Source organism: Marmota marmota, unplaced genomic scaffold (genome assembly GCF_001458135.2).
Source record: "Marmota marmota marmota unplaced genomic scaffold, marMar, whole genome shotgun sequence".
Lineage (NCBI taxonomy): Eukaryota > Metazoa > Chordata > Mammalia > Rodentia > Sciuridae > Marmota > Marmota marmota.
The window spans coordinates 11,822,173-11,878,959 of NW_026000174.1; the positions used below are offsets into that span (position 1 = coordinate 11,822,173).

Genomic DNA, 56,787 nt, shown 5'->3' on the forward strand with positions numbered 1-56,787 from the left:
AGTTTAAAACTTAAGAATTGTTTATTTCTTAGATTTTCCTTTAATATTCTTAGATTTTGGTTGACGGTAGGTAACTGACACTACGGAAAACAAAAGGGAAGGGAAAACTATTGTAATTACTTTAAATGTAAATGGTTTAAACTCTGTAATCAAGGCAGAGATTGGCCTAATGGATTTAAAAATACATGATCTAACCACAGATGCTCCTTGAGTTTATAACCCAATAAACCCATTGTAAGTTGGAAATATCATAAATAAAAGATGTATTTAATACACCTAATCTATTAAACATCATAGCTTAGCAGCACAGCACAATATAGGGTGTTGGCTGTTTGCCCTTGTGATCACATGGCTGACTAGGAGCTGTGACTTGCTGCTGCACCCAGCTTTGAAAAGTAGTATCAGACTGCATATTACTCTTTAGTTTGGCAATAGATTAAAACTCAAAATTCAAAGTACATTTTCCTCTGAATGTATATTGCCTTTGCTCCATTGTAAAGCTGAAAAATTAAGCCACACTATTTAAAGTCAGGAACCATTTCACTTTAGAATCAAAGACACGAATAGATTCAATATGAAAGGATGACAAAAGATGCAAATAGGAACCAAAAGAGAGCAGGAGTGGCTATATCTGATGAACAGCCTTTAAATATAAAAAGAGTACAAGAGACCAAAAAAGAACATGAACAAAAGTTTCAATATAGGAAGAACCTAATGAGACCATCAAAACATACAAAGCAAACACTGACAACTGAAAGGAGAAATAGATAGTTCTACAATAACAGTGGGGAATTTCAATACCCCATTCTAAATAATTGGGTAGACCAATCAGGTGGGGAAATAAGTAAGGAAACAAAGTACTTGAACAATGCAACAGACCGAACAGATCTCAGAGACATGCACTTAGTAGCATGGTATCAGTTTGATCAGACAAAAAGGGTTGTGGAGATGGACAGAGTGATGGCTGTATAACATTATGAATATTTAATACTACTGGACTACACTTAAAATAGTTAAGATGACAAATTTTATTTTATTTTTTTCATATCAGTTAAACAACTTTTAGTAATAGGCAAGTGCTCTCCCACTGAGCCACAACCCCAGCCCTCCTCTCCAATCTTTTTTTTTTAATTTTAATATTTATTTATTTTTTTTAGTTTTCGGCGGACACAACATCTTTGTTTGTATGTGGTGCTGAGGATCGAACCTGGGCCGCACGCATGCTAGGCGAGCGGCTACCGCTTGAGCCACATCCCCAGCCCCAGTCCTCCTCTACAATCTTTATGTTGACTTTTCTACTCCTTTTCATTTGTTAATTCTCACCCTTAAAAAAAAAAAAGCAAATCTAGATGCCCTTCAATAGATGAATGGATAAAAAAAGTGTCATATATACACAATGTAATATTACTCAGCAATAAAAGACAATAAAATCATGGCATTTGCAGGTAAATGGATGGAGCTAGAGAAGATAATGCTAAGTGAAGTCAGCCAATCCCCCAAAAAACAAATGCCAAATGTTTTCTCTGATATAAGGAGGCTGATTCATAGTGAGGTAGGGAGGAATAGACAAACTCTATATAGGGAAGAGGGGTGGGGGGGAAGGGAGGGGGCATGGGTTATAAATGATGGTGGAATGTGATGATCATTGTTATCCAAAGCACAGGTATGAAGACACAAATTGGTGTGAATATACTTTGTATACAACCAGAGATATAAAAAAATTGTGCTCTATATATGTAATAAGAATTATAATGCATTCTGCTGTCATATTATTTAAAAAATAAAACAAAGAACAGAAAAAGAAATGCTGCAATAAACTCTTGATCATATACAGAAATTATTGCTGCTATAGTTCACTACGAACAAATTTTACATTATGTATATTTTACCACAATAAAAAAACTGAATAACAGCAAATGAAAAGGGAAACCAACGCAGGAGCCTGATTGTAGGGCCCAGGAGAACACAGTGTGGGGTGTGGAAGATTTGGAAAACATCAGGAAAAAAAATGTAAGGAGTTTTAGGCCTTACGGGAGGGGAAAAGATAACACTAGAGAGGGAGGTTCCCTCAGCTGCTCCTGGAGCAGGTGACTATGGCTCAATAAAGGTCCAAGTCAAATCTACTAAGGCCTCAGCTTCCACCCGCACCCCCCCCCGCCCCATGTGGTGGGGTAGTAGGAGGCAGGAGCTAACTGTCTCCTGAGTAGCTGCCAAAGCTGCAGTAAACTCTTGATCATAGCAGAAATTAGAATCACATCCAATGAATCACAAATCTGTGTCCCGTAAGTTCTTCTAAAATCCCTCCAAGAGGCCAGATTCACACCTGAAGCTCTGTCCTCCATTGTGCCTTCCAGGCTTCCCCTGGCCTTCGAGCCTCCCTCTGTTCCCATCCCTACATCCAGGAGCTAAGCTCACCTGCCTGTTCACAAGGATGCGAAGCTCCTGCCCCTACGGAGTCAGCATGGGAGCTGGAGGGCCTGGGGATCAGGTGTCAGACATTTTATCCCACAGCCTCCCCACTTTGCAGGTGGGAGATGGAGGGCTAGAGATAGGGAGTGACTTGTTCAAGGTCACAGAGCCAAGGAGCAGGAAAGCTTCTAGACTTCCAGCGGAGGGCTCTTTTTACTTCTCCATTGCCACTGTAACTAGGTATTCCCCTAGTCCATTCTGTTCACCTGTCTTACTGCCTTTTTTCTCTATCTAACCAACCAACAGACATTAACCTGATGAGTCTGACACCAAGTCAGATTTTGTGCTGGACTGTGAGAGCTCACAGGTGGGGTGGACACACTGACGCAGAAAGGTCTTAGTTCTTGAAGCATTTTGGACGCTGCTAGAAATCTTTGAGGAGCACATGGAGCAGAGGCAGGCCAGGCTGTGGCCAGAGCACTCAGGAAAGACGTTGTCCCCGTGGCGTCCTGTTGAGATTAGCCAAGAAACGAAGGGCATTCCAGACAGGAGGGGGGAGTGGGGCAGCAAGGGATTCAGGGTGACTGGGGCACAGTGAGGGACGAGTCTGAAAGAAGGGGAGCGAGTTGCAGGATAAGGAGCCCTGTGAGCAGGCTGAGGTGACAGGACTTTGGGCCACATGCATAGGAGGCCACAAATGGTCCCTACATCACCAGGTTCCCACAGGAGAGAGTCCCAGCAAAGGCTCCCAAGGGAGAGAGGGGAGGCTCTGGGGACCTTGTTCCCCCACATTAGCCTGTTGGTCTCCTCAGGGAAGCCTGAGAGCTCTCTGTTGCCATCCCTGCCCTCCCCACCAATACACATCCTCTCATTCCCCTCCTCAGTCTGTCTGTCCTCTGTCCATTTGTCTCTCACCTTTAAGCCTAGCAATTCTTACCAATTAGCCAGACACTCCCCTGTTTTTCCCTTGTTCTGTCTTCCTGACAACGACCTGAATGGATCCTACCACACACTCTGCAGGCACAGAGCCCTGGACATGGGGTTCCTGGCTTTGCCACTGACCCTGCATGGGCAGCTTATCAGTGACCACATATCTGCAGGGTGACTTCCAGCCCACCAAGTCCTTCTTCCCGTGACTGCATTGGCCCCTCATGAAAGCACCCTCGGTAGTGGAAGATGTCTTGTCTACACCATGGCCCAGAAGCTTCCCGACAAGATCAAGTGTTCCAGACGGCCAATGAACCCAGGGAACTGCATTATTACAGCCTTGCGTGCAAAGGGCTGTGTTCGTTCATTACCTTCAATACCAGGACAAACAGAACTCTGGAATGTTAACCCCACAGAAGTTTACTCTCAGAGCACATTCGAATCATGCCAGCCATAAGCAAACAAGCTAGAAAGAGGTTTTCTGATTTTTTAAAAAAGGAATAGCTCATGGTAAGAAATGCATGTTATCACAACGATAGATAGATAGATAGATAGATAGATAGATAGATAGATAGATAGATAGAAAAAGATAGATGCACACTGTACACGTACATATCTGAAACAAAAGTTTGACAGGCAATGCTTCCTCTTACCACATAAAATACACTCTTTCTATCCTATTCTGTTCCATTGGGAGTAGTAATGGTGGTCACAAACTGTAAATTGATTTCACATTCCACCAATAGGTTATAGTGAGAAGTTTGAAAACCTCTGTTTTAGTCTATGTTCGTGTTAAAACAAAAGAATTCCTCCAGCAGCCCACTTGCTCTGCAGTCACTGACTGCTCGCTGCCTCCCTCTCCAAACCTTTCTCTGCTACATTCACTTAGAATTCTTCACCAAGCATTTTCTGGGGCCCATACCTCGCATCAGCTAGACCAGTGAAATGGTTGTCCAGGTTCATTGTTTCTACTTTCTCACCCCCATTCATCCCTCCAAAATGCCACTCACTGGCCTCTGTCACTCTTAATCTGCTGCTGCTGGCTCACCAACCTCACTTGTGACTTCTGTCCCAACAGATCCTCTTTCTCCATGACTTTCCTCCCACCATGATGAGCTGCTCCTCTTGGTCTCCTTGGGCCTCGCCAAGGACTGTTGCTAGGCTCTGCTCTGCAAGCCATACTCCCCTCACTCTGAAGTCACTTGCGGGGATCATTCCATCCCGTCCTCCCCACCCCACCTCACCTCCAGTTGCTCCCTGGGGCTGAAGGACTGGGGATCTGTATCTCCAGCAGTGACCTCTCGCTTGAGGCTGCGCCCAACCTCTCTGCCACCTGCCACCTCATCTCAGGCCTCATGCTCTCTTGAACCCTAGATTTAGCTCTTAACCAAATTGTCCCTCACATCATCTTGGTGGGGAGTGCCCACCACCCACCCAGCTGAATAAACCAGGGACCTGGGACTTACCCAAGATGCTTCCCTCTTCCTCATCTCCAGTGTATGTCCAGCCTTCCCGAATCTACTTCTCTCTGCCCACATTACCTGATGCTGGTCCAGGTGAACAGCATCTCCCACAGGGACCATGACAACCCCTGAATGAGGTCTCCTGTTTGTCTCTCATCCCTTCCACACCCAGCTCTTGGAATGGTAAGAGGGTTTCTTCTAAAATACAATTCTAATCTTGTCACTAAGTGGTTTTAAATCTCTCATGACTCCCTGTCACTTTTAGGCTAAGGTTATAATCCCCCATAGAGAACCCCAGCCCACGTCTCCTGCCTTACCTCCCCCTGGCACTTCTGTTCCACACAAAACCACCTCCAGGTCCTTGGTCCAGGTGCCCTCTTCCCTCCCAGCCTTTGCCCCTCTAACTGGAACACTATCTAAAGTCCTCTCTCCCTCCAGTCGCAGCTTGGCTGACAGCACCGGGGAGGCCTCCTCTGGCCCGAGTGTGGGTTCTGTCAGGCTCCTGCAGTACCCTTCCTGTCTTCCACGGGGGTCCTTGCCACACTTTGAAATACTGGCTCATGCTTGTCTTCTCTGCCTCTAGACTCTAGGCTCAGTGAGTCCAGAAACTCCACGGTTCTCACTGCTGTGTCCCCAGCCTGGAGCTCAGGACCTGGCACAGGGTAGGCACTCAATGAGCATTTGTTAAAGAATGGACTTTTAAACTTCAGGAAGTCAAAACCTTAGGCAGAATCATAGTGTCAGGAGGGGACAATACTGGATGTTTGGAACATAGACTGCTATAACCAGAATCATAGGATATTAGAATCATGGAAATATATGGGTTGGATTTGCAGAATTTAGACACATGGGACCAGAGAATATTTTGGTTCCAACACTTCCCAGTTTTGACTTTCAGTTTTATTTTTCTTATTTAATTATTTTTGGTACCGGAGCTTAAACTCAGGGGCACTTGACCACTGAGCCACATCCCAGCCCTATTTTGTATTTTGTTTAGAGACAGAGTCTCACTGAGTTGCTTAGCACCTTCACCATTGCTGAGGCTGGCTTTGAACTCACAATCCTGCCTCGGCCTCCCAAGCTGCTGGGATTACAGGTGTGTGCCACCGTGCCTGGGTTCCGTTTTATTTTTTATAAAATATTTCTAATGATAAGAGGCCCTTCCTTGCCCAGTCTGGGGGTCATCATGAGCTGTCAAGGCTCATGGACTCAACTGCGAGTGTACACATCCTGCTCCCTGTGTGCTGGGATGGGGGTTGGGTGATGTTTGAACTGTGTCTCTTTGAAACCAACAACTGTCTGGGGCTCTGAATGAAAGACCTTGGTTAGGCTATTTAACCTGACCTAATTGAGCTGTGGGGCCTATTTTCCTGAGTCCTATTTTCCTCTGCTTTGGCCTGGCATGCATCAGTGATTAGGGTGAGAGCCTGGGACCAGAGAAAGGAATCTTCAGGAGAGCCTCTCCACAATCAAGACAGACTGAACTGCCTTCGAGAGCTGGATTTTACAGATGGGGAAACAGGATCAGAGAGGGTAGGGCTTGTCCAGGGTCACATAGGGTGTTGGGAAGAGAGGCAATCTAGAATCTTCCTCCTTGGGCTCCTGGTCAGGCTCCTTCTTAAATCTTCAAAGTCACTCATCTCACAAATGGAAGGACAGGGACTTGAATCCCAAACTCTGATTTCTGAGATGCCATATTGCCCCCCTTAATCCTTCATCCTCATCACATGCTGGGAAGTGCATGGAGCAGAGAAGTTGATGGGAAAACAGGTGGACCAAAAACTATGGTGGGGAAGAGGAGGTGGGGCTATGCTTAGCTACCCAGGCCAGGGTGGCAGGCTTGGCTCTACCACTTCCTAAAAAGCTCTTAAAAGTCTCTATTTCCTTTTCTATAAAATGAAGAAAATGCTTACCTTACAACTTATGGAAAGTGATATGCACAATTCTGGACACATGGTAGTTGCTCAGTGTTTATATTATGAATAATAATAATCCTTTTCAATAAAAATTACAGAGGCTGGTGTTCAGTATACCTTGTTGAATAGCAGCGCTGACTTGGTGCATACAGCTGCCCTCCAAGCTGGGACTTGGGGGGAATGAGTGGGGGATGAAGAAAGAGACCTATAATTACTGAGTTCCTACTGTGAGCCAGGAACCATGCAAAATGTCACGACCGACAACATCAAAGCCGATGCAATCAGTAGTCTGATTTTGTAAGTGGGGAAACTGAGGCTCAGAGTGGGGGAAGTGCTTTGACTAAGGTTGTATATAAGTGGCAAATGAAGGATTTCACCTTGGATGACTGGACCTGAGGGCCCCTACCCATTCACACCTGCATGTCCTCTGCCTCTGCTGAGAGATCTTCTGTGCCACTCCCCATATGGGGCCATGCTGGACCCTCTGTGTGGGTCCTGGTCCCAGAGAAAGCTCTGATCATCAGGGCTTTGCCTGGCACTACTACCAGCCTCAACCCCTCCACGTTGTTGAGGGCCAGCACGTGAGGACCTGTCTGCCCATCCAACCTCACTTCCCTTTACATTGCCCATTCCCAGACCCAGCCAGCCGTCCCCTACTGGAGGACAGGACCCCAAACCCTGCAGTGCTCTCCATCCTCTCGGTCTTGTTTGGGCTGTTTCCACTGCTTGCAATGGCCTGTCCCTTTAGCCCCAGTGGTTGGTATCCTAGGGTCTCCAGATAAAGACCTGGGTGCTGGGAGGTCACGTTCTATCCCTAAATCCAGGCCTGAGGGGGGGAAGCAGACTGGCCTAAATTTGAGGAGGTAGGACGCTGAGAGCTGGGAATGGCATGTGAAGGAGGAGTAGCTGAGGGAGGAGGGAGAGGAGAGGGTGAAAGGGAAGGGCAGGTGCACAGTTGCATAAGGCTGTGTGCCCTAGGCCATTGCGTGACTGAACTCAGGAGCTCTGCCAGGTGGGTGAAGAAAGTTCATCAGCTAGGGCTTTGTACTGTCAGCACAGACATTACAGGGATGATTTTGCAAAGGAGGGGGGCTTCAGCCCACAGTGAGTGGCCAGGTCAATAAACTGCCCAGGGCCATGCCAAGGCTCCTTCTCTCACCCCAGCCATTCTATGTCCTGCTCTTGGAGCTGCAGGACAGGTCCTGTCACTCCGAAAAGGAGAAAGGACACTTGTCTACACATGTGCTTTCATCTTCATTTCTAGTGGTTGTCACAGGAATGGAACATCCTTGGAGTCCTTCCCAGTGTGCATCCTATGGCCACCTGGGAGGTGGTGCTCCTGCCCCCATCTTGCAGACTGGAGCTCAGAGAGGGGTAGTGGTTGTCCAAGGCCACATGGTAAGAGAGGCAGAGCTGAGACGCAAAGTTAGTTTCTGGGCTATTGACACCTGTGACAGTGGCCCCAGTAAATAAGACATAATTAATAATTTAACTGAAGATCATAATATACCAGACATAGCTCTGGTCTCAACTCACTCAGACATTGCAATTCCATGTGGAATTTTCTGCTGTTATCACTCCCATTTTACAGAGAGGGAAACTGAGGCATAGAGACATTAAATAACTTTTTCAATTCACAGAGCTAGTATGTGGTGGCAAAAGGACTTGAATCTAGGCATTTTGGCTTCAGAGCTATGCTCTTAACTGCTTCACTTACATGGGGCTCAGGATGGAGGGAGGTCCAATTATGTTGGGTGGTCCCTGCTCTCTCACTCATGGGAAGGGGCCCAGCCAGGCCCTGTGGTTGAGAGCATGGTGAGCTGACCTGGCCTTGGACAACACGTAGACCAAGGGATGGCTTCCAGTTTCACCCAGGTCAGAGCACTCTGGGGGAACTATGGTGACCCGTGCTGAACTGCTTATCTCCAGAGGACATCAGCAGACTAAGAGGAGGTTGAAGTCACATGTAATGTTCATGGGATGAGGCAACAAGTAGGCAATGGTGGTGTGCCTGGGGTACTTGAGCCGAGGAGGGTAGGGAGGCTGGAGCCAGGGAGTCCAGTCCTGGCTCTGGTCTCACTGCACAGACCTGGGAAAATCTCTGGCCCCAGGATGAGTTTCCCTAATGTCCAGTGAAGAGCTTGGACAGTGTGTTTCGCAGGCCCCTTCCAACTTGCCTCCTTTGCTCAGAAAAGAGAACAAGGGTTCACTTTTTAAGGAAGGACACCCCTTCTTGCCAAGTTCCTCCTAGGTCAGAAGTTTCTGTCAGTCTTTGTCTTTCCATCTACAAATTCTGGCTTTTGACAAAAGCCTTAAACCCTGAAGGAGTGACTGGTGATAGAGAAGAGGGCGCTGTTCAGACAGTGCACATCACAACTGCCTTACTGGGGAAAAGCCACATCCTTCTGCCTCCCCCAGAGCTCCCCATTTGGTCTGGCCATTCCAGAAATTAAATGGCTAATGCCTGGCAGCTCTTTGATCCAGCCCAAGGTGCCAACGTCCATTTGGCCATGTCATCATGCTGCTGTGTCTCTGTAGCCTGGTCAGGCAATATGACTGTCACCGCAGGAGGAGACACGAGGCGGTGGAGGGAAAAGGCCAGACACACTCAAGTTCATGTCCTTCCATGGCCGCTGACTCACTGTGTGCACTTGGGCTACTCCCTTCACTGAGATTTAGTTTCTTCTTCAAGGTTCTTCACCTCACTGAGTTGTATTAAGTGAAATAAGGGGTAAAATACCTGGCATGGAGTAGAGGTTCAGACTGTGGTGGCTTCCCCTGTGGCAGGTGAATGACAAATGTTTGGGTTCAGGGGAAGGGGAGAAATGTAATGTGTTATGTCAGAAAAGGGGCAGATTTTTAAGTCAGAAAGATTCAAGTTCAACATCAGACTCTGCCACTTACTCATTGTTATGGCTAATTTGTGGCCCCCCTCCCTCCATTTTATCTGTTGAAATCCTAACCTCCAGGGTCATAGAATGTGACTGAATTTGGTAGAGTCTTTAGAGAGGCATGTAAGTTAAAATGAGGTCATTAGGGTGGACCCTAATCCAAAATGACTGGTGTCCTTATATGAAAAGAAAGTTTGGACACAGACACGTGGAGAGTGCCATGTGAATATGAAGACAGCCGTCTCCAAACCAGCAAGAGAGGCCTCAAGAAACCAACTCTGCTGCCACCTTGACCTTGGATTTCCAGCTTCCAGAACTTCGAGGTAACAAATTTGTGTTAAGTCATCCATGGGTGGAACTTTGTTGTGGTAGCCCTGACAAACAGATGTGCTCACACGACACCAATCTAGATATTTACACTCCCTGCACTTCCCAGAGCAGATAAATTGAGACAATGCCTGAGAAGGCACAGAGTACACAGTAGGCCCTCAGCAAGTGCTGGCTTTGCCTCCCCTCGGAGCAGGGGAAGAGCAGCTGGCTCTGGGGGAAGGGAATGGGAATGTTACTGAGTCATTCCACATCAGCAGGAATCCAGGGTGCCCTACCTCTCCCTTCCCACATTGGCAACTTTGCCCTCAGCACCACCCCTGACCTCGAGCAAGGTTCATGACTCTCACCTCTGCCCAAGCTCAGTAGCCAAACTGCCATACTTGACTGGCAGCTTGGCATAGGCTTAGGCACCAGGTTGGGGGAAAAACCTGGAGAGCAGTGGCAGAGGTGGTCTTGGGGTGGTCTCAGGGGCTGGCTGTTGGGCTGTGGTATATTCCAGAATACTTGCCCTCTGCCTTTCATCTGATGCTCAAAGCAACCATCTCAGCTGGGCTGGGCTCAGGGCTCCCCCTGGTGCTTAGAGAAACTGAGGCCCAGAGGAGCTGAGGGATTCCCCCTCGCAGACCTGTGCTGGGGTCAGGAGACTTCACTCTCCAGACTGCTCTTTCAGCCTGTTCTCCATCCCTGGCTCTTTCTACCACCAGACGACTGACTTTCTCTGACACTGGGAGGCTGTGGGTGTGAGAGGAAGCACAGGACCCAAGAGTCACCAGACCCACGTTCAAATCCCAGCTGGCCCAGGAAATGGCTGTGTGACCCTGGGCCCCCCTTCCATAGGGGCTAATCATGCCCGCCTCCATGGGCCAGGCACTTGAAGGTTCAGTGCTACAGAAGGCCATCCCCCTCACCCCCCCTCAAGGCCCTTGATAAATGGCATCTATTGTGACTGTTTGAAAACTAGCTGCTTCAGAACTGTCACTGAATCAGATTCCTGGAGAGCCAGGAAGTGTGCCTGTGGGTGGAGAGACGTCTGGCACTTCCAGAGGGCCCAAGACTTCCCTCCCACATGTCTCCCTTCCCAATGCCTGGCAGCCCCTGAGAGAGAAGGTAAGAGACTCCCCCAGCCCACTGCACCCCTTTGAAACTCGCCTCCCCGTCTGCAGTTTCCAGCTCAACAAACGTTCTTTTAGTTTCTTTCTAGTATCTGTCACCATCCGAACTTATTTGATCTATTTTATTTTTCACCAGCCCCCGCCCCCCTCCATGCACACGCACAGAGAATGACAATCATGTTTCAGGGTTTTGTGTTGTTCATTGCTCCATCTCCTTCACCTGGAATAGTGCCTGACACATAGTAGGTGTTCAGGAGGGAAGGAAAGAGGAAAGAAGAATGAGGAGGGAGGGCCAGGCATGGTGGTGCATGCCTGTAATCCCAGTGGTTCTGGAGGCTGAAGTAGGAGGATCACAAGTGCAAAGCCAGCCTCAGCAAAAGCGAGGTGCTAAGCAACTCAGTGAGACCCTGTCTCCAAATAAAATACAAAATAGGGATGGGGGTGTGGCTCAGTGGTCAGGTGCTCCTGAGTTCAATCCCTGGTACCAAAAAAAAAAAAAAAAAAAGGCAGGGAGGAGGAAGTTATGGATTCTTTATAGTCAGCCCTCTGCTGCAGTTGGGGATGTTGCCTCTACCTTCTAGAGGCTTCCATCTGGTGCAGGAGGCCAATGTGGACTCAGGCGGTGGCTGCTGGTGGGATCTGCACTGTGACAGAGGGAAGGAGGCAGCCGGCTGGGAGAGTCATTGGCTTCAGGCTGTAGGAGGGCTACATGGGAGGCCTGGGGAGCCTCTCAAAGGAGCCATTGCTGAATTAGAGGTAAGAGTTAGGGGGGACAGCAGTCCAGGGAGAGAAGCACTTATAGGAAGGCTCACTCACGAAGGAGTGAGAGATCATGCTGGGGCTTCCTGGGGCCATTGGGCAGTGTCTCCTGGAATTTGATGCTGGAGGGCGTGGCCAATGAGTACAGGGACTGGGAAGGTGGGTGCTGGCTGGGGGTGATGGAACACAGCTCGATACGTGCAAATCCAGGCTGTGTTGCTCCTAGTCCTCAGACGTTTCCCCTCAGGTGAGGGCTGGGGCTGCCAGGTGCTGCCAGCTATTTACCAAGTAGATGCAGATGTTTTTCCGTGATTGCTCCCACTCTGCCAGGTAAGCACATGCCCTCTGAGTTAGTGTCTCTGTTTCTGCCTTCCTGTCTGTCACTCACCTAGCGTGGGGGCCAGGCTGGGCCCAGCTAGGCTGGCTGTGGGATATTGGAGCAGCCACTGCCCCCTTTCTGAGCCCATTGCCTCCTCAGACTGGTGGTCATCCGGGCCTCACAGACCTCTCCTTCCAGAGCTGGTATTTTGGCAGATGAAGCAGAGGCAGGACAGTAGGTGGTGACATTTTTAGCCAGAAGACACTGCCCAGTTGGCCCAGGAAGGATTCATCCCACCTTGCTAGGGCTGGGTTAGGCTCTGGTCCTATTCCACTAGCCAGATACACTTCAGCTCAGGAGGCCCTGGGGGAATCCTGAAGCCATGAGTTTCTGGCTCATCATAGACCCACCTGGTGGCCTCACCAAGTTTTTGCCTCTCCTAGGCCTCGTTTTTTCTGTTTTTGAAAAATGGTTATAAGTGCACCAGTCCCTTCTCTGCAGAGGCAGGAGGCCTGCTCCTCACCCTAGATTTGGCACTGTCCACCTTGGGCGGTCCGTTCCCTTTTCAGGTCTCAGTCTCCCCTTCTATGTGTGGAGAATGTTGCTCTTGAGGGCCTCTAAGTCGCTTCCAATTTAGACATTCTTCTGAGCCTCATTGATTTGACAGATCCAAATAATTCTTGGCAATCACATCACTGCTCAAATTATCCTGGAATGTCTCCAAGGAATTACCCATTTCCTACAGCTTCCTTCTACCTCCCGAGAATTCTAGTATAAAGGGCTCCCTCACACTATGCCTTTCTTCTTGCATGATCCAGCCACGGGGCCAGTTCTGCCTGCACAGCCTCCATGCATTTCAATAGACCCTAGGCATGGGCAGCCTGGCCTGGCCTTATGCTGAGCTCCAGGGATGAGGAGGACTCAGCCTTGTCCTGTGAGGACTGGAGAGCCATGGACAAATCCACTAGCTCTATCTGACCCCAGACTCAATAATAATCCCATCTGCCATATGGCCCCTTTTGGGCACCAGACCCTCTTTCCTCATCAGATACCCTCAGTGTCTGTCTCATTGGGTCCTCATGACAATCCTGCCGAAAATAATTAGAATCCCATTTTGTAGATGAGAAGACTAAGGCCCAGAGCAATCATAGATCTCCCCAAACTTCACATGGTTAGTACACTTGAGGCTTGATTAAAACCAGTCTAAGCCGGGTGTGGTGGCATGTGCCTGTAATCACAGTTACTCAGGCCTGGATCCCAGAGTCCAGGCTACCCCTAGCTGCTCCCCTCCCACCCCAACACACAGAGTGACTGTGGCTGGGCCTCTTCCACTTTGGGACTCTGTGTTCTCTATTTGCAGACAAGAGGAGGGAACAAAATCCCCAAGCAATGCACAGCAACCACAGTAGCCATAGATAAATCAAACACCATGTTGTTGAGATCTAGAAGGGTACACAGGGATCTGAATGTCCTCTTTCCCCCCTCCCAAGTACCCTCCCAGGTCTCATGGTTGCTCCAGCTGGGCCCACCCAACATCTCAGTGGAAAGTCTGTTCACTTAGGAAAGGAGTTCCGCAGACAGTGATGGGGTGGGAGGGACTCAGAAGGGATGAGATCAGTGTGGCCAGCTGCCCACTAATATGGTGAATGAGAGCATCCCTGGATTAGCTAGCCCCATCACTAACCAGATGAGTGACCTTGGGCAGAGCTCTTAGCCTTCCTGAACCTCAATTTCCATATCTATAAAATAGTGATACTTACAGTACCAACTTGGGGGAGTTACTAATATTGAAGATAAAATAAAGATTATAGGGAGGCCTGCCGTCAAACTCATGGCCTTGAGCCTTGCATGTGGTCAGCATCCTGAAAGCAAGACCCTGATGACTGGGTGATGATGATGATGGTAGTGATGAGGGGGAGAAGGATGACAACCACCGTCAGGATGAGCAATACGAGACGCCGTGCAGCCTCCCCCAGACAGGCTGGGTACTCTCGTGCTTCCAAATCTCACTTGAAGTTTCTTCTCCTTGGCAGCTGCTGCCCAAGACATCCCACTCCAGCACAAAATGAATCCAAGTCACCGAGTAGCCAGGCCCTGTGCATCTGAGCCAAGATGAAGCTGGGGGTCTGTCCCTAAGGGCAGATCAGCACCCAGCAGCTATGCCCAGGGCTCAGGAAGCATCAGCTTTGGAGGAATGAATAGAAGGTTTCCCAGGGGAGGCAGAGCTTAGCAGGAGTAGGAATTGGCTGGGAGAATAGGATTTCTCTTTTCCATTTCGAGGCATTCCAGGCAGATGAAATAACATGTGCAAAAGCAAAGAGGTGTGAAATAGCATGTTGAGCCTGGGAAACTGCAAGAAGCACAATATGGTTAGAACATTGGGAGCAAGTAGAGGGAAGGGAGAAATGAAAGTGGAACGAAGAGGACATTTGGGGCAGATCACAAAGACCCTCTGTACTCACCAGACATTCACGATTTATCTTGGAGGCAATGGGGAGTTGTTCTTCACATCATGCAATGAACATTCCAGAAGGTCTACTTCCCTGCATCAACCATCATTGATGGATGTCAATGATGGGTGATGGTGATGTTTCATTGGGGGTTCAATGAGAAAGCCCTTGCTTTTGGAAAGTGGTTCTGCCCACAGTATGAGAATAAAATGGAAGGATACATTGGTGCCCAAGGGTCAGCGTGGAGGTGGTTGTTACAACTTAGCAGAGAAATGATGAGGGAATGAGGCAGGTAGGGCCAGGAAGGAGGGATGGGTCTGTGAACTTAGAGGAAAAACAGAACTGCTGAACAGGGGAGAGACTGGGTATGAAAGAGTCTTGGGAGACTGAAGGCTCCTTCCTGGAGAAACTGGGCAGAGGCGGAGCCAATTCCTTTGATGAGTTTAACAGGACAAACAGCTCAATTTGATAGTGGTGAGCAAGACATCCATGTGGAAGGTCCTGGAAACAGGGCGAATATCCATATTCAGGAGGTAGATCTGAGCTGGAGGTGCGAATGTGGAGGTCAGGGCACTTTGCAGTTTACAGAGCATTTTATTCTTACCCATTTAGTTCAATTTGGGCCCCACCAATCAAAAGGGTCCCCAGGATGCTGGAGTCCCCTACTGGACTAGATGTTAACCTTTTGTGAATCCTGCTGGGCTAGGGGCCCTCAGGGGATAGCAGCTTACTCACCAAGAAGTAAGTGAAAATCTTTGCATGCCCGCTGACTATTGCCCCAGCTGCTTCCTCTGTAATCCCCACAAGAACCTGCTAGGCAGATATTGTAATCCCTTTTCAAAAGAGGAAATGAGGGCTCAGTGAAGTATCTGGCTTACCAGCAGAGCTGGAGTTGAACCCAGGACCCAATCCATGCCCATGTTTTCTAAAGTGGGAATCGAAACCCAGAATTCTTGACTCTTTAATCAGAAACCTTTCCTCTTATTCATATAGCCACTTCCTGTAGTGAATTCCAGAACTTTTGATTTTGAGCCAATTTTTCCTTCCAAGAAATTGTGTTGAGAATGACCAGGCCCGTGGTGCCGTAGGGTGGAGTGGGATGAACCTACTGGGAATTTCCAGGCTTGGGGATCCCCCACTCCTGGTGAGGAGAATTATGGGAAGCTTCTGAGTAGCAGTGGCCTCTTAGGGGATGACACCTCCAGCATTAGGAGGCCTGGGGACCAGCTGTGCCTGCCTGGGCTTGGGCCCACCACCTCCGGCCTGTTCCCTTCAGGGGAACAGACTCCCTTCAAAGCAGCCGGCATCTTCTCACCAAAAATGTTCCCCCAGAGCCCAGCTATTCATTCACTTAACATTAAACAACTGTAGCAGTCTCCCTTCTCCGTGGTTTTGTGTTCCATGGTCTCAGTTACCTGTGTAGGTTCTCAAATATTAAGTAGAAAGTTTCAGAAAGAGACAATTTATACGTTTTTAAATTTTGTGCTGAGAGCATGGTGAAATCTTGCACTATTCTCTGTCCCACCCAGATTGTGAATCATGCTTTGGCTCAGCATAGCCACCCTGTGTAAGCTGCCTGCTTGTCACTTACTAGCCATCTTGGTTATTAGATCAATCGTGGAGGTTTCACAATGCTTGTGTCTAGGTTTGGTACTATCGGCAGTTTCAGACATCCCCTGGGGGTCTTGGCGTGTATCCTCTGTTAGATAAGGGACAGGGGAGCTACTATATTTGGAGTGCTTCCCATGTGCCCTGGGCCGCCTGTGTCCAGACTCACCTGGGTTCAGTTTCTCCTGGGTCCAGGCTGGTGGAAGAGTTAGATGCTAAATAGATAACGAGAGTCCAGTGAGGAAGAAGCGGGCAGGGGCATTGTGTTCTTCCCTGTATGACTCCTGAGTGGGCCCCCTGTGAGAGCAGGAAGATGCTGCGGGGCCATGAGATGGACGGATAAAGGAAGGAAAGGCAGAGGAGGACAAAAGGAAGGGAACCCTACAGGGGGAATTAGGGGTGGGATAACATTTCTATCCTTGGAGAGCTAGGTGTGACAGCTGCCCATCTAGGCAGGAGGCTGGACTCAGAGACGTCAGGGCTTTCCCAGATCTGGAATATTCTGCTCCACTGTGGCTCCAGGTAGCATCCAGCTGCCAAAAGAACATTCTGGCATTTGCTCATCTGTGACCCAGAACACACAGAATTGATTTTCCTGTTGACTCCTGCTCAGGTTCTGGGACAGTGCTGGCAGGGGAGAGTGGAGAAGGAGCAGCCTATCAGCAGGGCCCTGGCCTCCTGCCCCAGGGCCCAGGGGAAGCCTTGGGCATGACCGACAGTGTTGCTGTGTGCCAGGTTTTTAAAAACATGTGGTTTTGTTTTTTTTTAACTTTTAAAACTTCTCTGAGAAGATGATTTTAAAACCAGCTCCTTATTCTCTCTTCTCTTGGTCACTGTTTTTGTGCCTCCTGGGCTGTGACCATCAGAAAAAGAGAGCCCCACCCCCACCCCCGCCGCAACCCGCAACCCGTGGCAGCCAATAAAGAAATGACTATATGAGGAGGGGATGGAGAGGGGACCTAGGATTATTGAGCATCTGCTTGTGCCAGGTCTTACACGGGCTGCTTGGCCCATCATTTCTCTTGCTTTGGATGAGGAGACTTAGAGACAAAGTAGTATGTCCAAGAGCACTTAGTTAATGATGGTCATGGTAATGAAAAAGATAATGAGGTGAGACCGTGACTTGAAAACTGGCGATTCCTTATGGGTTAACCTACTGCACGTTCAGGCCTACCGTATGCCGGGCACAATGAAGATGTTCTCTCTTCATTCTCACAAGAACCTTGCAAGGAGGGAGTTATTTTAATTTCCAAGTTATTTTAATTGAGGCTAAGAGAGATTGGTGACTTGCCAAAGACGCCCAGCAAGTCAGGAGGGGGCTGCACCTTGAACTCAAGTCAGTTTCCAAAGTGCCCCAGTTCCCTGGCCTCAAGCCACGGTTTGTGCTGACTCAGGAGGTGGAAAGACACTGGCCTGGTGGTTGGGAAAGCCAGGCTGGAACAAGCTGTGCTCTCAAGCTCTGGGTGGCTTTGGGCAGGTCACTGTCTTCTCTGGACCCCACTGTCTATGCTGTGAAGTGAGAACTTGAACTCAACCACCTTCCTGCTGTGAGCACCTCTGGATATGTGGTATGAACAAGCAAGACTGGGTCTACTTCTGCCCCGTCCATGCTTCCAGAGCCTGGGATGGCCCTTGGCTCAGAGGCTGCAGTGAACCGCCACTGACCATCGGGGGAGTGGGTATGTGCGGCTGCACGGGGGAATTCGGCAGCATGAGGGCACCCAGCGAGTGGGTAGGACGACCAGGCTGCCCTTGGTGACACCATGAGTCCTCCCTTCCTGGGCTCAGGCCTCTAAAGGGAGGTCTCACTGGGAGCTCCTGACCTGGAATGCCTCCACAGAAAGGCCTGTGACCTCTTGGCCTTTATTTCCTGGCCTTCTGAAAGGTCAGACTTGGAAGCTTACTAGGGGGCTGAGCAGTGTAGTCTGTTAGGGTCACTTTTGTCAGAGAGTGATCAGCCATGTTCCCCACATTTCCACTCTAGGATGAGAAGACCAAATCATGGGGACCCCCAGCAGGAGACAGCTAGAACTCTCTATCTGCCCACCCTGGGTAACCACCCACCGCAGCAATGCTTGTGGGGGGACAAGGCAGAGATATTTTACACCATGACCTGGATTGATCTCCTTGTTCACGCACTTCAGGTGGCTCATGGGGGATACACCATGGGCCTTCCTTTTACCATCTGGTCAGCCAGCCACAGAAGCAACAGCAACCATTTATTGAGCACTTACCGTGTGCCAAGCAAGATGCTCAGCTCTGCATTTATTATCACAACAGCCCTGGAAGTTACTATTTTAATTCCCATTTTAGAGTTGAGAAAACGAAATCTTGGAGACATTACTAAAACTTGTCCAAGTTCATACATCTAATTGTGGTGGAGCTAGGATGCAAATCCAGGCTACAAAACTTGGGTTCTTAACCACTACACTAGACCTGCTTCTTCCAACCATTCACCCAGTTATCCGGTTACCCATCTGCAGAAGATAGGATCCACACTTAAATTAGGATAGTTAAAAATGAGCTTTATATGGGATCATTTAAAACAAGATGAGGAGGCAGGTGGTGTGCAAGGAAACCACACAGGATCCTTCCAGTGCCCTAGAATCAGAAACAGCAGAACCAGTGTCTCCCAGAACCTGAAGGGCTGAAGTGGAGGAAGGAGGCAGAGAGGGCTGCCCAGCAGGAGCCAAGCCTATCATCAAGGGAAGTGGCCAGGCTGAGGCACCACAGAGAGAGAGCACACCCAGGAATAAGTACCATGGCTTTCCTCTTCCCTCCTCCCTCCCTGGCTGCCTCTCTCCTAACTCCTGCTTGGCTCCCCTTTGGGTTCACCCAACCAGAAGCCAAAGGGCACTGGAGCCTGTCAGTGCTGCCCCTTCTGGTCAACTTCTGGACACAGGGTAGGGTTGAGGGGAAGGAGAGCAGGTCTGAAGGGCACAGAGGAGGTGTCCTATGCACCATCCGTCTACCCGTTGGCATAGTTGCTGTGTCAAGCTCTGCTATTGGTATGGGGATATTATTTCAGGCAAGACACACGTGGTTTGTTCATTCATTTGTTCATTCATTCACCAAATACTCTTGAAGCCCCCTCTATGAGAAGCTCTGCACTGGGTGATGGGGACTGGGAGGAATACAACTTACCATACTTTTGAATTTTATATGAATTATTGGCTATTCTGAGATGTGCCCTGGAGAGCTGCTTTCTTGCTTAGAAAGTGTGTGTATGGTCGGGGGTGGGGGTGTCAGATGAGACAGAAATCTTCCAACCAGCAGAAAATCTATTTGCTGAATTTCCTGATCTGACCAATTAGTCTTAAGATTATATTTGGCTTTTAGGGGATGGAAGCTGTAGTCCTGGGGATGCACAACTACAGTGACTTGGTCTCATTAACATCCTGATGAGGAAACAAGGCCCCATGGAGCAAGTCACAGTCCTGCATTCCAAGAGCTGCTAAGATACAAGAGGGGGTGGCTGGCGAGAGCCCATTTATCAAAGGTCTGGCCCTTGCAGGAGCTATGCCTCCCTCTGGGCCCTGCCTCCCCAACTGCATGGAGGTGCTGGAACCGACCCCTGCTCTGAGGTTCAGTGAGTCTTGGAGGAGGCCTCAGCTGGGTCTCCTGTCCTTTACCCTGTGCCATCCCCAGAGCCAGAGCCATGCCCTGCATGAACGCCTCTGTGCTTCTGATTTCCTTGAGACCTTCAGGCCGCTTCCTCGCTTCCCTGCACTCAATTACAACCCACTCCCCTTGGCCCTGATTTAATTACTGCAGCGGGTGCCCATCTGAGCTCATTACCACCTGGCTGCTCAGACTGCTGTGAGGTTAATGGTGCTGCCAGCGCTGATCTGAGGGGTCCATGCAGGGTGGGGGCAGCTGAGAGCCTACCTGGATATGTGAGGGGTCTGCCTCTACAATCCCCCCATCCCCAAGACACCAGGAGCCCTTGATGCTCACACAGTGATGTGCTCTCAGCCCTCGGGCCTGGCAGGGATGGGTTCGATCTGCCTCCTCCGTCTCCAGCCATTTTTGTTGGCTTAGTCGGTCGGTAGACTTTCAAAGTAATTTCTTGCAAGGCTTTTTCTATCTGTATATTTGTATTTCAGTTTTTGTGATCTGCGTGGGCCTCTAAAGTTCAAAGCCCAGGCCCCTCCTGCCTAGATCTAAGAGTGGGTCTGAGCAGATGGAAATATGGGCCTTCAACAGATGCCATCAAGGAGATGCTGGTGACTGAGCTGCCAGTGGGAATGAGGGCAGCAGGGGCTGCCGTTATGGGTCATGTGCCCTGCACCTCTGTACCTCTGTCTGCCTCCAGAACTTAGACGCCCTCCAGGTAAAAGGGCTGGGAAAACCCCTAAACTGTCTGCAAAAGCCCTGAGCTGACCAGAGTCTATCCAGCAGCAGCAGAAGGAAGCTAAGCATTAAGGTCACAATTCTGTGCCCAAAGCGTGGCTTTGTGATATCATCCAGCCCTCTCTCCACCCAGGCTGGGTGGCCATCTCGGTGGTTAGCTCCTGCCATTCTGCTGCAATGGAAGCAAAGCCCCCTCCTGCTGGAAGTGTCACTTCATTTTGGGAATGGGGCTGAGAACAGAGGATAGAGTGGGTGGCCAACATGAGGACTCCAAAACTCTAAGCAATGGTTAGACGATCACAGGCTTTGGAGCTGGTCTCTGCAGCCTCCAGGCTGAGGTTATCTCAGACTTCTTTGAGTCTCAGTTTTCCTATCTGTAAAATGGGGATCACGACACACCCTACTTTCGTTATCAAGTTGCCATGAGAATGAAGTGAGCTGTGGCATGGGAAGCATTGGCACAGGGCCTGGCTCTCTACTCATCGCAGCTACCTTCTTCTTGGGGTGAGGGCTCCTTGGTATAAGGTTACCATGCCCCAGGAGAGTGAAGGTCAGACTGTCCCTGAAGAGGAGAGGACTTAGATGCTGGGTTTCTGTTCTCGCGAGGTAAACTGGGCTAACTGGGCTGCGCAAAATAACCACACAACAGACACAAGTACCTTTTTCTTTGGGGTCGCTGTGACGGCTCCTCTGACCTTAAGGGTCCGCAGGAAGAGAGAGCAGAGCACATGCTGACCCCTTTTATTGAGGAGAAGCTATTCAAATGAGGCAAGGGGTCAGGTTTCAGGGGGTTGAGTCTATCTTCATGAGATTCACTGTCAGCTGGTTGACTGACACCGGGGTAGGCCACACCCAAGGGCACAGTAAGAGAAGGGGACACACACAAGGCGCTTCCATGGAAGATTCTATCCTAAACAGGGCAAGGGGTTATATTACAAAGGAACGGGTGAGTGTAGCCCCACCCATGGGGCTGTAGCAAGACACACCCATGCACGAAACACCAACCCTCGAACCCAAGAAGGGTGGGGAGAGCTCTGCCACATTTCTGCGACTGAGCGCCTCAGCACCCAGCCGGGGAGTGTGACTCAGTCACGTGCAAGGTTGGTCTCCCACACTTGGACACTGACCAAAGCTGTTTTGCATTAGAAATTATGCATGGGGAGTTCTTTGTTCTCATTCTTGTCCACGAAGCAATTCCCATTTCCATGCCCTCTGATACCTTTTAAATCCAGATCGACCATGGACGAGGTGAGAGAGTGGCTGGCCCTTTAACCTTGAATCCACCTTTGGTTGAATCTGCAGATGCAGAATCCATGGCTATGAGGGGAGTGTGACAGTGTACATATGGCAGCATTTCAGGCGTAGTGGCTCCTTAGAGAGCACTTTTCTTATGAGGGTCGCTACTCAGATGTCTACATGTGCCTTGTCGGTCACCTAGAATTCAGATGGGCAGTGGGCACCCAATCAGGAAGAGTGCCCTGTAAGGAATTAAATTATATTTTCTTTAATGAGAGAAAAAAACGGGCAGAAAATGATCTTGGAGTCCCTGAGTGTGACCTTCCTTACAATGTTGCTTAAGAAAGGTCCCCACCGCATAGGAGAGCAATGGTCCCTGAGGAAGGGGACAGTGGGCCAGGGTTCTCTAGAAGGCAGGCAAGCCCTGGAAGCTAGCTGCCTCCTGGGTTGCCTGGGAACGAAGCTAAGAAAGGGGACAGCTAACTGCTCCTGCACCGGGGGGCTCAGGCTGCTGGGGTGCGAGGGGCTGAAAGGGCGAAGCCCGATGTGGAGGCTTCCTGTTCTTCTCAACTCCTGAGAAACACAACCGCCCTTTGAAAGGCCTGGGAGAAAGCATGGCGAAAAGCCATCCCCGGGTGGGGACAGCCGTGTGGTCAGAGAAAAGCGGTATTAATTAGAGTGTAATTAGAGTGTTTTGAGGGTTGAAAAGAAGAGCTGCCTGATCCCTGAGCTAATCGAGAGGAGAAAAAGGGACAGGAATCTTATCAGCGAGATGATGACAGTGCCAATCTTGCCCCATAGGATGACCCAACCCATGGCTACAGGCCAAGCAGGCTGAGCTGCATCCTTATCTGAGTTCAGCTTGCAGTTGGTGGGACAACTCCTAGGGGACCATGGTGGCCTGGCAGAGGGCCCTGCCCTGTGTCAGTTTGTGGGATCAAGTTTCCATTCAGGGCTATCGTGCAACATGGAAGGGTGGTGGTGGCAGGGGCTGCTGGGACATGGGCTGGCTTACGGCTAGGGAAGGTAGACTAAACCCTGCCTCTACTTTGTGAGGGACAATTCAGGGGGTCTCTTTCAAAAATTGCAGAAAAAATCTGAGCAAATTTTAACTTAGAAGAAACATCTCCTAAAGGAGATGTTTGCTGTATTTGACCACATGCCAATTAGGAACTTTTTTTGAATAAGAGACAGAGGAAGGTTAAGACTCAAATGACAAATAAAGAGAAATATTTGCTACATATATAAGAGGGGATCAATGTCTAGAAAATAGAAAGAACTTTAAAAATTAAAAATTAAAAAAAGATAAACCAATAAAACTGGGCTAAGGGTTTGATTAGGAAATTCACAATAGAAATAAAAAAGGATTTAAGGTTGCAAAGATGCCCTCCTTGCTGGTCATCAGGGAAATAAAAGTCTAAAAAATGAATTGAGGCTGGGTACTCAAAAAAAAGTTTGTTCAACTCATAGTTCTGGAGGTTTAAGGGTATGGTGCCAGCATGAGCTCCGCTACCTCATGGTCAACTGCACAACAACAGAGTTTGTGCAGGAGGAAGTAATCACAGTGCCAGACAGGAAGTCAAAGAAAGGGGAGGGGCCCGGGCTTGCTCTTTTTTTAATCAACTCTCTCACAACCCTCTCATGAGAACTAACTCAGGAATCCCAGAAGAACTATTATAATTCCTTCCAAATGCAGAACTCAAAGATCTAAAGACCTCCCACCAGGCCCCACCTCTTAAAGGTCCACACCATCTCCTAATATCATCACACTAGGGACCAAGCCCCCTGGGGGATAAACCACATCCAAACCATTGTAATATTCAAGTTGATAAGAGTTGATGGCCTGGTGAGTTGCTGTAGCCCCCTGACAGATCCTATCAGAATTTAAAATACACTTTGTATATAACCCAGCAATTGACCTCATGGTATCCACCCCAAAGAAACACCTTCAAATGAGCATGAAGAGGAAAGCACAAAGATGTTTATGGCAGCATTGTTTATAATACTGAAACATGGGGGGAGATCTATAAGAATGGGGATGGTTAAAAACCCTGGTATGTCATTCATGTTATGGAATCCTTTGCAGCACAGAGCCACGCAGCCCTATAAACTTGCACTTATACTGTGGCCTGAGAGAGGGAGGCAAGAGCATTTGCTTAGCTGGGATGTCTTGTGTTCCAAGTGACCTACAGGCTGAATTGAGAGGCTGTGGGGAGGCCCCTGGGCAGTGGTTAGATGAAGAAGAGGGTAGAGACTGTGGTTCTGCAGGTTCCCAGAGCCCAGGTGTAATCTGGTCAGGTGGAATCACCACTGGAGGCAAGGCCTGGGATAAAAGAAGACCCCAGTTTGCTAGCTGGAGACCCCATCTGAGGAGCCCAGCAATCAGGCAGGTAGAGGATTAACCTAGAGAGTCAGGTGGCATCCTGATTCTGCCTCTTCAGGGCAATCATCTTCCTGCCTGGTTGCTCACATTAAGCCCCCCACCCCCCGCCAATACCCCCATTCACACTCCTGACATTTTCCAACACCTCCACATGGTGTGTGAAAGATACCTGAGGGAGGAAGCATTTTCATACAAGGCAGACTGAATATCACCTGGATTGTTTAAATGATCAGATCAGACTGAACTTCAAGCCAAATAGGATGACATTATGTACTTTTTTTCCTGTTGACCAAGGGAGGGAGGAGTTTAGGAGGAAAGTCAGATTTATAACAAACAAAGTTTATTATAGCCTCTTTGTGCACTGGAGAGCACAGGGAGCTGAGTTTTGTGGCCCCAATGCGAAGCACTTGGTTTTTCAGTTTCCTCTGCCTGGAATGATATCTCCTCCCCTCTCTTCCTGGTTGGTTCCAGCTCATCTTTCAATTTGGCCCTGGTATCCCCTTCAGGCCCTGTCGGTGAGTCCCCTGAGCTTTCCTTTACCACTGTGGCATCTCTTGTGATGCCTCTGCATCAGACTGTGTGTGGAGACCACCTCATGTCCCTCTATGTCCCCCCCAGTCTCTAGCACAGTACTAGGTACATGGAGGTGCTGTTAATGATTGAACAGGTGACTGTGTAGGTGAATGAATGAGGGAGGTGTTTTGATAGGATCTTGGGCACACCTTTCCCCTACCTAGGCCTTTGTTTTTTATCTTTAAAGAGGTGGAGCTGGGGGAGCTGTCCTTCTCTGGGAACTCCACCCAGCCTGGTCCTTGTCCTACTGAGCCTGGCTGCCGCACTTTCCCCCTGTGGAGAAGCTCCCGACCTGAGAAACCACTCTGCTGCAGCCTCCCTGCTCTGCGCACTCAGCCTCTGTCAAATCCTGCTGCTTCCTCTGGTAGACGTGGCTCCTGTCTGGCTTCCTCCCCACACCCTCATTCTCGAGGGACCCTGACAGCTTCCACATGGGTGCGGTCACTACTCCTTCCCGAGTCCAGCAGGCAGGCAGCCCAGCGCCAGCAGAGGAGCTGCCCAGGGCCTCTCCCTGCCCCTGGGGGAGATCCCTTTCCCCCTCTCAGATCCCCCTGTCGTCCTCCTGCCCTCTACTTTCCTTTCTCTTCTCTCTTGGTCTCTGTGCCTCTGGCTTGGTCCTCTTTTTTCTCTCCCTTCTACTGGCTGTCTGTTTCCTTCTCTGTCCCACTCTCCTCCTCTTTACTTTTCTGTGTCCTTCTCTCCTCTTTCTTCTCTCCAGACTAGTAGTAGCAGCCCCTCCCACTCCACAGGCCTTCCCTCCCCAGCCTGGCTGAGGGCTGCTCTGTTTCTCTGAAGCCCTTTCCTGGCCCTAACTCGAGCCTGAATCCCCTCTCCTGCCCACCCCACCCCACCCCATCCCTGTTGGCCGGTGCTCCAGCCTGGTGGGTGTGCTGGGACCGAAACATCAAGCATTGCCATGCTGAGGGGGAGGAAAAAAATGGCAGTGACCCCTGGTCGAGGCCATCTGGGCCTTTTCTGGCATGGAGACGCCCCACCCCCACCCTGTATGAGTAGCCTGGCCCCTTCCTGTCGCTGATTGCTACAGTTCCTTGGCCAGGGAGCAGCCCCCAGAACAACGTTGCACTCCTGGCTCTCCAAGGGGCCTATCTCCCTCAGCTTCTTTCCTCCTGCGTAGCCTGCTGGGGGCTGAGCTACTAGATCTCCAGGTTGCTCAGCTGGGGAATGAGACCCCAGATGGGCGGGGTGTAATGTCAAGGCAGAGAAAGTGAGAGTGGAAAGTGATACCCAAGGCAGGAATCAAACAAGTGAGATTGAGCCCTAGTGGATCCTGCTTTGCCTTGGGTGGGGGGGAGGGGAATGGCCTTAGGCAAACTATTCAAACTACTTCCCTCTCTGAGTCTCAGCTTTCTTTCCTATAGATCAGGACCTGGGATTCCCTTTCAGTGCACAATTATGAGAATTAAATGTTAAGACATGGATACCTCCCCCTCCTCCTCCCCTCTCCCCCCCTGCACTGAAGCCTCAGGGTAAGTGTTACTTGAGATGAAATTTGAATGCCTGACAAGAAATAAGCCAGGAGCCAGGGACCTGCGTTCAAATCTCATCTGTGTCTTCTGTGGATGGCAGGGGAGGATGCTCAGACATACTGGGCACACAGCAGACTGAGCAAAGGGACCTGGAGATTACTTTTGCAGTAATGGACCTTTATTTTATTTACATGTGATGCTAAGAATCGAACACAGTGCCTCACACATGCTAGGCAATTGCTCTGCCCCTGAGCCACAACCCCAGTGCCGCTTTTGCAGGTTCTTGAGCAAGTGGCCAGGGTGGCTGCTGAGGAGCCAGAGATTTGAGCTCAGGTGTACAATGCACCTTAAAGTGACATGTCAGACAGACCAGCCCTTCCCTGATTCTGACTGCCCTGGAACACATTCCACATGCTACTGCATCTGTGCCTGGGCTCCTGCTGTCCTTGGCACAGATACAGGTGCAGTCACCCTTCTCTGCCTGTTCATATCCTGCCTATGCCCAGCTTGACTGGAATCCTGAGGTCTTGCTGGGTCAAAGACTCATTTATCGACTTGACTTTGGTTAATGAGCCTCAGTTTACTTGCTTGCAAATGATGCTGTTCATATCTACCTCTGGGTCTTAATGAACACTTGGTGGGAAACTCCTATGAAAGCATGATTCTGTACATAAATTCTCTCCTTTTCTTGACACCTTTTCTCTCCAATTTTAAAAAAAAAATGTGTCTTGCTTTCCTCGTTATGTTAGTTGGCATTATTCCCCATAGAATGGGCAGTCCTTGAGGACTGGTTATTTCCATCGCTGGTAACTAGCACAAGACCTAGCCCATCACACTCGCAGAGGGAAGTGGGCCTAGCCATGAGCTTCACAAGATAAATAGTCACATTCTCTGGGCCTCACCATGTGCCTGGCAGTGTGGGGAGAATTCTCTGCATCTATCAATCACTCAACAAATACTTAGTGTGCATCTCTCATGTGTCAGGTTCTGCCTACTGTGCTTAGGTGACATCAGTGAACAAAAGACATAAATCCTGTCCTTGTGGAGCATGACTTCTAATAGAATGAGCAGATGACAAATAGCAAGCAGCGTGAATGTTGGAAAGTGACAAGTGCTATGGATAAAAATAGAGTAGTTCAGGGGGCAGCACTGGGGAGGGGGTGGGTGACAAGTTAAATCGGGTAGCCAGTGTCGACTCTTTAGAAGAGGACATTCGAGCCAGGGCTCAAAGGGTGTAAGGGAATTCTCCAGAGAGAGTTCTTTGGGGAAAATGTTCTCGGCCAAGGAGCAGCCAGGGCAAAGGCCCTGCCATGGAGCCTTGTTGGGTGGAGCAGGGAACAAGAGAGTCAGGGGAAGAGGTCAGGGTGGTTGTTACTGGGCAGATTCACCAGGGCCTCATAGGCCATCAGAACTTTGGCTTTTGCCCTGAATGACTTTGGAGCCACTGGAGATTTTGAGTAAAGAAGCCACATGGTCTGTTTTTAAAGGACACTCCCCATGGCTGTTTTAGGGGCTCCCACCCCAGCTCTACCTCTTCATAGCTGTATCACTGGGCAAGTTATTTCACTACTCAGCTTCACTTCTCTCTTGAAAGAGTAGATTAATAATATGTGTCTAACAGATCCTTGGCAGAAATTCCTGTCTGCTCCTGGGCCTAAGAATAGCAGTCCTTCTGAGCAGTTGGTCTGTTTCACTCATGAAAACTGGCTGTGTTTTGCTGCTTCCTGGCTGCTGGGAGCCCGGAGCCGAGCGAGTGCTGCCCACAGGGAACACAGCCGTCCCTGGGCTGCTTCAACTTGGTTCCCGTGCTCAGTTATTTCGCGCCTATTTTTAAAATTTACCTTAAATGTTATCTCCTTAAATAGCAAATTTTCCCTCAGTTACAAAAGTAATACTTATGAATATAAGATATTTTAGGGGATGTATATGAAAAGGATCATAAATAAAAATATATGTGATTCAAATAAAACCACTTTTAAGCTTTTTTTTTTTTTAGTGTTTCTTTTCAATCATGGGTGTGTGCCATATGTGGCTAGAAGATGACTGGGCTATAAACATTTGTTTCGTGTCATGGTGGGACACAGGCAGAAAAGAAGGCACTTATTTGGTTCGAGGCATGAGAGGAAGCAACCCATTTGGAAGATTTAAGAACTGACAAGATTTTAGCCCAGAAGAAGAATATCCTGATGAAGAGAAGAGACAGAATTAGAGGGAAGGTGAGGAACTGTGGGTGCTAATAAGGGGCCCCATCACTCACCTCCCCCAGCTGTGTCCAGGAAGAAGGTGTATGGGGACCAGCCACAAGAGGGCAGAGGGATACTGTGGGGCTCCAAGATCAGGACAGACCCGTTCCTTCCCACTCTGCAGAGCCTGGGTGCAGGGCACTTAAGCTCCTTGTTCCTGCTGAGGTCCTAGCTGGAAGAGCAGGGGTATCTGAGAGAAGCCTAGGCTGATGGGCTGGAGGGAGCCTCCCAGAATGCCTCATAGCCCTGGAGAGGCTTGGGGACAGCACAGGGTCCTGGGCCCTTGGGAGTGTGGGAAGTAACGGAGAGACTTGAAAAGCTCCCATGCTGGACCCAGGCAGGACCATAGTGTACCTGATGTGCAGCTGTATCAGTTTCTGGAGGCTGCTGTAACAAATCACCACAAACTGGGTGGCTTCAAACAATAGAGTTGTGTTCTCTCACCTTTCTGGAGGCCAGCAGTGGGAAATCTGTCATGGGCTGAAATCAAAGTGTTGGCAGGGCCACAGCACCTCTGGAAGGTCTGCAACAGAATCTTTTCCTTTTCTTTTCCAGCTTCTGGTGGCTTTTGGTCTTCTTAGCACCTTTCTCTGTTCCATCTGTAAATCACCTTCTCGTCTGTCTGAACTTCCTCTGTTTCTTACAAGGGCACATGGAATTGTACTTTGGACTCACCCAGATAATCCATAATAAGCTGCTCCTTGCAAAATCCTTGTCTTAATCACATCTTTTGCCATATAAAGTGATCCCCATCTCTTGCCATAATAGGTAATAGGTAATAGTCTTAGATTCTGGGGATTAGGAAATGAATATGTTTTGGGGGAGGGGTCATCCCCCCCCCATGTATACCACAAGAATCTTGCTGTAACCAAGCTCCCTACCTGGAACTGAAGGGCCCATGATTGGGAACAAAGCTTGACCAGACAATGACCAGTGAGGACTGGCAGCCAGGACTCAGACAAAGTAATGGAATGTCTGTCTCAGGGGATCCACCATGAACAGGTGACACTTGACCTACCTGTAGGAACAGAGAAAAGGAGGTGAGGGTAGGGAATTTAGAAATATGACTGAGATTAAGTTTCTACCTCACAGAATGGGGGTTCATTACAGAAATAAAAATTAGAAAAAAAGAAAGAAAAAAGAAAATTAGAAAAATGAAATTACTGTTTTTTTGCATATCTAAATGATCTGCAATTGGAATCTACTACATATACCTATGTACATACTCAAAATGAATTCTCTTCTATAAATACTATTTTATAGACTATTTTTTCATAATAAGATGCTCTATACATCTTTCCATGTCATTAAGTATTCATTATTTTTTCATCATTATTTTTATAACTGCCTTTGATATTCCATTAATCAAATATACAATCCTGAATACACATAATCTTGTATTATCACACAATCTCATGGGTCACCTTAAGTCCTTTTTCCCTCTTTTTTAATGTAATGGGAAATCAATATATTTGTCTTAATCACATCTTTTGCCATATAAAGTGATCCCCATCTTGGGCCATGATAGGTAATAGTCTCAGATTCTGGGGATTAGGAAATGAATATGTTTTGGGGGGAGGGTCATTTTCCCCCCTGTATACCACAAGAGTCTTGCAGTAACCGAGCTCCCTGACTGGAACTGAAGGTTCTCTTACAAGGTTGTTATGAGGATTAACTATAATTTTGAATATGTAAAATTTGAAATTGAAAATTTATAAATTCAGTTCAAATTGAATTTTAATATTTTGATTTGAAACTTGAAATTCATGAAAATCTGAAGTCATACTTGACCACATTTAGTTCTCTATCGTCTCTCATTACAGTAAAGATATTGCCAACTTCGGAAACCTGATGCAACCCTGCCTCCTTGAGCACCCCACCTCCCACATCTGCTCATTGTCAGGTCCTGCCCATTCACTTTTGTCTCTGGGACTGACCAGTTCTATCCTCTCAGTCCCTCTCCTGGTTGAGGCCTTCAGCACCTCTCTGGGCTATTGCTTCAGCCTCCTCCATGGTTGTCTTCCTTTGGGTTTCCCCAAAGCAGATCCAGAGACAGGGGCTTGGCTCATGTAGTTCATTTGGGGGGTGGTGATCCTAGAAGAAAATCAGCTGTGGCTCTGCACTTATTGGGGAGAGAAAGCAATAAAGTGCATGCAGAAAGTGAGCCCAGAGTCACTAGGGATGGAGAGGCCCCTGTAGGTGAGCAGGCTCTGGGAAAGACTTTTCTCTTCAGGGGCAGAGAGGCCTGAAACGGGAAGCTGTCAGCAGTAACCAGCTACTCCCTGCAGCCGGGTGGACTTTGGATCTGTAGAGCAGGATGTCATAGCATCTGTGACCCCAGTCTCCTGCCTCAGTCCTCTGCTCTCTAGCCTGTTTCCTAGACACAGTGACTCAGCAATGCTGTTGTGGACATGAGGGAGCAGGCAGAGGGACAGTGGGACAGACTGGCTCCCACAGTGGAGCTCATTGAGGGTCCATGTCTTGGTTAATAGGCTGCCTCATGTCTGAGAGCACCCTCCAGCTTAGTGGGACTGGACTGGACTGGGGTGGAACAGGCCAAAATCACATGAGCATATCTCAGGACATTGAATTTTACTTGATTCAGTCTAAGTTGGAAAGCCAGAGAGATAGAAGGCCCAGGGAGACCACCTGAGAGTGCACATTGGCCTGGGCAGTCTACCCGCAGATCACTGAGGGTTTACCCTGTGCCTCTTGAGGTATGGAAGCTTCAGAGGTGTACTAAAGCCAGCATGGATGCCAATTAATACCTTCATATTTGTCTGCAGATCTTAGCAGGGAAAAAAAGCCCTTATTGGAATAGTGCCATTATTGGAAAATAAGTGAATAAATGGGACTATCATGGGTATCACAAGATCCACTGAGAGCAGCTGACTGGAGGGTGGTGACTTCCCACATCCCCGTGACGGCTCACTCACAGGACTCTCAAAGAAGCCAAGGGACTCCATCCCCAGGGTGGCTGGTAACAGGCTTGTGTGACCTTCAGCCAGAGCAGGCCCTTCTGGTTCCTTCAGAGGAACAGGCTTCATTATGTGCTCAGCAGCCATTTCCTGGTTCTTGCTTTGTGTGAGGCCCCTTGCTGGGACCTGGGACACAAAGATGGCTTTGGCATGATTTCTGCTGTCTGAGGGCCTTGGCAAATGAGCAGGAGGTTTGGGTAGGCACAAGGGTGGCGGGGAGGGCCTTCCTTATGGAGCACCTGTAGCACATATCAGAACCCTGACAGGTGTAAGATGGTAAAAAAGATTTCCACAGGAACCTGGGGGCTGGGGAGGCTGAGACCTAGAGAGGCACAGTGACACGCCAGAGTCACATAGCTCATCAAAGGCAGAGCAGGGCTCAACTCTCAAGGCCCAACATATTCCCACTCACTGGGCATGTCTGGAGGACAGGACCAGGCAGCTGGTGGGGACAGGACTCCCCACTCTGAGGGTACCCATGTGGGTTTGTTCCAGGCCTCCCCTCCCTCCCTGTCTCCTCAGCATAAGTGGATGTTGGATATGTCTTTCATTTCTGTATTCTGGGCCTCTCCCCACCTCTCAGGTCTGCTCCCAGGTAGGGCCAGAGCAAGGCTCCAGGCCATGTGGACCTGAGGAAGGGACTTAGGAGACAGCTGGAGGAGCCAAACTCAGGCAAACTTTAGCATATCTGATGTGGTAAAGCCAGGGTCTGAGCCGGAGAGCAGCCTTGTGGCATCTGCATGGTACAAGTGGAATGGGGACAGCCCAAGGCCAGAAGCAGGGCATGAGGCTGAAGAGTATGGCATTTTATGACCTAGCTTTGGATGTCACACAGCTTCGTACTGTCTGTCCCCTGTTGCTCAAGGCAGCCACAAATACCTGCCTAGGCTCAAGGGCAAAGGATAGAAACTGTCTCCTGATGGGAAGTGGCAAGGCTCTAGCAGGGCCTGTGGGGTAAGAGCTATTGTCACAGCTGTCTATGGAAAATATAACTCATCACACCCACTTTACACTTGTATTTTCACTTTCTGGTAGCATCTTTTAAAATTTTTATGGCACTGGAGATTGAACCCAGGAGCGCTTTAACCACTGAACTACATACCCTTTTTATTTTATTTTGAGATGGGGTCTTGCTAAGTCTCTGAGACTGGCCTTGAACTTGCCATCCTCCTGCCTCAGCCTCTGGAGTAGCTAGGATTACAAGTATTTGCCACCACACCCTGCTTCTCTTAGGACATCTTTTAAAAAAAAAATTATTTTTTTTAATATTTATTTTTTAGTTTTAGGTGGACACAATATCTTTATTTTATTTTTATGTGGTGCTGAGGATCGAACCCAGTGCCTCATGCATGCTAGGCAAGCGCTCCACCACTGAGCCACAACCCCAGCACTTAGGGCATCTTTTGATACACCGAAATTCTAAATGCTATCATAGTCAAATAGATTGCACTTTCCTCTGGTATTTGCATTTTTAAATGTCTTGTTGAAGTTCTTCCATAGCTTAGGTTCATAAAAGAATGTTTTCTTTTCTCCTAAAGAATATTTTCTCCTAAAATTAACAAAAGCAGTTGGCTATCCCATGTGAAGGCCTTAGTCCATGTGGCACTTATCTTTGTGTTTGGTGTCAGGTGCAGATCACATTTCTTTTTTTTTTTTTCATAAGGAGCAACCAGAAGGGTCAGCACTGTTCAGCAAGCAGTTCTTTGCTCTTCAGTAACGCAGCTGCCTTTTACGACATTCTGATACATGATTTTGGGAGCCTCTATTCTGTTCCTTTGCTCTGATAATACCTTTCTCAACCACCATGCTTTCTTAATTTCTGTGGTTTATAATTCATCTCACTAGCTCATGGGGCAGGCCTTCTCATCTTATTTTTCTTTTTGGGGGACTATCTCAGTTTTTTTGCTCATTGATTAAAAAGAAAAAAGTCTCTGTAGAATTGGCTTGCAAAATTCCCCAAGAGACATTCCGGAATTTGACTGGAAGAATAAGGAATCTATAGATCATTATGTGACACTGGTAAGTAACCATTTTTTATTCATGTATCTAAAATATTTTCCCATTTTAAAGATATTCTTAATGTTTTTTCAATAAAGTTTAAAATTTTTCTCATTTTTAATAAAGCTTACCCATCTGTTTATTAAATTTGTTTTAAGGTATGTTTAAATTTGTTGCTATTATAAACTTACTGAGACAGGTTCTCAGTAAGTTGCTGAAGCTGGCCTCCAACTTGAAATCCTCCTGTGTCAGCCTCCCAAGTTGCTGACACTNTTTTTTTTTTTTTTTTTTTTTAATCTGGAAGAAGACAAGGATTCCTGCTCTAAGGAATTATGGTGAATTCTGTTTTTGGGGAAGGCACTAAGCAATTCATCTTTTTAAAAATTGTGTTTGTGTGAGTGTGTGTGTGTGTGTGTGTGTTGAGATAGTCTTGCTAACTTTCCCAGTTGGCCTCAAATTTGGATCTTACCACTATCTGAGGTTGCAGTCATGTGTCACTGCACGGCCTTTTTATGTATTTATTTTATATTCATGTACACCTCTATACTTCATTTTAATTACTCCTTTGTAGATGATGCATTTTATGTAGATAATAATGTCATTTGCAGACTATGAAGTTTGTTTTTTCCTTTTTCATCTTTATGCTTTTTCCTTCTCTTATTTTACTGTGCTGATGGAGGGGGGAGTGTGTGTGTGTGTGTGTGTGTGTGTGTGTGTGTGGTGTGTGGTGTGTGTGTGTGTGTGTGTGTGTGTTTGTGTGCGTGTGGGGTTGGTGTGGGGGTGGGTGTCCAGAACAGAATTCACCAGAATTCCTTAGAGCAGGAATCCTTGTCTTCTTCCAGATTAAAAAAAAAAAAAATCTCACTCTTGCTAAATGTGGCAGCACACACCTGTAGTGTCAGCAACTTGGGAGGCTGACGCAGGAGGATTTCAAGTTGGAGGCCAGCTTCAGCAACTTACTGAGAACCTGTCTCAAAATTAAGCCAGGTGCAGTGGTGCACACCTGTAATCCCAGTGTCTCCAGAGCCTGAGTGACGCAGGAGGATCATGAGTTCAAAGCCAGCCTCAGCAACAGTGAGGCACTAAGCAACTCATCGAGACCCTATCTCTAAATAAAATACAAAATTGGGCTGGAGATGTATCTTGGTGGTTAAGTGCACCAGGGTTCAATCCCTGGTACCAAAATAAATAAATACATACATAAATAAAATAAAATAAATACAATTTAAAAAGGACTAAAGAATGTAGCTCCATGGTATAGCACTTGCCTAACATGTGAGGCCTGAGTTCAATCCCCAGCACCACAAAAACCAAAAGCAAACCAAAAACATGTCACTATCAAATGTGAGTCTTGCTTGTGGGTTTCTTTTCTTTCTTTCTTCCTTCCTTCCTTCCTTCCTTCCTTCCTTCCTTCCTTCCTTCCTTCCTTTCTTTCTTTCTTTCTTTCTGAAGTCAAGGAAGTTTTTGTCTCTTCCAAATTTGTTTAGAGTTTTATTTTATTTTTTTTAAATCACTAATCGACGTGGAACTTTCTTGATTCTTCCCCCCTCCATCTATGAGATGAAATACATCTTTTCTTCTATAGTCTGCTATTGTTGATTATAACAATAAAATTATATAATAAAACTATAGCCTACCTATCGTTAGGATTAGGTTAGGCAGTGAATGACAAAAGACCCAAAATAGTGGCTTTCATACCAGAGGATGTCGGTCTTTCTCACACACGTCTGGAGCAGGCAGTTAGGGGCAGTTTGGCCCTGGTACTCCAGCAAATGTACCATGCCCCAGGGCCCTCCCCTCATAGGCTGCCACTCTCCAGTGAGATGACCTCTTTATCCAAGGTGGCACTCTGGCCATTGCAGCCACATACTGCATAGGGAGCGGCCAGAAGGGTGAGGCAGAGACAAAGGGCTGGCCAACTGAGGGCTCTCAGAAAAGGCTCCTGAAGCTGGTGGCCTGGACACAGCCCATCTTTTACTACAGCTTTTTATATACATGTTTGTAGGTTCCATCAACTTACAATTTTCCTTTACCACACTGCCCTTGATTTTGATATGGCAGATGTGTGCAAATTGGGGGTTAATCATTCCTTGAAGGTCTGGCATTGCTTATATGAAAAATCTTTATCTTGGGAGTTTTATTGTGGGCAGATCGAAAAACATGTTTTAACAATTTCAAATTTACAGAAAGCTGAAGTAGAATACATACAATTTGTCCTGAACAAATACTCCAATGTTTCCTACAAACAAGGGCATTTTCTTATGTAACCACAACGGGACCATCAACCTCAGGAAATGGACATGGATACAGGACTGCCATCTACTCCTTGGGACCCATGCAGGTATCTAAAATTGTCCCACTCGTGTCCTTTAGAGCCAAAGGATCTGGTTCCAAGTCTCACATTACCAAGTCTCAGTCTCTTTCAGAGCAAGGCGGAGCCAGGGCTTTCCTGATCTTGAAGATTACAGGCCAGTTCTCTGCAGCACACCCTGCAATTTTGGTTTGAGTGATGTCTCCTCATCACTAGATTCAGGTCTTGAGTCTTCAGCAGGAACGTCCCAGGGGCTGCTGTATTATGGTTTCATCTTGTCCCATCACCGGTAATGTATGCTGTGATCCCTTGGAGAGAGTTTGCCAGGCTTCTCCACAGGAAAATCACTGCAGAAATCCCTTTTCCATTTATACTAAATAATTATATTGTGGGAGGAATTCTGAGACTATATAAATATCCTGCTCACCATCAAATTCTCCCTTCCTTCCTTTCCTCCCTAACAGTTTGGACTCGTGGTTTCTTATTTTATTTAAGGAGTTATAATCTGTTACTATCATTACTTATTTTGGTGCAGAGAGTAATGCAGATTTGCCCATGGATGCTCCTGCAAAGTACCTGCTGGGTCTTTCTGACCTGTCCCCATCATTCTTTAGGCACTTATTTACTTTCAGGTACTACAGGCTGTTCCAGATTCATCTTGTGTTTTCCCTGGAGTGGCCTGGAATCAGGCAGCACTGGCTCCTTTTAGAAGCCAAGATTTAAGTGCTCATTGCTTTGGGGTGTTGCTCCCAGGCACTCTCAGCAGAGAGGGCTGCAGAGTGTATCTCTCTGAGTTCACATCACCACCTCTGATTCCAAACCAACATCACGGGTTAGTTCTGTTTCTCTCTCTGGCCATATTTGTAATTCTCCTTGCTAACAGTGGAAACATGGCTCCCGTTACTTTAATATACTTATTTGATTATTTACAACTACTCTCTCATCACAACCACAGCTCCGTGTGTGTAGACACCCTCCTCACCCTGCACAGGCTCTGGCAGCCCATGCTGGACCCCACCTTCCTCGTGGCCCAGGGGAAGTAGTAGATAAAGGCTGATGTTGATTGAACTGCCCTACTCAATGCTCAGAAATTCAAGTGTTAACCTATAAAAATGCCTTTTAATTTTGAATTGTTACCGGAAAGGAAAACATTTGCTTGCATAACTGGGAAAAGCTCTTAAGAAATATTGTCAAGTAAATGAAAATGCAATTGAAAATCCTTATTGAACAGGTACATACAGCAGCACACGCCTGCGATCCTAGTGATTCAGGAGGCTAAGGCAGGAGGATTGCAAGTTCAAGGCCAGCCTGGGTGACTTAGCAAGACTATGTTTTAAAATAAAATAAAAAGAGCTGGGTTGTTCCTCGGTGGTAGAATGCACCTGGGTTCAATTCCCAATACTGGAAAACAAAACAAAACACACAAGAAATCCTTATTGAGAGGCTGGAGTTGTAGCTCAGTGGTAGAGCACTTGCCTAGTACGTGTGAGGCACTGGGTTTGATCCTCAGCACCACAAATAAATAAATAAATAAATAAATAAATGTATTTAAAAGTAAAAAAGAAAAAGAAGAAACCCTCATTGAAATCTTGGAACCTTGTGAACAACACAGCCTGAGACTCCTGGTTTGAGGCCCTTTTCCTGAACCCTGTGGTCTGCTTCTATACCTTTGTAAGTCATGCTTACAAAGGGTGGTTGGATGTGCCTGCTAACTGCATTATTGTCACACACACACTCACTGTCACAATACCATTGTCCTGCTGCATGGTCTCAGGTTGAGAAATTCGGTGGCTTCTCGTGTCTGTGGTTCATGGATGTTGATGTCCATGGCTGACATTTCCTAGGCTGGCCAGGGTGCCCACCTCCAGGGGCCATCCATCTGACATCCTGTGTCTGATCTGAGGTCTGAGGAACTGCATCCTGCTGGACAGGAAGGTGTGGAAGTGGAAAGCTCTGTCAGTCCCACCCCACACCCCAGCCATGTGCCCCTTCTGTCCTTCTGTGTCTCTGCTGATAGCCATCACGCGGATCAGGTAGGGGGCCCTGGAGACGGTTAGCCACCGGCAGAGCCACCACCTGGGGAGAGGCTGGCTGGATGTTGACCTCTCTGGGTGTTCAGGTCTCCTGCCACAGCCAGAGGACCTTGTCTCTCCCTCCTGTCTCTCCTCCTGCTTCTCTCCCTTTGGACCTTTCTATCCATTATCAACCTTTCCTCCAGGTGTCTTTTTCCTTTCACTATCTCTGTCACTTGTTTTCTCAGCCTGATTCTGCTACTGATTCATTGGGCCTTGGTTTTCTCATCTGGAAAATGGGGAGAGGGTTGGATCCTCAGGCCCTCCTGGCTCTTCCCTCTCCAACCGCCTGCCCCTGTAACATGTCCTCTCATCTGCTCCTTGTCTATCTTGCATTCTTTCCTCTCTGCCTCTGATTGCTCTTGGAATCTCTCTCCTTCCCCTTCTTCTATGACTTTACTTCCCTCCTGCAGCATCCACTTCCTGTCTTAATTTTTCCTTCTCTGAATCTAGTTCTCTTTCTCCCCCTCTCTCCTTCTGTTTCTCTTGCTTGTGACTCTAGAGTCTCTGTCTCATGTCTCTTTCTGCCTTCCTCCCTTTTTCCCATCTATGACAACTTGTTCTGAACTGTTTCCCTGTGTCACTGACCCCCCTCCACTCTGCTGTCTCAGTCTTTCCTAATACCAATGTTTCTGGGTTTCCACCCACTTCCCCACCCACTTCTCATGCCCTGGCAGAGGACTGGGAGCTGGGCTCTGGTGCCACGAGATCCCCACAGAGCCAGCTCCTCCCTGTGATGGGAACACTGGCTGTGAGGCTAGCCCTTGGAAGCATGTGGGGCCCAGCTGGCTGCCTCTGCCTCAAAGAAGGCTCGGAAAGTCACATGTGGCACTCAGAAGGTAGAAATCCTGCCACAGCCCAAACCCAGAGTAGGCTTCGGCTTCACGACCAAGCCTACCCCGTGTGTGTGGGCACATGTCTCTGCACACACAGCTGGGCACCAGCTCTGGTGGTCAGCTCCCCTCAGGGATTGCTGCTGGCGTTCAGATTCACTGAAAGATGGCTTCCTTTCCTTGGAGCCTACTCCAGCCTTGATCGCCAGCTCCCAGCCCTGGGCTGGCTCTTGGAATGTCTCCATGTGGAGATGATCAACACTCACAGGGAGAGAGTTCTGGCCCATGCACAGGTGAGGAGTTGCTTTAAACCCCATCAAGCCTGCAGATTCTGTGCCTTGCACTCTCCCCCCTCACTCCGTCCCATGCTTTCTAGAATTCAGACCTAGCAGACATTCCCTGGCATCCATGGGTGCCAGGTGATCCTGTCACTGTACACAAACCCACAGCCTCCCCAAGAGGTGGGCACAGTTCTCCATTTCATAGGTGATATTTAGGTTCCTGAGGTCACAGGCCAGACAGAGGCACAGCCCAGCACAAGTCCAATCTGCCCATATTGTTCTCTGCCCACTGTGACAACTCAAGGTTGAAGAATTGGCAGTGGGGGTGCCAGGGGGCAGGGAGAAGCTGTGTTGGCCTGCAGAAGCAGACCGTTGGCAGCTGGTCCTGGAAAAGGCACAACAGAAATAAAGTACGTCAGACTGCTGTTCCAGTAGGGACCAGGCGGAGTTCAAGGCCCGGTGTTTTCAGGGTGGGGCAGTGTGGCAGGCCTGACTCTGTAGGGTAAGAGTTGGAGGCACAGGCAAATCACAGGTAGCACAGCCTGGAGGAAGTGAGAAAGTCCCAAAGCATGGTCCAAGAGGAAGCTGTGACAGGCCTCGCTTCTTGGAGGTGGCTGGATGGTGGTTTAATAGCACAGACAAGGATTTGCCTCCTCCCTGGCTCACAGCCCAGGGCCTCTGGAGCACTGCATCAGGAAAGGCTCCTCAGGTCTCCAAACCCTGGTGTCCGCTCTGTGCCATCACTCTTGCTCCCAGTCCATGGTAAGTTCTTCAAACACTGTGCCAGGCCTCCCCTCTGGGGTCACTGGGGCCATGGAGAGTACTGGATAGCACTTCAGGCTGCAAACTGCCCCCTGAGCCTCCAGGACATTGGCAAGGGCCCATCTGACAAATGTGGCTCCTTTCTCATCACCGCTGCTCAGGGTTTCTGGATTCCCTCATCTACTCCTCGCAGTTCGCCATCGACTCTGCGCAGTTGTTGCTTCTGTCTGGCTCCAGTTCCGATGTTCATCCGGGGATGGAGATGAAGTCGCAGAGGGGGTTTCATCCACTTGCACGTGCATGAGGGTGGAGGGGCTGGAATTCACCAGACCAGGGATCCCTTCCAAAGCCTGTGGTTCTCATCTCCTGATGTGCCCCATCCTTTCCCATCTTCCAAATCTCTGCCTTCCCTACCAAATTACAGCAGCACCCTGTCTCACTGGCATGAAAAATGGAGCAGGCACAGAGTAGAAGATCAGAGAATATGGAACCCACAGATGTGCAAAGGTGTGCATGTGACTAGTGAGCAGGATGCCCCCGAGGAACTTCATCAAGGATGGACGGGAAGATTCTATTGAAGCCCAGGACTAGGAGCCTGGATGTGAGCTGCTGGCAGAAGAGGCAGACCCTCCTGGTGGCAGAGGTGTTGGCTGGCTCAGTGGGGCTGTCGCAATACAAACGTCTCAGGCTATAGGCTCAGCAGGAGAGGGTTTAGGCCAGGGCAGGTGTGGTCCTGTTCAACTCTACGCTGGCCTGCAGCACCTGGGCATGTTCTGTACACTGACTGATGTGAGAAAAAAAGGCTCACTGCAGGTACCTTCCCATGTGGGCCTCGGCCAGGCTGCAGACCTGCGCTCAGCATCATGGGGACCAGCTCACCCCCGAAGCCTGACTGCTATTCTGTGTTCTGGGCTGGACACTCCTCTGGCTCGGCACAGCCAGTTGCTTTGTGGCATCTTAAAGGTTTTTTTTTGTTGTTGTTGTTTATTTTGTTTTTTGAAGTTGTGTCTAATTGGGCTTTGCTTTCTGCAGGGTGCCCCCTGCCAATGAGGGCCCTTCGAGGTCCCTCTGAAGCAATTGGACCCAAGCCTTGTCCCTGTGAGAAATCCTGGCAGGGGTCAGGAGTGACAGTTATGCATAAAATCACCACCAAAGGGAATACGTGGCCTTTTACTGTCCTGTTAAGTGAGCAAATTCACACCCTGGGGAGGTGCAAGTTAAGTTCACATAAAATCTTCATTTCCCACATTACCAACTTGCACCTGGAGCTCCTCTGGGGCAGGGTGCATTTGGTGTCTGCCCAGGTGGCAGGATGGTCTCCCGTGTCTGCAGCATCTTCCCCAGCCTAAGAACAGCTCCCCAGACTGTCTTCCATCCCCAGGAACTAACTACTTTCACTCAAATAGAATTTTCTTCATTCTCACAGAAACTTCATTTGGATCCTCAGAGACTGATGCCTTTTCTTCTTACCTCGTGCTTTCTGGGGGACATCTCTGAGCCCCAAAGGCCTCACCTGTAAGTGTCATGGACCTCCAGCAGACCAAGCACTGTCTACCGTGTGTCCCATTTAGTCCTTGTGAGAACACAGAAGAAGGCGTGCTTATCTCCCTGGGCCCTGGGCAGAGTGCTCTCTGAGGCCCCCGGTACAGGCAGCAGGCGTGGCTGTCTCTGAGCCTGCTTTTGATGACTTGCTCCTACACTCAGCAGACTCTGACTTGGCCTTCAGTGCCTTGAGACTTTCACCTGCCAGAGCTGTCAATATAACTACAGGAGAAGCCCAGGTGTTCCCTCTTGTAGGTGGTTCAACGCCTAGAGACGCTAGCTGAGGCCAGTTACTTGAAGATTTGGTGCCCCCTGCTGGATACAGACTAAAATGCTAAGAGGAGACAACACTTTTTCAAAAGGGCATTTATTTCATCCATCAGCATCCTTCCATTAACCTTTCCACCGCCCCATTAAGCTACCATCCACACACCCACCCATCAATCCAACCAACCAACCATTTACCCGTCTAGCCATTCACAAGCCTATCCATCCTATTCATCCAAACACACACACACACATACACACTCACACTCACACACACACATGTCAGTCTCACTCATGTCCTTTAGGCATCACCCACTTTCATAGGGTCTCCCATTGCAACAGTCCCACGCTCCTCTTCTGCACCAGGCCCTGCATAGGCTTCAGTGATAGAAAAAGAAGGAAGGCCTTCATCTGTGTCTCTTTCTTATTTGCAGATCACCCTTATACGCATCATATCTTCTGTCCCTGTAGTGTCCTTAAAGAGCCTAAAGATCCCAATTTGACTGATGAAGAAACTGAAACCTGAGAGACCAAGTGGTATGGCAGAAATAGTCTGGGGACAGAGAGATCAGTTTCAAATCAAGGCTCTGTTGCTTACTAATTCTGCCACCCTGGGCAAGTTTCTTAAGTTCTCCAAACCTTGATTCCTTATCTGTGAAGTTAGCTACTTTGACATATATTTATTGTGTATAACTTAGATGCCAGACTTGGCATTGGGGCACAGCAATGAATAAGGAGGGAGGGGCCCCTGCTCTTGTGAACCTTACTGGGCTATTATGGTAAAATTTATATGAGATGGGAACATCCTGCATTGTCATAGAAATGCCACTTACGTCATGTCTTTGTTACTACCTCTGTAAAGAACACAATCAGGTTAAGAGATGCTTTTGTGGGAAAAGAAAAGTTTAGGTAATGTTTTTATTTATTATTTATTTATTTTTTTTTAGAGAGAGGGAGGGAGAGAGAGAGAGAATTTCAATATTTATTTTTCAGTTTTCAGCGGACACAACATCTTTCTTTGTATGTGGTGTGCTGAGGATCGAACCCGGGCCGCACGCATGCCAGGTGAGCGCGCTACCGCTTGAGCCACATCCCCAGCCCCTAGGTAATGTTTTTAAAAAGCAGTACAGATAGGGGTCGGGAGCACAGACTTCGGAACCAGGCTGCCTGGTCTGAATCCCAGCTCTGCCACCTGAGAAGCCTGTGACCTTCAGCTGGTAATAACCTCCTTGCATTTTGGTTTTCTCATCAGCAGAATGGGGATAACAATTCAGCATGTGCTTTATCACATATCTAGCCAAGCACATATGGGGGCCCAGTCATGAACAAGATGGGGAAGGCCCTTCCTATCTCAGGAGGGCAGAGGGGCCACTGTGTGCCAAGCACCCAGTACAGCCTGAGACTCCCATGACTGTGTGCAAAGGCTCTTGTGGTGAAATTCACTAGTACTTTCTGTTGCTGCTCCTTGGCTCCCTGGGGCTGATGAGAGTAGCAACCAGGGTGCAGAAGTCCCAGTCAATTAACAGGTCAGAAGTGTCAATAGCCGAGCAGCCCCACGAGAGGGACTGGTAAGTGGCTAAGCATGGAGGTGTGTGAGCAGGGTGGACATACAAACAGGCAGTGCTGCCCAGTTGGAGAGTTGGCACAGAGGCCACTTAAAGCTCCTTCCTCAATCAAGAGGCTCCATTTTTCTGGGGGGACAGATGGAGTTGCTGTTAATACCCATGGGGAAGCCCCCAAAATGGAGAGAAAATAGCCAGGGTGGTACTGCCTCTTGGGGACACTCACCAGAGCGTCTGCCTGATACCTGAGGCCCTCTGCTATGGCTCAGTTTCTTCCAGGATCTAGGAAGACTGGTGGACAACCTGGGCACCCTTCCCAGGGACTGCCTCCTAGTCCTAGGCACACCCCCCGACGCCAGGTGGATGTATATGACACCGAGACAAACCTTCCCAGCCTCCCCCCAAATTGCAGATTCATGAACAAAGTAAATGATCCTTGTGTTAAGCCTTGAAGTTTGGGATGGATAACTAGACAGCTAGAGCATGCCCTGTACTCTGCTTAGCTCTCCAAGAATTCAAGGAGATAATGTGTTTCTAGAATATATGAATTATGTCACCTTGTGAAGTTACTTACCTGCCCTCAGTCTCTGTTTCTCATCTCTAAAATGGTGACAGGAATCGTAACATCTGGAAAAATGCACACAGAGTCACAGCAGTCTGGGTAAATACCCCTGATACCTGCCCCTTGTCTTCAGGGTGAAATCTAAACTGCCAAGCCTGGTATTTAAGGCCCTTTTCCATTTGGTCCCTGAAAATTCCTCCAGCCTCATCCCCTGCCACGTCCCCAGACTCAGGAATCTTGGCATCATCCATGCTCCCAGGCCTCCAGACACCTGCTTCTGCTGGTCCCTGTCACCCATGCGCTGTCTGCTCCTATCTGCCTGGTGAACTGCTGTGGACGCTCGAGGTATAGTCATTGACTGCTCCTCTTGAAGTCTTCCTTGACTCCACCTAGGCTCTGGGTACACCTGGTAGTTTCTTCTCTCAGAGCGGCCATTGCCTAGGACTTTCTCTGTGGAGACAGACACCAGACAACAACCCCTCTGGCTTGGGAGCCACATCTGACATGGAGAATGGGACACTCAGGGAGAGCTGAGTAAAGGGCCCATTTGGTCAGTTGAGGCCTGGTGAGATCAGGGCCCAAAGGCCTTGGAGACTTGGTGAACAGCAGGGGGAAATGTTGGGTGGGAGACCCGGCCAGGGTTATCGTCCCTGGGTGGACCACTGTGGCTCTGGAGGTCTCTGAATATCCAATGGGGGCAATGCCAAACCACAGAAATGGACAGACCCAGAAATGGGATGCCTTTCAGATTAGCCCTGGAGATTTGGGCCCAGAGTCTGAGGCCAGGCCTGCCTGTCAGCTGTGAGTGTCCACACGGACCTTCTAGGCAAGTAGCTGCCATATCTATGCACCTTGGATGCTCTGGTCTCTTCATGTTTGCTTTATGTCACTCCTTTCTTCTTAGGTGTCCTCCTTCCAGCTGCTCCTAGGAAAGACACCCCCCCCCTTCTTCAAGGCCTGGATGGACTAAATGCCACCCCTCCCCTGACTGCCACAGGGAAAGGTTATGCTGAGGTCTCCCATCAGCCCATCCATACCCACTCTTCACCTCACCTGCCTTTCCAGGTCCCAGGAGGCTGACCTGTGTGGACAATATCCATGGGGTCTCGAACCCTGAATTTTTGCTGGGTTTGGTCAATAAGAAGCTCTAGCAGCTGACCAGAGGGCTGAAGGATGTGGCCTTGGGTTTCTACTTCCCTGAGTTCTCCTAGCAAGGATGCTGCAGATTGATGTGTCCTTTCATTGAGAGTCCCTGCACCTTTTTTGGCAGCCAACTCTCTTCTTCCTGGATCCTGGATGCCCTCCCTTCCACCCACTGGACCTGGGGAGGTTAACAGGGATGCAACCATTAGCCTTGGGCCGCTGCGATACTGGTACCCTGCTCCATCACAAGCATTTATGCACAAGATCTCCTTGGATGATCCCAATTTGACTGTGCATGGATTCTGACTAGGAGTGACCCTAGAAGGAAGACCCTCCAAACAGGATCGTGGAGTTGGAGTTGGTGCTATAGCTGTGCAACACAGGGATAATCTCTTTACTGGGGGAAGCGGAAAGCTATCACTGGTAATAGCACAATGTCAAGTCTAAGCTGAGAGACCACAGTTTGGGATATCATGCGACTGTGGCACTTGGTCCCTGTGGCAATGATGCTATTATACAGATAGAGGAAGTATTTTCTGGTTCTTACAGACCCAGAGAGCATATTTATAGTCAGGAGTCACTTAGCAATGGGGACACATTGTGAGAAATGTGCTGTGTGAATCTCCTAGAATGTACTCACCTAGTCCTACACGGTACAGCCTGCTACATGCATAGGCTAGGCTGTATATACTGTTATGTAGGTAGTTTCTCACTGATCTTTATGCAGTGCATACTTGATAAGAAATATAAAATTATGACCACATAGGTGAGATCACGTGGACAACAGAAGGTTTCCACGATGCATGACCTAGTCCCTCGTGTCCGGCAGGTGTCGGGAAGGTATAATGGGCCCAAACCCACGATCTGCTGGTCAAATTCCAGAGCCCTCTGATCTCCTACAATACAGGAGGGGCCCTGGTGGGGAGAGGGGAACACGGAGACAAGGGGAGGACATGGATGGGACCAAGAATTGTCCCCCTGAACCCCATGTACCAGCAGAGGCAGCCCCTCTCCTTCTTTCTGAGCACCTCTTCTCTTTGGCCTTTCAGTGGCTCCTGAACAGTCATTCAGTACGAACCAGTACCCATGCCCCTGAGGACACAGGCTGTGCCTTCAGGCCACAGCCAGGGTTCCAACCCAGTCTAGCCTGGAGAAGTCTAAGGTCTATACCACATGTCAAGTAGATAGTCTGTAGTGAAAGACTTATAAGACCTCGTCAATCTGTATCACCAGGAGTCCAAGGGAATGGATTAGATAGAGGGGTTTAGACACAGTGGGGAGATTCTAAGTCTCTCTTGGGCCACCTTCGCTGATATGGTGCTCCAGGGGATTTAGGGACGTTTTGACTTAGTCATTTAGGAGTAGTTTTAATCATCTTCTAGGTTGACTAACTGGAGTTCACACCCAATGCGGGAGGGCCTCACTGAGTGAAGAGGAAGTGCCAGAATCTCCTTGGAATGGGGAGTGGAAGGCCCTGGAGGCTTAGGAAAGCTCACTAGTCTCTGCATCCTGCTGGCCCCTGGGGAAGCTGGGGATGCTGCCTCCAGCCGAGCAGTAAGGAGTGCACATATGGTGGGGACTTGGTCATGCTGAAGGACCCTGTAGTGGTGGTCCTCTGCAGGCTAGAGGTGGAAGTGTCCTGTTGGGTGACAGGAGTCCAGACTGATGGTAGCACTCGACCATCAAAAACAAACAGCGGGGAGAATTACCAGAGGTGTGGAGTGGTTCTTGAAGGGTCTCAGGGATCCGTGGGGGATCGCTAACTAATTTTTCCCTAGAGGGAAAAATAGCTGGAAGACTTCTAAGGTTATGCTTGAACATAGGAAGAAAAAATTTTAGGCTTGACGCACATAAAAAGAACCCCATCTTGAGTCACTATAGTGGGGTGCACTGCCTCTTAGTTCCTAGTGGAGGGTCTCAGGCTCTTGACAGGGGTGGGAGGTTCTAAGTCCCTTTGAGCAAAGTGCATGCCATGAATCTTCCTCCAAGGGGGAACTATGGCCTCCACCAGGGTGACCATCAAGTGTCCACACCATCCAGGAGGTTACTAGACACTGGCTCCATTCCCGGTGCCTGAAGAACCAGAATACCTGGAGGGTCACAGGTAGAAGTAGGAAGTCCAGGTGGGATGTGCTGTCTTGGCCTGAAGACTTCTAAGAGAGAGTCTAGTGGGATCATGCACCATCCTGTGGTTGTTTCTCCAGTTCCAGAGTGAAGGATGGGAGTAGAAATCCACAGAAACTAGTAGCATCCCCATATTTTGCTTCCCTGGCCTGCAGATTGAGGGTTCTATGGGAGAAAATGTCAACTAGAAACCCCCAAAATGTACCCATAGCTTTCCTTTGCCCAGAGTGTAGCAAAAGCAATACCATGTGCCCTAGAGCACTGCAGAAGTGAGCGGCAGCACCAAAGACTTGAGAGGTACAGGGACAGTCAGTCCTGTGAAATCTCCATGTAACTTGCCTTCTGACTGTTACAAAAGCCAGATAAGTCCTAGAGAATAAAGCTGATCATCACAAACGCCATCAGAGGGTGATGTCAAGGGAAGTTATCTGGAATAGCTATCTTTACTAGATCAAGGCAACACAGCCCCTGACACCTGGTAGGTAGCCACTGGCCTAGCAAATATTTTCTTTTCCATCCTATCAGTGAGGAAAATCAAAAGTGGTATGCAGGAGAAGAGTATGCCCTTACTTGTTTTGTCCCCAGAGCTATATCATTTCTCCCAGTTCCTTGTCATAATAGGGCTCAAAGGGACTTTGGATCAGCTTGATATACCACAGAACATCCTGCTGGTTAATTATATTGATGTCATTTTGCTAATTAGACCTGGTGTTTGGGAGATAGCCAGAATCCTAGATGTTGTAGTGATACGTGCTAAAGAGAGGGAGATCCTGTCTGCAGAAATTTAGGAGGCTGTCACATTGGGGTCCAGTTAGCCTAGAGTTGTGTTGGAATATTCTTTATAACATGAGAGGCAAATTGTGGTGCTTTGTGCCACCCATCACATAGAAAGGGTATAGTGCTTGGTGAACCTGTTTAGGTGTTTGGGGTAATGTATATGACATTTAGATGTATCACCCTCACCCATCGATCAGATAACCCACACAGCTTCTACTCTGGAGTGGAGTCCAGAGCCAAAAAGAGTTATGCAGCAGATTCAGGCAAGCTGCCCTGCCACTCAGCCTGTGACTCAAGAGACCCAGTGGTAATCCATAGCAGGCAGAGATGCCACATGGAGCCTTGTATAAGTTCTGGCAAGAGAATCACCTTGCAGGCCCCTAGGGTTTTGGAGAAGAACCATATTATTTTCTGTGGATCACTTTTATCCATTGGAAAAGCAGCTTGTGACTTTCTCTGAGTCCTGGTAGAGAATTAATATTTGACATGAACACCAAATGACCAGGTTACCAGAGATGACAGTTGAACTGGGTATAATATGATCCACTGGGTCACAAGATTAAACGTGCAAAGAAGTCTCCCTTAATAAAATGGAAGTGGCAAATTATGAGACCAAGTATATGGTTTGGTGATACCTAGCCCTACCTTCCCCCTTCTTCTACCCACACCCATAGGAAGTTCCCGATCACCAGCTGTCATGGAGGGACATGAGCTGGACATGATGGACACTGCATTCCAACTCAAATCAAGTCTGGTTCTGCAATCTGAGTGGTAAAGGGAGGCTTCCCAGTGGGCAGAATGTCAGGGGATAAGTACATGTGCAGATGGAGAGATGGCCCAGGGTGCTTCTTTACTGTCACTCCCGAGCAGCTGATAATGGGCCATCTGGATGGCCAGCATCCTGATGTCTTGGGCACCATCACTGAGATGTATGGATGAGCCTCTCAGAATAGTCACAGAGTGTGAAAAGCTACTCATCTCGTATAAATGCCTACAGAGGGTATCTATGACAGAGGAAGCCCCAGTCACTTAGGTAGACAAGACAACCCAGCTATCAGCCACTTCCCCAGACACTCCTGTGCAGAATGGGCTGAAGTAGCCATGGCAGCTGGGTTGGGGGTTATGTGTGAACTCAAAACATGGACACTCACCCAGGCTCATCTGCCTACTGCCACAGTCTAGTGTTCAACCTGTCAACAGCAGAGGTCGCTGCTGAGCCCCTAATCTGGCACCCTTTCCCTGGTTGGGCAGCAGTGGTGTGGGGGTCAGTCAGTCAGCTATCTGGTGACAGGTTGATTATATCATATTTCTCCCCTCATGGAGGAGGCAACACTTAATTTGTTTTCCTGGACCTTATAATGATCATTCTGTGATCGTTATAGTCCCACAAGAATGCCTTATCTTTCACTGTGCTGTCCAACATTGCCTCTGATCAGAGGTAGGATTTTATTGCAATGGAGCTGGGGCAGTCAGCTCACTGGTTTCCCCTCATCTCCCCTCACCCTCTATGTGGGGAGAGATCCGACTGGATAGAACTATGGAATGCTCTGCTACAGGCTTGGTGAGAATGAGTGGGGAGAAAACATCCTGTCCTGACAGGGTGCAGTGTATGCCTCACACCAGGGCCCACCGGGTCATCCCTTTGTCAGGTGCATAGACCACAAACCAAGGCAAATGACAGGAGGAGCCTCTTTCACCATTACCTGATAGACTCACTGGAAGAATGTTTGCCCCACTGTGGTATGCTGAGTTTAATTCCTTTGTCTGCATGCTGAGAAGTGGGATAATTGAGTCAAATGGTGGTTCCATTCCAAGTTTTCTAAGGAATCGCCATACTTTCCAGAGTGATTGCGCCAATTTGTAGTCCCACCAGCAATGTATGAATGTGCCTTCCCACCCCGCCCCCCATCCTCGCCAACACTTGCTTGTATTCTTGCTAATTGCCATTCTGGCTGGAGTGAGATGAACTCTCAGTGTAGTTTTAATTTGCATTTCCCTAATTGCTAGAGATATTGAATATTTTTTTCATATATTTATTGATCGATTATATTTTTTCTTCTGAGAAGTGCCTGTTCATTTCCTTTGCCTATTTATTGATTGGGTTATTTGTTTTGGTGTTAAGTTTTTTGAGTTCTTTATATATCCTAGAGATTTATGCTTGCTCTGAGTTGTAGGTGGCAAGATTTTCTTCCATTCTGTAGGCTCTCTCTTCACACTCTTAATTATTTCCTTTGCTGTGAAAAAGCTTTTTAATTTGATACCATCGCATTTATTGATTCTTGATTTTACTTCTTGTGCCCGAGGAGACTTGTTGAGAAAGTCATTTCCTAAGCTGCTGTGATGGAGTGTTGGGTCTACATTTTCTTCTAGTAGGTGGAGGGTCTCTGGTCTGATGCCTAGGTTCTTGATCCATTTTGAATTGAGTTTCATGCAGGGTGAGAGATAGGGGTTACATTTCATTCTACTGCATATAGATTTCTAGTTTTGCCAGCACTATTTGTTGAAGAGGCTATATTTTCTCCAATGTATGTTTATGGCACCTTTGTCTAGTATGAGATAACCATATTTATGTGGATTTGTCTCTGTGTCTTCTACTCCGTTCCACTGTTTTGATTGGGCTGAGAATTCTGAGTCCTGTAGAGCTGAGTTCCCTCTACCAGAATGAGTTTGACCACCCTAAAATAGCTCCACATCCCTGATGATTTTTAATGGCCTCATGTGTCTTCGAGTAAATTTCCCTCTGTTGGAGCAGATCTCTTGGAGATCTTGGAGATCTGGGCCAGGATCCTGGTAAGTTTTGTCCACCATCCATTCTTCAGTTCGAGAATGGCTTCTGCATTGACTTTCCCAAGGGATGGTTTTAGATTAGAGAGAGAGTCCTGCGGCCGAGCATGGGGAGACGACAGGAATTGGGAGTAGGGGAGGAAAGAAGAAAGCTCTTATTTTCCCTTTGACAGAACCGTGAAGTGGTAATGAAGTTCTTAGGGAGTCTGACCCTGTTTCCTGCAGAATGTGACTCTCATCTTTGAACTTCTCCAGGCTGTCCATTTGTTCTGTCATACATGTGCAGTGGTCAGACCTTAAGGTGCCTCACAATTGCTACATCTCAGTATTCATGTTCCCCATGAGTATGAGTGTGACTTGTCACTGGCTTCTAATTATAGAATATGGCAAATGTTGACATTAAGTTAGGTAAGACTGTCTTGCCAGCAGACTCTATTGCTGAGTTTAAAGAAGCAAGCTGCTGTGGAGCCCAGAAACCTGGGGGAGTTTGGAGTGGATCTTCGCCTTGCAGAGCCTAGCCCTGGCTCCTGATTGCAGCCTGTAGGACCTCAAGCAGAAGTCCTGGTAAAGCTGTACCCAGACCTGTGGCCTGCAGAAACTGAGAGATAGTTAGGTGCGTCTGAAGTCACTAAATTTGCAGTAATTTATTATGTAGTATAGCAAAGGAATATAATGCAGGATTTTTTTTAGTTGTTGATGGGTCTTTATTTTATTCATTTATTTATATGTGGTGCTGACAATTGAACCCAGTGCCTCACACATGTGAGGCAAGTGCTCTACCACTGAGCCACAACCCCAGCCCATAATACATGATTTTAAAGTTAGAAAAAAAATAGACTATTGGATGCTCAGGGAGAAATGGTAAAATTTATACATCTATGTTGTTAATTGGTAACAACATCACTTTCAGTTGTAAAGGTTTTCAAATATACACAAAAAATAAGAAGAAAGTAAAATGAACCCAAGTACACCATGGCTTATATTTTAGAAATTAGTTTTTCTCCATACTTCATTTACTGATCTCCATTTGTATGATAATTTAAAAATAAACCCTAGATATCATGGGGCCCCTATATACTTCAGTGTGTGAGCTTGAAAAAATTGGCCAGTTTCTTACATAACCACGTTGCCTTTCTCACACCTAACAAACTTAAGAACAACGTTGAATCAGCTAATGCCCAGTCTATATTCAAACATCCCCAAGTATCTAAAGAATATCTTGATATTAATGCATTGGGAGGGCTTCTGATGATATATAACCAGAGCCTTAAAAATGTTCATTATCGTTGACTCAGTATGTCTATTCTTGAGGGTTTATCATAAGGAAAAAAAATCCAAGATGGCAAAAGCATGATGATATTCACTAAGGAACTATATATAATGATGAGAGGCTTCAGCGGACTCGGGTCAGAGTGTGTGAGTCAGGATTTACCTGGAAAACAGAGCCCTTACCTACAATCAGTGGTGGGGAGTTAGTCGGGTGAGTGGTTCAGCATGTTGGGATATGAGACTGTTCAGATTGGCAAGAGCAGGAAACCTCTATCCCTCAAGAGCAGAGGGACAAAAGAAAGAAGAAGGTGGCCCAGAAACTGGGGACACATAAGGAGATGTCAAAGAGTCCCAGGCCAGAGAGGAGACAGGGCCATTGCTGGGATACTGTCCACAGCAGAAAGGGTTGGGGGAGCAACGTGGCTTCTCCTTTCTCCTGTTCCTCCATCGCCTGCGAGTGTTTCCTGTTGGCTGGATCCAGCCAGAGGCCTATGGCAAGGGGTGCTGGGAAGCAAAGTTTCAGGATCAGCCCCTGTGGTAGAGTCCCTCCTGCCTCTTGGGAGCCTCGTCAGTCCAGGGAAGTGGTCTGAGAATAAACAGGCACATGCATGGTACAACAGCAGGGGCACTGGAGTCCTTCCAGAAGAAGATTAGGTCTAAATAAAAATATACAGCCAGAAAGTATTTATGTTTTTATGACCTATCCACTCAATATGTGCATGTATGTGTGTGTGTGTGTGTGTGTGTGTGCGCGTGTGCGCACGTGCACATCTAGTAGTGGGGCTGGAACCCAGGGCTTCAGGCCCACTGGGCAAATGTTCTACCACTGAGTTACATCTTCAACACTATGTGTTTCAGGACTGTGGAAAGTATAATACAAAGACTGAGCAGCAATATGAAAACCACTTACACTGAATTATAATACACATAGCATTATTACCTGGTTTAGTCAGGTTTTTCACTGCTGTGACTAAAAGACCCAACCAGACAATTGTAGAGGAGGAAAAGTTTATTTGGGGGCTCATGATTTCAGAGGTCTCAATCCATAGGCAGATAGCTCCATTCCCCGGAACTTGAGATGAGGCAGAATATCATGTCGGAAGAGTGTGGTGGAGGGAAGCAGCTCATATGAGCATCAAAAAGCAAAGAGAGAGAGAGAGAGAGAGAACTCACCAGATAAAAAATACCCAAATCCACACCCCCAATGCCCACCTCCTCCAGCCACACCCTACCTGCCTTCGGTTACCACTCAGTTTATCCCATCAGGGGATTAATTCACTGATTGGGTTAAGGCTCTCATAACCCAATCATTTGTCCTCTGAACCTTCTTGCATTGTCTCACTTGTGAGCTTTTGAGGGACACCTCACATCCAAACCATGACATCACCCTTCTCTACCTTTTTAAATACACCCCAGTTTATAACATGGAGAACTCATCTGCTGCCTGTCATGCTGACTGTGTGTTGGTCTTCACACCCTCCCCATCCCGACTGTAAAGGGCTCTGTGAGAAGAAAGTGCTCTCTTCCTTTGTTGCTGTAGCTTGAGTATCTGAAGCACAGGGACCAGGCACAGGGCTGAGGGGAGGAAAGTGGCGGCTCTGCCTCTCCCTTGGCAGAACCAGGAAGTGGGTGCTCAGTAGATATTAGTTGAATGAATAAAGTGACATAAAGTAAACAAAACAACACCTGCTTGACGAGGTTGCTGTGCAGGTTAAGTGAGGCGGGGCGTGAATGATGCTAGCTCACAGTAGTCAGTGAGCTTGGTACAAGTTAATTTCCCCTGGGTAGGAGAGAGGTGGAGGAGGGAGGTCTGTAAGTCCTCTGGACTGAGGTTTCTACCTCTACATAGGTATTTGTCCTAAAGGAAGGTAGAAAAACCTCCTCTCTAGTTCTCCAAGATGTGTGTGACACCGCCAGGCCTCCCCACTTAATGGCTCTGGGTCCTGGTCAAACTACCTAACCTCTCTGGGCCATACTTTTCAAAAAAAAATCTGTGTAGTGAGATAGTAATAACAGCTCTCTCAATAGGTTGAGTGAATAGTGCCCAGCACAGGGATGGGCACTTGGCGAATGCCAGCTGGCCTCTATAGTGCTTGTCCCTCCTTCCTGCCTCCTGGGAGCCCTGGCCTGGAGCTGTCCACAGTGCTGAAGACTGGTCTTCTCTCACTGCCTCGTCTCCTTCTTTCTCTCCTTCCTTTCTGTATGTGGCTCCCCAGAGCCCTGGGATCTGAACAGATCTAATTTTCCAAGTGGCTTCTTCAGATTCTTGAGGGGGACAACCATCTGTGAGGCCATCCCTAGGCAGGAGTCTCAGGAAGCTGACAGGCAGCAGGAGTGTTGAACATCAACTGTGCTGGGGACAGGAGCCCACGGGCCAGAGGCTACTTGGAAAGTTGACCTGGGACAACCTCATCTTGGTGGTGAGTCTGCAGGAATCCCTACTCCCCTTCCGTGGGCACCCCTTACCTTCCTTGTTTTGGCCATGTGTCTGTTAATGCAGCCAAAGCCTCCTTCACCCCTGGACTATGGTGCTCTGGAGGGAGCCAGCTCCAGGAGCTTGGACCTGTGAGCCAAGAAACCAGTGGCCAACCCTCAGGCCTGTCTCCCTGACTCTAAAAATATAAGTGTGGGCTGGGGATGTGGCTCAAGCGGTAGCGCGCTCGCCTGGCATGCGTGTGGCCCGGGTTCCAACCTCAGCACCACATACAAACAAAGATGTTGTGTCTGCCGAAAACTAAAAAATAAATATTAAAAAAAATTCTCTCTCTCTCTCTCTCTCTCTCTCTCTCTCTTTAAAAAAAATAAAAAAATAAAAATATAAGTGGTCGCCCCCAGGAGGGTGGCACACTGACCTGTTGTGGCTGGGGGTGGAGGCCCTCGATGCTCCCACACTCAGGGGAGACTGGGAAAGGAAACATGCCACCTGGTCATCTTCAGAGACCTTGATTTTTATTGACACTTAGAGCATCAGAGCTGAAGGATCTTTGGAGACATAAACATCTAAACCAAGCTGTCCCTGTGCACTTGGGGAAACTAGGACATAGAAAGGAGTACGGAGTCTGTGTCATAAATCAGGGACAAAGCTGGAGTAAGAGCTGGCTCCTGCTTTATCCTGAAGCTGACCTTGTAAGGACTCGAGCCCTCTGGGAGCCCTTGTAGGCCGTCAGCTGCAGAATTCTTGGGAAATCATGTGGCCAGCAGGACCTTGGGTCAGGGAAGCTCTTTTATGGGACCAAGAGAAGCCCACCCTCATTTCTGAGCCTCATTTTCCCCATCTGGACACAGAGAAATTAGTTTGGATGTTTAAATCTCTGAGGATCCTTCAGCTCTGGTGTTCTAGATATCAAGGAAAAGAGGGGACTTTTTTCTTTGACTGGGAGGTTGGAAGCCAAGCTCTGGTCTGATTCAGCCCTAACTTCGGTGAGACTTTGGACAAGTAGTTATCCTGCCCAGAGTTGCAATTTCCACCTTTGAAAATGTCTCCTCAGGGCCAAGGATAGCAGTGGATCACAGGTACTTGGCAAAGTAGAGATGGAGAGGAGAGGCCACTGTCATTATTGGCAGCAGTATATGCTCATACTCCCATCTGGAAATGATCGGCTCTCTGTGAGTCTAGAGCTCATCCAACAGCTCTGGGGGATTCATCTCAAGGGTAGATAGACCTGTCCCTGTCCCTGCTGCTAGGACACTACTTTGAGCATCATAGTAGAAGAGCAAGGAAGAACCAGAGGCACAGAGGCTAATGGAAGAGTCCCCCACCTGAAGTCACAGAACCTAGAGCTCAGAGAATGAGAGCATCATAGACCAGCAGGGTGCAGGGTTGACACAGCCCTGCAAACTGGCTCCTTTTATAGATGGGGAGGCTGAGGTCTAGCAGGGAACTGAGGCTCAGGCCTTCCACCTCCCTGTCCAGCTCCCTTTGCACCACAGTACACCTGACTCCTGACTCCCTCGAGGATCTAAAGATGGTGATGGTGATGATGATGGTGACCATTCCATTTAGTTCATGTCTCCTTATTCAAGTCTCACTGTAGATACTGTACACATTTTAGTTTTCACAATTCTGTCAAATAGCTGTTCTCATCTCCTTTTTGTAGGTGAAAGAACTGGTCCTACAAGGACCTCAGATCCCTCAAGGTTAGGGGCTAGTAAGCAAGAAAACAAGGGTTGATTCTTCTTTGTGATTCAGAGGCCCTTCTATTCCTCTGCACTGAACTTGATTTCTAAGGAGCTACTCTACACAGGCCATTGCTGCTGGCATTCAGAGGGCTCCTTCTGCTCTCCTGATCCACACTTTCAAGTATTGAGTTGGTTCGAGCTCTTCCTCCTTGAGGAAGCCCCTCATGCCCCTCTCCTCACCCACAGGACCTCCTCCCTGGTCCTTCTGCCTAGAGTCCAAAATTGTGGTCAGCTCTTCTTTTGCCTGGGACCTGCCTCCCTCCCAGCCTGGTAGTTCCCTAAGCTATGCAGCTCACACACTGGCTGCATGCATAGTGGGAAGAAAGAAGGCAGAGTCCATGGGTGGAGAGTGTGCAATAGCCGGGAAGCAGGTAGATGCCAAGCAGGGGTTGCAGGGACTTCAGTTGCACATCAAGGCCCAGAAACAGTAGGATGAAGTGGGAAATGTCACCATTCAAGTGTCCTGGTAGAAGACATCATGTGTGGGGTGTTTGATGAGCTGAACTGCCTTGGGTCAAATCCTGTCTTTCTACTAGCACATCAGATTTCCATAGTCTTCTGTCTGCACAGTGGGGAGGGAAAGGCCTCTGTGTCCAGGTCTACGGGGGAGGTCAGAGATGGAAGGAGCATGTGTAGGGTTAACTCACTAGCCACAATTCCCATGCACACACTGAAGGGTGAGGTCCCCGTATGGGGACTTGCATAAGTTGCTTGGGCCTGTGGAGTCCACTAGGGTAAAGGGCTGTGGGATGGTGCTGGGCTTGGAGGGAAAGAGGCAGGGACGCTTGAAGGGCCACCAGGAGAACCTGTTCTGCTTTAAAGATCAGTACTGGAAGAAACAGTTGTATGTTGAAAGAGGGAGGATTTATTGAATACCTGAGTAC

The 56,787-nt window shown here is 48.3% G+C and overlaps 2 long non-coding RNA genes across 10 annotated transcripts; one reads left to right on the forward strand and one right to left on the reverse strand.

Moving 5' to 3' along the window:
• The first annotated feature begins 9,648 nt into the window (after positions 1-9,648).
• Positions 9,649-49,540, forward strand: LOC107135494. 9 transcript variants are annotated; one of them, XR_007342260.1, is made up of 9 exons: positions 17,361-17,863; positions 28,213-28,432; positions 29,015-33,456; positions 35,622-35,776; positions 35,852-36,035; positions 41,121-42,412; positions 42,609-43,972; positions 44,532-45,193; positions 48,346-49,540. It is a non-coding gene; the product is annotated as an uncharacterized LOC107135494 (long non-coding RNA). The 9 variants fall into 9 exon arrangements; XR_007342256.1 differs by lacking the exon at positions 29,015-33,456 and having other exon boundaries at positions 41,121-41,209; positions 41,938-42,412; XR_007342255.1 differs by lacking the exons at positions 17,361-17,863; positions 29,015-33,456 and adding exons at positions 24,679-25,164; positions 26,109-26,216.
• On the reverse strand, positions 13,543-17,061 carry LOC107135493. The gene is made up of 4 exons (XR_007342261.1): positions 16,354-17,061; positions 16,168-16,275; positions 14,589-15,991; positions 13,543-14,476 (listed from the first exon to the last, which is right to left on the reverse strand). It is a non-coding gene; the product is annotated as an uncharacterized LOC107135493 (long non-coding RNA).
• Positions 49,541-56,787: the final 7,247 nt, after the last annotated feature.